General features: G+C 45.7%; 1 protein-coding gene across 1 annotated transcript; it reads right to left on the bottom strand.

Moving 5' to 3' along the window:
* Positions 1-25349: 25349 nt before the first annotated feature.
* Positions 25350-56341, bottom strand: CCDC177 (coiled-coil domain containing 177). The gene is made up of 2 exons (XM_068251772.1): positions 56270-56341; positions 25350-28733 (listed from the first exon to the last, which is right to left on the bottom strand). Exon 2 carries the CDS (start codon positions 28729-28731, stop codon positions 26674-26676), a length of 2058 nt encoding a protein of 685 aa, XP_068107873.1. The 5' UTR covers positions 28732-28733; positions 56270-56341; the 3' UTR covers positions 25350-26673.
* Positions 56342-72089: the final 15748 nt, after the last annotated feature.

Genomic DNA, 72089 nt, shown 5'->3' with positions numbered 1-72089 from the left:
CCCAGCTCTTTGGCTGATATGGAAGCAATTTAAAAACAGAACTTCATACCATGGATATGTAGACATCAACAACTTTTTTTTAATTATGTAAAAATATCAATAATGATAGTAATTTTCTAGGCTTTTTCTGCATGGTGTTACCAGCATGCTTATCCAGAGCGCATCTGTGCACATGTACAAACCCAACTTATTATCCTATATACCGTACTAACCAAAGGTTTTAAGTATGCATGGGACCTGTGAGTGGCGACTTAGTGTGGGCAGCCCAGCTGTGGGCAGCAAGGGCTTAGTGTGTGCGGCGGCAGCTTAGTGTGAGGTGCAAATTAGAGTGGGCAGCAACGGCTTAGTGTGAGCAGTGGCAGCTTAGTGTGGGCGGCGGCTTAGTGTGGGTGGCGGCTTAGTGGAAAGTGTGATTCTTTTAAGAACCAGGGGTTTACTTTTGCCTTATATAAGGTACTGTGCAGAGAACAATGATGTGCGCTAATCTTTTTCATTGAATCAAAATTCAGCTTTCCTCAGAGTTTTATCAGAGACGTGTTAGTGATGTTTTGGCTTTAAATGTAATTGTACACCGTCATGGAAGCCCACAGTGGGAGATGGAAGTTATCCCCTTTTTGCCAACATTGTTTCTGACTTTCTGTTATAGTTAGTGAACTTGTGATCTCATTATATAATTCTAGTTGTACCTTTAACCACTTGCCGACCGCGCACTCATACCGCGCGTCGGCAAAGTGGCAGCTGCAGGACCAGCGACGCAGTTCTGCGTCGCCGGCTGCAGGCTAATTAATCAGGAAGCAGCCGCTCGCGCGAGCGGCTGCTTCCTGTCAATTCACGGCGGGGGGCTCCGTGAATAGCCTGTGGGCCGCCGATCGCGGCTCGCAGGCTAAATGTAAACACAAGCGGAAATAATCCGCTTTGTTTACATTGTACGGCGCTGCTGCGCAGCAGCGCCATAAGTCAGATCGGCGATCCCCGGCCAATCAGCGGCCGGGGATCGCCGCCATGTGACAGGGGACTAGAGATGGGAAGTTCGGATCTTTTCAATGATCCGGATGATTCGAATCGGATCATTGAAAAGATCCGGATCTTTGATCTGAATCTCGGATCATTTTACAAGGGAAGCATTGGGAGGTGAAATGACTAGCAGGACTGGAGAAGGGGAGGGGGGTGGACACACAGAGAAGGGGAGAAGATGGACAGAGGGCAATGAGTGGACAGAGAAGGGAGGAGGGAAGCAGAGAGCATAAATGTTTGTTTGCACACAATACCCACATGCTGCAATCATATGCTTTACATGTATTTCACCTACATGTTCATCTGTATACCTTGAATGGAAACGTCGCACAGTGAAAGAAAGCATTCCCAGAAGTAAAGTGCAACTGTTTAGAGCGAGTGCAGGAGGATCATATTGCCCTGCAATCACAGTGCCTGCAAAGTTACTGAGCTGAGCCAAAAGTTTCCAATGTGTTCACTGTGCACAACTAGGAACAGACAGCCTATAATGAGCAGCACATTTCAGCCAGTATGTGTGCTCTACACATATCTGGCAGTGGCACCCATGTCCCCTCTACCTGTCCCTGCAAGGCTGGCTCCCCTGAGTCCCCTCCAACAGAGCGATCCATCTCTGCTCTGCTTCCAGGACCCCGCTGCCCGCTGAGAGGGGGCGTGTCGCTCCTGACCCCGCCCCTTTTACGATCCGAATCACTCATTTTGATGATTCGGATGATTCGACTCACAAAATAGATTCGGATCAAAGATCCGAATCGTTCATGATCCGGACAACACTACAGGGGACGTCCTGTCACAGGCTGCACAGGACAGATAGCGTCCTGTGCAGCCCCGATCACCAGGGGGCCAGGTAGGAGAGGGGAAGCGGAATTTCGCCTCGGAGGGGGGCTTTGAGGTGCCCCCCCCCGCCAGCCACACGCAGGCAGGAGAGATCGGACCCCCCCAGCACATCATCCCCCTAGTGGGGAAAAAAGGGGGGTGATCTGATCTCTCTGCCTGGTGTTTGATCTGTGCTGGGGGCTGTAGAGCCCACCCAGCACAGATCACAGAATTCAACGCTGGTCCTTAAAGGGGGGTAAAGGGTGGGTCCTCAAGTGGTTAAATTGGGGACTGATGATAAGGAAAATGTTCCCTTGACATTCCAATCTCTACTGATCCAGAAAATGAACTTGACTGTCAAAACCTATTAAAGCCAACAGCTGCAAATCTATTAACTAGCAGCCCTGTGGCCTTGATGGGCTAAATTTACACACAAACAGCTAGACTAGAGCTCACTAGTTCCACAATGCCCTGCAACTCTAACTTTGCCTGTGGTTGCCTTTGTTGCGGATGGTAAGTGAGGCCTCGGCCCTTCCCAGTTGTCTGTCTATTAGCTAGGACAATGCCTCAGTTTCTATCTACGCCAATCCTTGCTCCTATTCACTTATGTTTGGTGATATCGAATCAGGTCCTTTGGAAGCCGCGATTGGCAAGGGTCTAATAGATGCCTATGTTACATTTTGTCTATCAGGCAACCAAGCTGTGATTTGGGGCCCGATGAAGCTATTAATGGTTTGATTGTATCCGATCGTCTACAACTATCGGTAGATAGGATTATGCATTAGGTGGGGAGGGTTAGGGTTAGGCACCAACATCGGAGGGTTAAGAGCTAGGCATTAGGTAGGGGAGTTAAGGTTAGTCACCAACATTGGAGGGCGCATGCGCAAGGGAGATGGGACTAGTGGAAATAGCAAGCTCATCCATGGTCCCAGTCAAGAGGGGCAGGGCAGGGAAGCAGGAAGAATCAAAATAAAGTATATGGCGCCCTGCGCCTAGACTTTGCTGTTGGGTGGAGGTAAAATTACACAATTATCCTCACCTTAGACTTTTCCATAGTGAAGTGCAATTGTTGCGTACCTTTTAATGCAACTAAATCTGAAGCAGGCAATATATGGCATCCAATGTATGGTATCAATACAAAATGCGAGTTTGAATCCACTTTTGGAGTGCCTCCACTTTTCCAGAATGTATGGTATCTATTAAAGCACTGAGCAAATGCCTTTTTTTTAACTTTAAAGCATTTTACTTATAGAGTAAGAGGTCTTTTACACTGGCCGCATTTCAATTCTGAAAATTGAATACGATTTTCCAGCACCTTGCTGATCGCGGTACACTGTGATTAGAGATGTAAGCATGGTACCCTGCTCCTTCTGCTGTGATTTGACATGATTTGATTTTTACCCAAACACAAATGCACCCACCAGTTGCATTGCACTACTTTGCTAATAAAGCACTAGATTATACGACGCTATATGAAACTACTGTACACTATACTGCACTACCATTTCAGCTATTACCTGATCCTGCCGCCGCGTCCCTCTCCCCCTCACTCTGGTCCTGCTTCTATACATGCTCCTCATGCGTGACTCAGGCGCATGTGTGCTGCTGGCCTTACAGTAGCAGAACCGTAATCAGGATGTACAGCACCAGAAGTATGGAAGACCTGGCAGAGCTGTATACTGGCAGACGGGAACAGTATACCTGGATATGGGCAGCTGTGGTAAGAGAAGAGGAGCATGTGTAGAAGCAGGACTGGAGCGAGTGGGAGAGGAGCACGGAGACAGGATCAAATAAGCGCTTTCCTGCCCACTCTGCACCTCTTACCTACCTATCTTCGGAATATAAGATGCATCCACTTTTCCCTCCACTTTTGGGTAAGAAAAATTGCGTCTTATATTCAGAAAAATATAGTACTGGGTAAATCATTTAAAGGGACTAAAATAAAAACTTTCACTTACCTGGGGCTTCCTCCACCGTAGGCTGCGAGGTCCCCCGCCATCCTCCTAACTCTTCTACGGGTCCCGCTGGCGGCTCTGTTGCCCGCGACACCTGGGCCGGGTGTCGGACTGACACTTCCTAGTTTTTAATCCTTTGCGCCTGCTTTGGGTCATCGCACACCAGCCACTCAGCGTCATCACGGCGGCGTGACAGTACTGCGCATGTGTTTTTCTATCTCTGAACCGCACATGCACAGTACTGTCACACCGGCCGCCGTGATGACGCGGAGCGGCCAGCGTGATGATGCGAAGTGGGCGCGAAGGATTCAAAACTAGGGAGTGTCGGCTCGACACCCGGCCCGGTTGTTGCCGGCAACAGAGCCACCAGAAGAGTCAGGAGGACGGCGGGGGACCTTACAGCCTACGGTGGGCTGAAGGAAGCCCCAGGTAAGTGAAAGTTTTGATTTTAGTTACTGCTCGGGGTCCCTTTAAGGAGGAATAAATCATGTGTTAAGTTAGATAAGGAGAGATAAATAATGAGTAAGTAATTAAAGGACAAAATAAATTGTGAGTTAAGTAAGATGAGATAATTCAACAGAAAAGCTTTGTGAATCAGCCCCTATTTCACTTTCCTTCATGTAGTTGTTTTTGCCTCCATGTAATTTTCCCATTGTGACTGTCTATCATTTTAACTATGTACCGTACTTTGTTAATAATGGTATGGTAGGTTGTTTTTGTTGTTTTTTTTTGACCATCTAAGTTTTTATCTTTTTCTTAGGAACATGTGTAACACTGCTGCATAAGTAATAATACGTGATGACTGCTTGTGGCCCTGTCATGTATGAGACATAATGAATAGTTAGTAAGTTAAAACTAGGTTGCATTAATACAGTGCATACAGAATGCAACCTAGGTGGCTGGATCGTGTAATGTTTAAGGCCTCTGCCTCTGACACAGGAGACTTGGGTTCAAATCTTGGCTCTTGCTGTTGAGTAAACCAGCACCTATTCAGTAAGGAGTCCTTGGGCTAGACTCCCTAACACTGCTACTGCATACTGAGCGTACCCTAGACGCTGCAGCTCAAGCACTTTGAGTTCACCAGGAGAAAAGCACAATAACGGAAAATTGTATACTCACCTAACGGTAATTTTCCTTTCCATGTGCATCCATGGCAGCATACAAATGGGTTAAGCCCCACTCCTACCAATTAACAGGACCTTAGCTATAAAAGAAAGTGACCCCTAGCGAGCAGCATTCTCATTGACTAGCCGAACCGGAGAACAGCAAAAAGTCAACAAAAGGAAAGGGAGGGAAATCCCTATGCTGCCATGGATGCACATGGAAAGGAAAATTACCGTTAGGTGAGTATACAATTTTCCGTTTTCCATATGCCTCCATGGCAGCATACAAATGGGATTTAACTAGCAGAAAAAAAGTAAGGGTGGGACAAGACTTGCTGACCAAAAATAATTTCAATTAAGGCTTTAACAGATTCAGAAATAACTCTTTCTAAATTAAACTGAAGCGGAGGCTGCTGGATTGACTCTGAAATGGGCAATGAAAGTATGGACAGAGGACCATTGGCAGCCTGGGTAATCTTTGCCCGGATAGCGAAGGTGGCACAGGGGACAGCTGAGAAGAGTGCACCCAGAGGGACAAGGTCAAAAAACCCTGATCATAGGCTAGCCTTAATAAAAGGCTTTGTTGATTCATTTGAGCCATGAAGAGATCTTTTGAGTTTGATGTTAGCTGGCTCTTTCTCAGACCTGATGGAATTATGAAGAGCTATTCTGATTTCCTGAAGCTCCCTTGTTACATTCACATAGGCTCTAAGTGTTCTTGCAACATCTAGAACATGCAGATCAGAGGAATTTGTATCCATAAAAGATGGCACTGTCCGATCCTGATTAAAGGGAAGCCCGGAAGTGAAGTGCTGTAGTGGTCTCAAAACTACTGAGTAGAATGTCAAGAATGAGCCCCTAGATCCTGGAGCTCGAAAACTCTTCTGTCCGAAGAGATAGCGACTAGAGGCATAGTTCTAAAAGTTAAGTCTAATTTCCTGCAGTCTTCCACTGGGTCAAAAAGAGGTCTTGCTAGGTAACTGAGAACCTGCGCAGTTCCAACTTTTGAAAAAGGTTGCAATTAGGATGCTTGTTTTTGGTGGCAGCCTTCAGAGATTGCACTATTAGAGGGTGAGAGACCCAGCAGTGATCTGTCAAAGCAGAGATAGCAGAAGCCTGCACTTTGAGAGTGCGAGCCAATTGTTTTTCTAGGCCAATCTGGAGGAAGCTAAGAATATGTTGTGCTGGTGGAGCCATTGGATCAAAATCATTTACCAGAGCAATTGTGAAAAAACATTTTCCAGTTTGTGGTAGTTTTCCCTGCTTTTTTAGCAGTGTGTTTATCAATTATTCTGAGTTTACCAGGTCTCTAAGCTTCCTCCCACAATCCTTAAACCGTTAAATTAAGGGATTGAGGAGACAGATGATATATTGAGTCCTGGGGCAGGGGGGTTTGGTCTGACTGAAAGAGGAATAGGAGGTTCCAACTTCAGGCTCCAAATTAGACGGACTCATGGCTGGCATGGCCAAAATATACCCACCTCCAGGAGTACAACTTGTTCTAGGAGGAGTCTCCTCAGAATTTTGAAGATAAGTGGAGTTGGAGGAAAAAAAACAGAGACCATTCAGAAATTCCAGGTGTTGCCAGAGCACCCTGAGCCCTTGAATGTGGGGGCGAATCTCCTTGAGCTGGCATTTAGTTGATGTAGGTTGCCATCAGGTCCACCTACCCAATGGTCACAGATCTCTCTGGATATATTTTATTGAGTGGCCACAAGCTATTGCCTCAGTCCCCTTGATTGAGAAAATCTGCCGCAGAGTTCTGAGGCCCTATGAGATAGACTGCCATGATGCTGCAGAGATTGCTCTTTGCATTGGAGATAAATATTGCTGACCTCTAACATGAGGAACAGACTCCTTGTGGCCCTCTGCTACCTGATATCAAAGACTGACGTCTCATCCCAGTGATGGCTGAAGGTCTGAAGCACCATATAAGCCACCCTGTGTTTGAGTATATTTGCAGTGATCGATCAGCTTTGTTTTGACTATTTTACCTAGGCTAATACGACCTGTAGACATGTCAAACCATGCTTGCATCTTTATGGGTGAACGATTGGTTAATAGTTGTTGAGCCTGTGTTTAGCCACCACCGCAGACAGTCTCATAGTGGGAGTGAGAAGGATGGTCTGAGAGTAACTCTGGTGGTTTCATTGATGGAGAAACCCTAGTTGGAATGGGCAGATGTGCCAGTGAACCCATTTGACCATCTAGATTGTAGATGATGAAGTGCCCAGGAGGTGTATACAACACCTCGATTAATGAATATAGTATGATAATCAGCACTCGCTAACTTTTGCCAGCAATTTTCTCATCTGGTTACTGCATTGGATATAGATTGGAATCTTGCTCCCGGAAAGATTAGGTCCTCAGAAGGAGTGAGGTGGCTTTCCTCCTTGTTTGTTAACCAGCCAAAGACAGACAGTGTTTGAAGAAGAATCTGTTGCTAACACAGTAGAGCCTTGGGATCTGAGGCTAGCAACAAAAGATTGTATAAATAGTGATAAAGTCCTAACTTTGCTTTCTCAACTGAGCCACCAGACACACTAGTACCAAAAAAGGTTGTCATGGCTGTGATAATGTCGAGAAGGAGGATGGTTACTGGAGAAGAATGTGACCAACTGCATGGTGGAAAGAAGTTTGAAATAATGAATGTATCTGCCAAGTCTATTGAATATATTCAGTTCTGTAAGGGAATGGCTGGTCCATTCATTTGTTGTAACTCCATCTTGAATGTTTTTAGAAAGATGAAGATTTAGGAATTTCAGATCCAGTACTGAACGCAGATCACCTGACTTCTTTAAAATCAAGAGAGAGGAGAGTAGACTTCCTGAAAGCGCTCCTCTTCTGGAACCAACATAACAGCCGTTTTCTGCAATGAGTCATGAATGTAAAAGAGCAGGTCTCTGTATAGACAAAGTGACTGAGTTGTGGAGTGAACTTGCACATCCAAGAAAAACCGAACCACTCTGTACCTGTGGCCCACTCGTCCATTATTGTTTTTGTCCAGATAATACAGAACTGCTGAAGTCTTTCAGCTACTATCTGGACTTCCGAATTTTCAATAGGACTCTGCGCTGACTGCTTTGTGAGCTTATGGAGATTAGCATGTGAAGTTTGCCAATTTCTATGGTCTGGTCTTTCCTTCCTCAATGTCTTCTCTCCTTGTTACTAAAAAGATTTCTTCCATCAAACAGAATTTTAAACACATTTTGTTGGAAGCTGGGATCAGCAGACTAGATTTTTTTTTTTTTTTTTTTTTAACAGGCCAATTCACTGTCATGCAAAAAGCCTGGCATATTAGGTGGACTGGACAAAATCTATAGCCGCTTCCCTAATAAACTTAGAGACAATATGAAAGTTCTCTTAGCTGCCAGGATAGAATCAGAATCCTTGTCCACTTCCGTGGCAACTGAAGATAGAGCCAGGGCTGGTTTACATGCCCCTCCAGTAGTGGTATACACCATTGTTAAATCTATATCACGTTTATGGTCTAGGACATCTTAAAAAGTAATCAAGACTTTTAACCTTACATGGCATGCAAGACACATGACTGACATGTCCACCATGGAAGCGAATGCTAGGACTGGAGAATTTTCTTGAAGAAAAAGGATGATGTTTGGAAAATCTGCTTTTTCAGGAAGGACTTTCTCCTTACCTTTTCCCATTCATCTTTATTTTATCTCTTTCAAGACAGAAAAGGAGAATGATAATTATTTCAGATGTTTCTTATCCTGGAGAAGGGTTTCCTCTTCCCAGTGAATGGCTTCACAGATGGTTTGGATAAAGGAGAAATAGAAACCAGATATCTGAATGCTCACTCTCATTGGATTCATGCTAAACCATAGATAATTGAGGATATTCAGTATCTTCATTGATTTGCTGGGAGGACGCTTGGGGACCAAGGAGCCTTCATAGTAGTCCACTGATTCCTGGACAGCCTGCTTTATCATCTTGGATGTGTGCATCTGGTGGAACTCTGGCTCTTTTCCCATCTGGTGGAAACAGATCTACTTTACTGATTTCCCTGGCATGGTTCTGTCACCACAAGCCCAGCAATCTGGGGGGCTATGGTGCCTTTAACTGGGACCTGATCCTCCAGTTCCCAGGCAGGTTATTTACCTGCTCCTTGAGCAGGATCCTGAGTGATGATATAAAGATCTAAAGCAGGATCTTAAATGATGACAAAGAACTAATGTCCTAGAACTGTGGTGGGAACTTGCCCTCCATTGTTCTCTTCTTCCTGGGCTTGTATATAAAAAAGTACAGCCCATTTATGGAAGGTGTGCTCTTTTTTTTGTAGAAAAGTGGGGTCACTTACCTGTATGACTCTTACCTATTGACCTTAGAATTATCTGTTTCTGGCACAGTGTGATCCAGAATGCAGTCCAACGGACCGCAAGAGATGAAATAAGTAAGATAAGAGGTACATGAAAAGTAGCAGATAAATAAGAAATCAGATAATACTTTCATGCAAGGAATGCTATGTCACTTATATTGCACATAGTACACAATACTGTTCATATAACTGTTTATAATGAGCATGGCAGATGATAAAATATAGTACATAGTGCTACCAAGATAATTGGAATAACTTACCTCCTCCTGCAGCTTGAGAAGCATAACATCAGAGGGACAGCAAATAATAGTGCCTTTACCTTTAAGCCAGACATAGAGGGAGGTAGTGTTGCAGCCAGCACAGTCCTGTGTGTATCCAGCCTTGTGAGAGGAGGGGAGGAGAGCTCAGCTGTGAGGAGATCTCTGCTGTGTCCAGAGCAGGGATTGGAGAGCAGTTACTGCAAACACTTCCTGGTCTGATGGCTGTGCGTTCCAAGCTGGAATGCACTCTAAGCCATGTGCTTCAGTCTTTCACTGTGAGACAGGTGAGTGGAATGAAAAGGGCTATGAAATAAATAAGAATAAGCCCTACATGGGATTGTGTCAATCTGAAAGGGTTATGATTATTATTGCACTAGATATCCTTGTCAGGAGTTTAACATTAGAGTCAATGTATGAGGTAGCTGTGTTTCTGATTGGCTCCCCTCATTAGATACAGGTTGCAGGGTAAGTAAAAGTAGCTAAAGTTATGATTGGTCGGCAGGTAGGCTGAAGGTAATCTGCCAGGTGTTGGCTGCTAGGGCAAATACATTGTTGCAACATCCAATCAGCTGGATTTACAGGGTATAAAAGAAGGGTCCGTTCAGCATATTTTACCTTGGAGTCCTGAGCGGCTTGGGGAGCTCATGAGCTGTAATACAGAGCTGTGATACGGAGCCCCCCTGCCGCGATGGACATACTAAGGAGTTTGGCTGCTACAGCTGAAGAGCCGGAGGATCGGGAGGCTTTGGAGAGATGCCTCAGGATGATCGAGGGTCGGCGGCGGGAAGAAGGAGAAGCGACCAGCGGGGCAGCGGAGAGTGCGGCAAAGCGACTGCGGAAGAAAAAGAGACCCTACTCGCCTGAGGTGGCCGTCGGTGCAGTTTCCCGGCACAGAAGTGGATCGGCGGCGGGAGGCAGTGCGGTGGCCGGGAAGAAGAATCGGCGGAGCGGTGGTCCTGCATCCAGGCTGTGAATGGCGGCGAAGAGGGTCCCGCTGGAAGCCCGCCCACCTTCCTCGGCAGCGCCGACCAATCAAGTGCAGGCGGAGGCGTGGCCGGCCGGTTTGAAAATGCGGCCAATCGGGACGCGGCGGCAAGTGGGCGGGGCGAAGTCCCAGGTCCTTCTTCACTGGCGCCGGGAGCAGTCGGCTCGGGTGCCGGCCCCGCCCACTTTGCGGCGTCCATTCGGGGCGCCGCCGACGAAGATTCGTCCAGCTCTAGTGACGTCGGCGAGTGGGGAGAGGAAGAGGCTCCTCCGGCGACTCCTTCCGAGCAGTTCGGCGCATGCCCCGGCGGTGGGAGCCAGCGCTCGCAGGCCAGCATAGGGGAGATTGGGTTACCAGGTCAGCCTGGGACACCCGCTCCGCCGGCGGCCGGCGGGGACGCTCAGCTTCATGCCGGGGGTGCGCTCAGCAGTGGTGCACCCCAAGGAATTCCTGTGGTGGCCAGCAACCACCACCCCTTCCGGCGGACGCTGGTGCCGGTATGTATAGTAATACTGCTCAACTATCTGTATTATTGAATGCTGTTTTAGATGTGTTAAAAGGAAAAAATCATTCTTCAGCTACTGATGTATGGGTGAGCAGGGGTGGTCAGGCAGAGGCTTGCACTTCTGCAGGGAGGGAAGATCGAATGGCTGTAGCCCCATCTCATGTTCTTGTGTCATCCCAGCAAACATTGCCATTAAATAAGCCTGGTGTGCCTGAAGCTGCATACAAGGGGCACTTATCTTGCGAATTATCCCCTTTGGGATTTCATTTATCCACAACAATGAAAGAAAAGATTTGGAAGGGAGATTATGTAGATTTATTATCTCTTTTGCCACATGCTAAGGAAAGTTTAAAAGAAAAAAAAGATGACAAAGCTGAGGAGGATAGGAAACGCATTGCGCCCAGATCATTTAATAATTGGCTGCAGGCGTTCTGCATCTTCGCCAGCGTTCTGGGTGAGCGCTTTCCAGAACAATGTCCACAGATGTTCAGGTATTTGGAAACAATTTTAGAAGCATACAAGTCCTTTGGTGGTCTTGCATGGTTTAGCTATGATGAAGCTTTTAGGCAGAAATTTGCTGTGTATCCGGACATGAGATGGGGCACAAAAGATGTAGAGCTGTGGTTGAATCTTATGATGCTGCAAAGAGTGTCTACATTTAAAAGTCCAAATACACCCGCAGGTGCCAGTTACAAGAAGGGCGTCTGTTTCGCCTTCAACGACACACAATGTAAATGGCCGGGCACCTGCAAATACCGCCATGAATGCGGTTTTTGTGCGGGCGCACACCCAATATCCAAATGCTTTAAAAAAGCTGCGTCAGCACAATCAGCTACTCCTAAGGAGTTTTTTCTCAAAAGCAGCCACTCCAGTGAGGCTGGAAAAAATGCGGCCTTGGCTCAAAATTTATCCAGACAAAGCGAAGGCAGCTCTGCTAATTGAGGGCTTCAGCTTTGGTTTTCGCTTGCCTGTTTTCTCTGGAGTTGGCTGCATTTTGGTTAATAATTTGAAGTCGGTTAATTTGCATACTGAGGTAGTTAGGAGTAAAATTCAGAAGGAGTTATATGAAGGTAGAGTGGCAGGCCCTTTTTTGTCACCTCCTTTCACGCATTTCCGCTTGTCACCATTAGGCATTGTCCCAAAGAAAGAACCAGGTTCTTTTAGACTAATTCACCACTTGTCATATCCTAAGGGTGGTTCTTTAAATGACGACATTTCCAGTGATATGGCCTCAGTTGTTTACACTTCATTTGATAAAGCGTTAGAGCTTTTGCGGCCTTTAGGTCAGAATGCATTATTGGCCAAAGCAGACATAAAATCTGCATTCAGATTGCTACCCATTCATCCTGACAGTTTTAATTCATTAGGCTTTCATTTTGAAAACAAATTTTACTTTGACAAATGCCTTCCAATGGGTTGTGCGTTATCCTGTAACTATTTTGAATCCTTCTCCACATTTATAGAATGGGTTTTTAAGGTGACTACAGGTCATTCGTCTTTAATGCATTACTTAGACGATTTTTTATTTATTGGCAATAAGAGTTCAAAAGTTTGTGATCAATTATTGTCATCATTTTTTGTAATATGCAAGGAATTTGGTATCCCATTGGCGGAGGAGAAAACTGTTTTCCCATGTACCTGTATTGAATTTTTGGGTATAACAATAGACTCAACAAAAATGGAGTTCAGGCTTCCAGGTGAAAAATTGCAGAAATTAAAAATTTTAATATTCTCCTTTTTAAGGCGCAAGAAGGTAATTTTAAAAGAAATGCAGTCATTATTGGGTTGTTTAACTTTTGCCACCCGCATAATGCCTATGGGGCGCGTTTTCTCGAGACGTTTGGCAAAATCTATGACAGGTTTAAAATCTCCTTTTGCGCATATTAGGGTTTCTGAAGACATGAAAGAGGATTTATTAGTATGGGCAGAGTTCCTGAACGACTACAACGGTCGTTCAGTGTGGCAAGAACAGTTTTTCACTAATAGTCAATTAAATTTTTTCACTGATGCTTCAGGCAGCGTTGGCTGCGGGGCATTTTGGGACAATAGTTGGTTCAATGCCCGATGGCCTGACGAGTGGATTCAAAAGGAGGTGACAGGTAACATCGTTTTACTAGAACTGTTTCCAGTAGTGGCAGCTATGTATATATGGGGTTGCAGCTTTCAAGGAAAACGTATATTAGTGCAAACTGATAACAGAGGGGTTGTATATGCGATAAATTGTTTAACCTCCAAGTCACCTATAGTAATTAAGTTGTTGAGACTTTTAGTCTTATATACGCTTAAATTTAATGTCTGGCTAAAAGCAGAGCACCTTCCCGGTATTAAAAATGATGTTGCGGATGCTCTATCCCGCTTCCAGATGGCGAAATTTCGATCCTTGGTTCCTGCCGCTCATCCAGTAGGAGAAGAGGTGCCTGCATTCTTATGGGAGCTGATCTGGAATTAATTAGCACAAGAATAAAACAATCGGTTTCCATGGCGACTTGGAAAGCCTATTCCGTCGCATGGAAAGACTGGGTGAATTTTGCTCACTCTGTAGGTATCAGCGAATGGGAGGTGTCAGAAGGTTTGGTTCTGCAATTTTTATCTTATTGTATGCAAAAAGGCTCATCACATTCACACATTGCAAAATCTCTGGCGGGCATTTCATTTTTCCTAAAATTAAACAATTTACCAGCCTGTAATTCTTATTTTTCGGTACGTCAAGCTCTGAAGGGCTTCCGGCGTGTTTCACATAAACCAGACAGCAGACAGCCAATTTCTCTTTATTTTCTAAATTTATTATGGATAGCAGCAGAGACAGTATGTTTTTCTCCTTTTGAGGCGCTACTTTTTCGTTGTGCATTTTGTTTAATGTTCTTCGGAGCTCTTCGGATTTCGGAGCTTATCCCTCAGTCCCAATCATCCGCCGGTGGCTTGCAATGTGAGGACGTATCAGTATCCCCTGAAAAGGTGAATTTGTTCTTGAGGTTTTCAAAAACGGACCAATTGGGTAAGGGAGCTGTAATTGAGCTAAACGCATGGTCAGGCAATAAGTTATGCCCTATTCATAATTTAGTAAACTACTTGAAATTAAGGGGGGGTTGTCAGGGCCTGTGCCATGAAAATGGCCGCCCATTATCAAAATTCCAGTTTAATGCAGTTCTAAAACAGTGTGCAAAGGCTGCGGGACTTGGGGGTTTGCGGTTAACTTCACATTCCTTCCGTATAGGGGCGGCTACGGAGGCATCAAAACTTGGCTTACATGACAGTATAATTCAGAGAATGGGTAGATGGAAATCAAGTGCTTTCAGGTTGTATGTTCGCCCTTAAACTTGTGTTTCAATTACAGGTGTAAAGACTGTGGTCTGGATCATTGGCCACTCTTTTATTTTTTGGGCTCATAACAGAGCTTTTCGCAGATGTTATTCCACCAACTTGAACTTGGATCCAGATGAGTACGCTGTCTACTGGCATGGAGTGCGAGGACTGGTATGGTCTCGTCTAAAATGTATGTTATTTGATTTGTGTAAAATTTGGCCTGCACCTGACATTTTAATTATACATGCAGGGGGTAACGACATTGGCAAGATGAAATCCCTCGAGCTCTTTTTCAAAATTAGAGATGATCTTGCAGTCTTTAGGGCAATATTTCCGCAATCAGTTATTGTGTTTTCTGAAATAATTCCCAGATGGAAGTGGTTGGCATCTTCAGATCTTTTCCCTTGTGAAAAGGTGAGGAGACGTCTAAACCATAAATTGCAAAAATTTCTGCCAAAGATTGGAATCTTTACATTTAGACACACTAACCTGGAAGGCGGGCCACAAGGCTTGTACAGACAAGATGGTGTACATCTCAGCGACATTGGTCTGGATATTTTCAATTGGGACCTCCAATGTTGCATTGAGTTGGCTGTGGGGTTGGTGCCAGGCTAAGAGGCCTGGCGGGTGGGGTCCTTTCCGAAAGTTTGAGTATGATAAGTGGTCCGAACCGTAGTGGTGGATCACAATAAGTGCTTTTAGCGGTTATGATGTTTTGATAAAAAGTTATACATCTATTTATATATTTAATAAAGTTATTGGGACCTCTTCTTTTAAGTTAACCAATAAAGAAGGCCACGGCAAATTTTATGCCAACTTGGAGGGTTTTTGTCTATTATTTATATATATATATATGTTTTTATTATATCTTAAGGTTTAATGTATTTATTTCATGGTATTGACTACACTCCCATGAAAAGGGCTATGAAATAAATAAGAATAAGCCCTACATGGGATTGTGTCAATCTGAAAGGGTTATGATTATTATTGCACTAGATATCCCTGTCAGGAGTTTAACATTAGAGTCAATGTATGAGGTAGCTGTGTTTCTGATTGGCTCCCCTCATTAGATACAGGTTGCAGGGTAAGTAAAAGTAGCTAAAGTTATGATTGGTCGGCAGGTAGGCTGAAGGTAATCTGCCAGGTGTTGCTAGGGCAAATACATTGTTGCAACATCCAATCAGCTGGATTTACAGGGTATAAAAGAAGGGTCCGTTCAGCATATTTTACCTTGGAGTCCTGAGCGGCTTGGGGAGCTCCCCACCCACCCTCCCCTTGAAGAAAAGGGATTCTCGTCGTGGTCAAGCTTTATTGGTTCTTCAAGTCACACGGGCGTGTGTGGATGAATCTCGTCTTAGGGGTCCTTTCCGAAAGTTTGAGTATGATAAGTGGTCCGAACCGTAGTGGTGGATCACAATAAGTGCTTTTAGCGGTTATGATGTTTTGATAAAAAGTTATACATCTATTTATATATTTAATAAAGTTATTGGGACCTCTTCTTTTGAGTTAACCAATAAAGAAGGCTACGGCCAATTTTATGCCAACTTGGAGGGTTTTTGTCTATTATTTATATATATATATATATATGTTTTTATTATATCTTAAGGTTTAATGTATTTATTTCATGGTATTGACTACACTCCCATCACACTGAGCACTCAGCAGCACTGAATACCCAGCAGGAGAGGCTGAACTATGCCTCACATAATGGAGCCTGAGCAGTCAGCAGACAGAGCAAGAGATACAGGTGAGAGGGATCACACTGATCATTCAGCAGCACCAAACACCCAGCAGGAGAAGCTGAACTATGCACCACTAACCTGTGCAACTGCAGACAGCAGACAGGAAGAAAAAAAGGTGAGAAGGATCACACTGTGCTCTGCAATCGTATTTAAGTCATGCAGAGCAGCCATAAAGGGGGGAAAAGATCATTTAGATCAAGCTCCCCCCATCACCCCAGATATAAGGTCCCTGAATAATTTGACATTTAGTCATGACAACCAGGAGAGGCTGAACCTGGCCGGAACGCCGCAGGAATGTCAGCGAGGTAAGAGTAAAATAAAAATAAATAGCGATGAAACACTAAGGAACCTGTTCGGAGGTGAGGACAAAAATGAGAATGCTGCTCGCTAGGGGTCACTTTCTTTTATAGCTAAGGTCCTGTTAATTGGTAGGGGTGGGGCTTAACCCATTTGTATGCTGCCATGGAGGCATATGGAAATGTTATTTGTCTTGTCTAGGCTCACATAATTTTATGTTATTGACAATTTTTGGAAACACCCACTCACATGGAGCCTCCTACATTTATTCTGCACAGGGGCCTATTGTTGGCTTTATCCACCACTGCCTCTGCCCACTGTTTAGGGGTAATCTGAGCAGTTCTTCATTCATCGAATCTTCCGCATAAAATGCAACCAATGCTGTCCCCACATGCTTTTGTTTCTGCCGCTGCTCCCTCCTCCCCTTCCCCTCATTGGCTACTCACTTATCAGAATGGCAAGGCAGTATTTAAAGGGAACCAGAGGTGAGAGGGATATGGAGGCTGATATGTATATTTCCTTTTAAACAAATGCCTGGCTGTCCTGCTCAATCTCTGCCTCTAAAGGTAAATACACACGGGGCACAACTGTCTGCTGTTGCCAGCAGACGAGAGACCAAGGAGTGACAGCTCCCTGGCGGCGACAGCTATCCACACATCTCACCAGAAAGGCAGAGACGCGGCGGAAGCTGTCTGTGAAGGGAGCATCCCCCGGCCGGATGCTCCATTCACTTGCCTTTGTCTCCTGTCGCTAGCTCGCATACACATGCAGTACGCGTGACGGACTAGCGACAGTTGCGGAGACAGAAGTTGCCGGCGATTGAACTTATCAATCGCACGGCAACTTTACTATCCCGCGACAGTTGGTGGCGCGCACGTCATACACACGGGGCAACTGTCGCTCAGAGATGCGCGTGCCACGTGTTTGTGGCGACCATTGTGCCCTGTGTGTATGAGTCTTAATACTTTAAGCCATAGACCCTGAACAAGTATGCAGATCAGATGTCTATGACAAATCAAAGATTAGCTGCATGCTTGATTCAGGTGTGTGATTTAGACCCTACTGACCAGAAAGAACAGCAGGACTGCCAGGCAACTCGTATTGTTTAATAGTAAATAAATACGGCAGCTTCCATAGGCCCCCCCCCCCCCCCCCCCCATTGGGTTCCTTTTAAATGGCTGGTGTGTGAGGAGTCAAGCGAGCGATGATTTCTGAATCAGTCCCTATGCCACTTGCGTAGATTTGTATCCAGCAAGTTATAAGAAGAAACCCATCATGTGAAATGATAACACACAACAATCTCACTCTATAAATCAGAAACCTGTTCAACTCATCCAATCATTCTTTAGTGCGTTACATTACTATACAGTATTTACAACCACAATACATCATACAGTGTACACACGTATTTATTGTACTGTTTGACCTAAGTTCAGTGAGTTGTACAATCTCATGATGTGTGTTGATGCCAAATGTTAGCAAAGGCACAAAGGCAAATTCCAAAGCCATCATATCGGTCACTTCAAATCGTCCTATATAAACACAAAGAGCATACATCATCATTTACATTCATATTCACTGTCATGAGACCTTTGTGGCAAAATATTTGGTACAAATTATTATTCTACGTTTTGGGCTTGTAAAAATAGTTAGGTACATTTACATCAAAATCTTTTCTTTGTCAGTCTGTTCAATGTTCTAAAAGAGCTAGTGTAGTTATACTTAAAGAGACACTGAAGCGAAAAAAAAATGATGATATTATGATTTGTATGTGTAGTACAGCTAAAAAAAACCCATTAAGATCAGATACATCAGTCTAATTGTTTCCAGTACAGGAAGAGTTGAGAAACTCCAGTTGTTATCTCTATGCAAAAAAGCTATTAAGCTCTCCGACTAACTTAGTCGTGGAGAGGGCTGTTATCTGACTTTTATTATCTCAACTGTAATTGAACTGTTTACTTTTCCTCTGCTAGAGGAGAGTTCATTACTTCACAGACTGCTCTGAAAGACTCATTTTGAATGCTGAGTGTTGTGTAATCTGCACATATTATAGAATAATGCAATGTTAGTAAAAACACTATATACCTGAAAATAAAAATATGAGAATATTTTCTTTGCTGCTAATCTTCTAGTAATTATTCATAGTACACAACCAATTCATTATATCATATATTTTTTTTCGCTTCAGTGTCTCGTTAAGTGTGCTTAAACATTCTTAAAATGGCTTGTGTATAATCAATACTGCAATATACATTTATATACAATGTTGATTACTTATTATACTTATTGATTTTGCCCTCAGTTCAAGAGACTGGCATGTCATCCCAGTACATACACCATTAGTTGCCATCTGGGGCCTATGCTAAATTAACTACAGTGTGTGCTGATCCCTGTTCGGGAATTGTGCTTCTAAAATATTCCCATTGCTTCTCAAGTGTTCCTTTTAAACTCTTGTTTTAACTATAATTTCAGTAACTACTATAACGTACATAATAGTACATTTGAAAGCATTCTCAAGCATTCCCTGGGTGTAAAAACCTTTATTTTCATAAAGAGGGGGGGGGGGGGGGGGCAGAAGAGTGAAGAAACAAGACGAGACACTGAGTATTTATACTGCACTTTTCTCCTGGCGGACTCAAAGTGCCAGAGCTGCAGCCAATTAAGGCATGCTCCACGGTCGACCAGGATTATTAGGAGCCTTGTCCAAAGACTCCTTACTGTTTTACTTAATGGCCTGAGCCAGGATTCAAACCCTTGTCAGAGGGCTCAAATCCCACACCAAAGGCAACAGCCTTACCAATATGCTACCCAGCTGACTAGAGAGTGTCTCCTAGCTGGCAATGATTACATTTGCCGATTAGCCAGAGATAAGCAAACTTCTACTGCTCCCTGCAGTGAAAATAAATGTTTTTACACACAGGCAATGCTTGGGAGTGCTTTCAAATGTTCTTTTATGTAAATAACAGTACTTTCTGAAATTTTAGTTTTGGCAGTATAAACCCACTTTAAAATGTCTCTTAGCACTCCTTAACATCCATGTGTAGATTATTATGAACACGATGGAGTCTGGGATGGTAGAGAGCCAGGGTTACTGTAAACAGAAGGCATGACATCCTTTTAATTTACAACAGGGTAAAAAAATCAAGTATATTGCATTATGATGAATTTTAAGACATTTAACCACACTTAATTTTAATTACAGTAACACTTTGTATGCCATGAACTCAATTAAATACCTGGTGTAACATAAAATAATATATGGTTGTGGTTTGCAGCTTTCCATCCTCCGTCACCTCCTTGCTTTATGCTAGCCCTTCAGCCAGTGTCAAGTACCCAATTCACAACCACCTCTTTGTTTGATTTCATTAAACTGGAGCAAATGGGTCTAATTTACTAAAGCCTTTCTGAGTTGGAGACCAGTGTGCACTGGGGAAAATAACCATCAATACCAGCATGGTTTTATTAAAAATCATCTGCTTTTACAATGGCAGTACTTTGATTACCTTAACTGGATCAAATCAGCTTAAAGTGTGGCTTGCTGAAAGGTTCATGAATGATCACTTTTATTCTTCAGAGATTTTCAATGCGTTCCAATTCAGAGATAACCTTTATAAACTAATGCCAAAATTACCCGGTTTAGTTGATTGCATTAATGTAAATATTTAAAAAGTCATGAAAAAGTATTGCTGAAATATCTGTGACTTCGTTTTTGCAGATGTGTCCTCTCCTTGTTCTCATCCTCTGGCTGCAGAGAGGGTACTATAAACAGTTCTTTCTGTGGGAGGAATATGTGGCCAGTGACACCATTACACTGTGGTGTTGTGTTCACAGCAAGTGGTGTCACCTTCACTTTTTGCATTGAAGGATCATGTGACAATTTTTGTAAATGCGATTTAAAGGGAATCTATGGCTTTGTTTTTAACATATTTACTCTATGTAAAATATAAACTTAAGCTTTGTATATGCTAAAAAGATATTTTGCCACAAGCAATTGTTAGGAATTGTTCTTGGAAGCAATCTAGAAATGAGCGCTGTATAGGCATGCTGCTTGGGTCCTGGACCAGCTGCATGCTTTGCTCTGTGAAAAGAGTGGGGGCTGGGATACCATGACAGTAGTCCTACCTGACAGATCACAAAAGGTCAATCCAGCAATGTTAGTAAACACCTGTACACACATATGTCTTCTGGCTAAGACTACCAGGAACAAGGAAGTGTGTAGACTAGAGTTAATGCAGAATTATGCATCTGTTTTATGCATTTTTTATGCAGCTTAAAATGCACCAGCTGAATGTATTTATGTTTTAATTGGTCCATTTGCATGCTTCATACATGTGCATTAAATATTTTCATAATTATCCATCAACTCAGACTTATCTACATCTCTTTGTCCATGCGTATTGTGTTATATGGAGATTTATTATTAAATGGAGTCATCCTGTCTTTACTACATTACAGCAGAATGAGGCCTTTCTTGCCTTTAATCGGTACATATATAGATTTCTACTCAGAGTTAAGATTTAAGACTAATGGGAACCTGTAGTGATGGGGAAATAGAGACTGCCATCTTATCCTTTTCTTTTAAAAGTGCTACTTGCCTGGCTGCAATGCTGATATCCTGCCATTAATGCTTTCAAAGTCAATGATCCAGAACAAGTACGCTGATTATATATTCTTATATATTAGGTGTTATATGACTCATCTGACTCCAGTGGCTCCTTGCTTGCTGCTTGTAGCTGAGACACCATCTCTCTTATAAGCAGTTTATAATGAGGCCGACTCTCCATAACCTCAAGGACGTTAGCATGAAGGACCTGTTAATCAGCCATTACCTCTCTAAGCTTTTGCATGGGCCTTTCATAGAATTATTCTGTTCATCCATCATAAAGTGTATAGTTTTTGTGCTCAGGAGGAAATTGCCAAGCCCGATCGGGTCCCCTGTACGGCGCAGAAGCAGATGTCTCGCGCCTCTGCAGTACAGCTGACCCAATTGGACTCAGCTATTTCTACCTGAACCCAAGCAGAGAGCCACTACGTCGCCCGGACTGGAGCCAGAGAAGGTAAATATTTACATGCCCGCCGTTTGGGGGCTTCTTGCACTGCCACCGTGGGGAACGGAGGAGGATGGGGGGAACCTCATTAGGATCCAGAAGCTTCTCCCTCCTGAGGTAAGTATCCTCCCAGGGGATGTTTTTAAGTTTACAGATTCTGTTTAATTTGTTTGAAATTACTGCATTTAAACATTAATACAGACAAGGTAAGTATAGTGTGTGGGGCATGATACTGTCTTTTAGTTAGCCCTAGTTTTAACACTGACTTTCAAGCGATCGAGCAAAATTTTCCGCCTGGGCAAATCAACGGAATAGATCGATTTCGGATGGAAATCGGTCGATCGGTCCGCGTTTGCGTTATAGATTTCACCGCAGATTCAATCACAGTGATCGAATCTGCTGTCTATCAGTGGGAAATTGCTTTAGTGTATAGGCACCTTAAGACATGTCTACTTGAGAATGTGAAATAAACATGTTAATTGTGCTCCAGACAGGAGAGCCAATCAGACCTGATCAGCACTCGGGCCACTTCTTCCTATGAAACTAACTAAAAATGGACAATAACAATTATCCTAATATTTAAATCTCCACTGACTCTTAAAGGGAGTCTAAGTCAATCAAAGACTTAATAAGAGGTCTGCGAACATTTTCCTGTTAATAGAATGTTTTCACTCATGGCAGCCTCCATGTTCCCCTCACTATAGGTTTACTTTAACAAAATTTTGTTTAGTGATATTTTTATTTTTATTTATCTAATTATCTGAATTTGGCTCATCAACAAACAAATGCTGGGAATGTGTGCTGTGCAAATTATTGTCAAGATGCACATGCTTCTATGTAACCTAAAAACAATGCACAATATTTTGGTGCTGTATAAACAAAGGAAATACATGAATATTAAATAAGATAAATAAACTTGTCTGCTACTAGTAAATAAGATGAAACTAAACGGTAACATAACTAAAAAATGCTATGTACTCTACTTATCAGTAAACAATGGAAGGTAAAAAAAAGTCTAAAACTCATATAATGTACAGTGAAGACAATTGCACCAATTCAGTTGCTACCCAATAAATTACTGTGATATGTTACCACCAGATTGCTGTATCGCTGCTTGTGTTAGCACATAGGGCCCGATCCAATTCACTTTTTTCCCTAAGTTTTCTTGTTGGTGATATTTTCATATCCTCTATAATAAAACCCCTGTGTCCCTGCGTCACGGTGTCCCTGTGTAGCTGGGTCCATGCTTTTTGCTACTGCGCATGTGCGCAGCATGGACCCAGCCTCACAAAGACAGGAGGACGGGGCCAGGGAGCCGGGCAGACGTATGAGCGGGCAGCGGGGTGTGCGGCAGGTGGGCGCGCGTGGTGGGTGCGCGTGCATGCGCAGTAACAGGCGGTGGGCGGTGGCGAGAAAATACAGACCTAGAGCCCGTTTTTAAATGGCCTTGGGTCTGCTAGTCTTATCATTAAAATTACTTTAAAGCCAGCAGTAAGCAAAAAAATACTCAGAATAATTTTGACAGTAAGTTTTCAACTACTCTTTGGTACTTTTTCTTTTGCGGAGTGCTGAAAATTTTAACCACCTTACGATCACCTAATGGCGATCCGCGGCTGCAAGGTGGCTCCCCCAGGACCGCGTAACGCCAATTGGCATGAAGTCCTGGGGGCAGAGATTGCAAGGAATCGCGCGCACCGACACGTGCGCATCACCGCTTTAGTTACAGAGCTCTGCTCCATAAACAGCCCGCTAGCCCGCGATCATGGCTAGCAGGCTGTCAAGAGAAATAAAAACTTTTTTTAATGTAAACAGCGCTGCGATCGTTGCACAGTGCTGTAAGGGGACAGCTTTGTGACAAAGCTGTCCCCTCGAGTAGATCACAGGCTGATGCCTATGAGAGGTAATCACTGACTGGATCGCGGGGGAAGGAGGGGACAAATTTAAGAAGTAAAAAAATGCATACATTTAATAAAAAAAAAATCTTTATAAATAAATAAATAAATAAATAAATAAACCTGGCAATAGCAATCAAAAGCCACAAGCAGAAAACTCTGTTGGTGGCAAGAAAGGGGGGGGGGGGGGGATTCATTTGTGTGCTCAGTTGTATGGCTCTGCAGCGAGCTTTTAAAGCTGCAGAGCACAGAATTGTAAAAAAAAATAGCCTGGTCACTAGGGGGGGGGGGGGGGGGGGGGGTGTAAGCCTATGGTCCTTAAGAGGTTAAAGAGAATATAAAAGATTATCTCCTATTGTATGGTCTTCCTGTGTAAGAACATGAAGACCATACACAGAACATTCCTTGTCTGCATAACGTCACCAACTGCAAGCTGTGACAACCAAAACGCTTTCTTTTACTTCTTCTTTTAGTTCTGCATAGGGCAAGATAGTATAATAATATCTCTTAGTTTTTATGACTGTCTGTGTCTTCACTGGGGAGATTTCAATGCATTTCCTCTGCCTTGTGATATTTCTTCCTCTTGAATACAGACCGCAAACATTTTTTTGTAGAAATGTGGTCATGGGATAAGTCCTTGCTCATGCTTTATTGCTGTCTCTGTCAGCACATATTCTCTGAAGGTACATACACACGTCGGATTTGCGCCAACGACCCGTCGTTTGGACATCAAATCGGGCGTGTGTACAGTCTGTCGTTCAGCTGATAAGACCGGACTTGAGCGATCCGCCAAGCAGATCGCTCAAGTCCGCTCTTATCAGCCGAACGACAGACTGTACATACGCCTGATTTGACGTCTGAACGACCGGTCGTTTGGATGTCCAAACGACGGGTCGTTTGCGCAAATCCGACGTGTGTATGCACCTTTACAGGGGAAATAAGTGATTGAAATCTTATCACTGGGGACACAGGAGAAGGTTTTAAATCCTCCTACTACTCTATATAGGATAGTTTTAAAGTCATTAGCCGGTGCCCATTTTAACAGAAAGGGGAGTTTCATTAAGTGGGTAGGTTAGAGTTAGGCAATCAATAGATGGCCTGAAATTCAGCAAGCACCTTACTGATATCTGAAATTTGGGATGAATTTCCAGGTGCCACATACACACACATACTCCCAGGTTTCTAGAGGCCTGTGGTAGAATGCGAGGTTCACAGCATGAATGTGCAGCTGACAAATCTCCTTGATGCAAACATCTCTACAGAATCTTAAATAAATTCTCACATCTCATGAAATCCATGCCAGGAAGAAGTGAGGCTATTTTGAAGGCAGTGGAGGTCCTTGCCAGCATTAGCACAGCCTTCCTAAGAAAGTGCTCAGTGATTTTACAGCAGACACTACTGACAATGTAACTGTTATACAGTTTCAATACTATCACTCCTAGTTCTACTTTTGCTTGTTTCAGATGAGTGAGTATTAGGGCTGTGTGTCTGTAAAAAGGAGAATAGGTGTACATAATAGGTGTACAATTACGTAACAAGTACAGTATAATCCCAATAATTTCCCTGGATGAACCTGCTGCTGTTATTTTGGTGCCTGGAAAAAGAAACAACAAAAAATCCAAATCCTCTAACCACAAGTGGGAGCAGAATCAAAGATGAGTAGGAGTCTCCATTCACTACAGGACTATAATGGAGACATTGGCTCTGATACATGCATTTTAACTTTTTCTCACCAGATTCCTAATACCCGCCCATGCACCTAGTAAGTGAAAAAGCAATACAAAGTGGGCAAGAAAGGTAATGTCAAGCTTATTTAAACAAAGTTGACCTATTTTGATTTTTTTATTATTGCTAAGCCTTGATAAAGTATTTCTACTAGTATAGGGTACAAATAAGGATTAAGACGAAAAGGGACCCAAGGCAAGGTAGTAGCTTTGGCTCAACAAAGCTAAGCTGCAGTCTGGTAACCTGATGAAAGAGAAAGGCTAAAAAAGGTGGCAATTGGACTCAGAGCAGGGACAAGGTCCTCCAGCACCCAAGGCTGAGACACCAAAGTGCGCCCCTCCATCCCTCCCACCCCAGCCGTCACACACTGATTGCTATTAGACTAAGAGGGCCACAGGGCCCACAACCTCCCCAACACCTTAATATCTAGTTATCTGGCTTGCAGTCACTGCTATGTATCCCCTTTTCTTATTTCTTTCTGCTTCATACACAATTAGGAATGACAACTGAATGAATTGTGCGCCCCCTCCTACACTGCGCCCTGAGGCTGGAGCCTCTCCAGCCTATGCCTCGGCCCGGCCCTGATTGGACTCATTGACACCCATTAGGCCCCAGGCATTTCCCTAGGTTTTCATTGTGAATGATCTAGGATGAGAAAAGGGGAGAAGTAAAAAACGAGAGAAATATATGCACGAGATACATTATTTCTCTATACTCACCATCACTCTGTGGGCCAGAATTAACATATTTGTCTTATCCTCCAGCAGAATTCTGACAGCAGGCCCAACCAGGGAGCCAACCAGGATCTTTTAGGTGAGGTGACATTTTCTACTTGTTGTGAAACTTGTGCATGGGCCAGTTGAACAATGATCCTTAGTTGTATATCTTAAGTTGAGGTGTTGGTGAGTTATTGTGTTACGTGCATTTACCTATCTGTGGAGGTAAGTTACAGAAGTGTACAATTAAATCACTTCTGGTGCACTAGACCAGAGTCCATCAAAAGCTAGGTTTCTGGTATGAGACATTCTACAGCATTTATGTGTACCTTGTATGGCAGAAAGTTGTGCCCATTCTATAGTATCTTGGTTCTTTTCATCTGTTTGACATCTTCATTTCTGTGCCACGGAACCATATGAGACATAAAAACTCAGCTGGAAAAATCTACCTTCTGACCTTTGCTGGCCATAAGCACAGACATAGAGCCCTAACTACGTAGAACTCAGTATGCTTCGTTAATTTACCCATTTACAGTTCATTGATTTTCACATTGCAGATATTGTACATTTTTTCCAATTTTTAAAAATATTTTGATAATCTTTTAGACTGTCTGTAGCAACATCTGGATTGGCTAACAAACTAAAATGTACACTGCATACTAGTAAGAGTAATTGATCATCATAAAAGTGATTATTGTTCCGTTAGACACTAAAGTGTTAACAAATAACTCTCAAATGATAAATGGGAGAAATAAGCTGAAGCAGGAAGTCCTTCATTTAGGTCATGGGCCTTTGTCTTCCTATATATCCTGTCTTGTGCACTGACTAAACATATGGATCGGTGACAGCATTTCTTTTTTATCATACCAACCCATTGGAACCATGTGGTCCTTATTTAGAAGAGGATAAACATACCCTGGACAATGCATCAAAAGCAGCTGGCATAGATATGAGTGTGTGTACTAATGAACCTGATCCATTATTTTTTGTTAATGTTTGCATACAGTTTAGCTTCTAGAGCCATTTTGTCAAAAGTGCGTGTATTGGTCTCTGCCCTCACTTTCTCCCGGATGTTAAAAGATGCTCTGGCCACAGATCTTGCATTGTCCAGCACCGTCTGCTTGTCCTTGAATATTTGTTCACTGCGCTCTAGTTTTTTTTCTATGGACATCATTAGCTCTTGTCTTTTCATGTCCTCATTCTTCAAGACCTTCTCGCGGTTCTCTCTCTGAATCCTTTCCTTCTCCAAGCGGCTTTCTACAGCTTTCTTTGCTTTGTGCTGCACAACCTCATCAGCTATTTGGGCTGCATGCTGCAGTCTCCTTTCAGCAGTCCTTGCTAGTTCTTTTAAATGCTCTTCACGCTGCCTTTCCCTACGTTCTGTGGCCAGTTTTGCCTTTTGGATTTGTATTTCCTCCCGTTGAGCTCTGTTTTTCAGTTCTAGGTATTTTTTTTCTTGTAACAGTTCTACATTTTCCTGTGCTTTAGTGAGAGATTTCTCAAGGGTCTTTTTAAGTTCCTCACTATCCGATTCCTCTTTTTGCGATATTTCCTGAAGAAGAACCTGGTGCTTCAATTTTTCCATTTTGTTTTGCAGTATTTTATTGACCTGTATCTGTGCAGTCTTCTCTTGCTTCTTCTGATGAGCAATAAGTAACTTATCTTGATATAATCCAGCAATAGGTTGTTTGGATTTTGTGGTTTCCTCCTGTTGCTTCTTCTTTTGCATACTCTCCTTTTTACCCTTGCCTGACTCTGCCTCTTTTGTGAGCTTTTCCATCTCTGGAATTTGTTCCCTCAAGTGTGCCTCATGGAGCAAACTCTTGCTTTGGTTTATGGCTGCAGAATTTAGCTCCTCCATAGTTTTTCTGCCACGTCTGCTCTTGATTTGCGACTCCAACATCTTTTGTCCTTGTAAAATAGCTTTATATCTTTCCCTTTCTTCTTGCTCCTTTTTAAGATCTAAAGACTTTTTCTGAGTTTCCCACTGCAGGTGTGCCCAATAGCGCTGTTCATTCCTTATGTTTTCTTCCTCATGTCTGGCTATCATAATTGCAGCAATTTTTTTGTCTCGCGGAGGCAGTTCATGGATTCCTTTTTTCTTTACCTCTTTGACCATTTTCTCAACTTTTTTTGTTGTGTTTGGTGAGTGACTAAGATCTCCTAGACTGAAACTCCTTCCTAAAAGTGAATTAACTGCATCAAGTGTCCTTGATTTGGGTATATACTGTTTTGGTCTGCCTCGGAAGCTGTCACCACTATGAGATGACGTTATTGACTCTGAAGAGGTCCTAGCAGAAGGAACATCTTTCATCTTTTGAAGGGAATCCAGAGACTGACTTTTAGTCTTCCTTGGGACAGAAGCTTTGGGCTGTCTTGTAACATAGGTCATGCGGTCTTGGGATTTTTCAGCTTGGGGTGCATTACTTTTCTTGACCGTGGACACTGGAATTTGCTGCTTTTTGGAAGCAGGAGGCTTGGATCTTTGGGTGCCTTTAGAAGGAAGGGACCTGGATCTTTCAGAATCAGAGAGAGGAGTATTGCTTCTTTGTGTTCCAGTTAAAGGTGGAGAGTCATATCTCTTAGGCACTATGGGTGGTGAAGGTTCAGCTCTGGAAGGTGCTTTTGAGCTTGATGGGGAGCCTAAACCACTACTACTCAAAACCAAGGGTAGAATTCTCCGTTTTTCCTGACGGATGATTTTATCCCTTTCTTCCCTGCACATTTTTAGTTTCCGCTGTCTTTCTATCTCGTATACTTCACAAAGGCCAGTGGCAACACGCATAGATCTCCCCGGAGCTTCTTTGACCAAATCAGAGAGGCTTCTACATAATAGCTCTACAGGCTTCACCATACATCGAGCACAGGCCTCCAGGGACCGTGGACTAGTCAGCACATAACGACTTCCCTCTGCTTCTGGGCACTCAAAGTTGAAAAGGTCCAAGTGCAACATGGGTGAGTGCTCTCTCTGCCGCACTGGTGTCCTTCCAGAGGCTTCTTCCTCTCCTGGATCTTCTGTGGAATCAGCCATCATCATATCTAATGCAAAGAAAACATACCGAAATTTAAAATGAAATTAAATTCACCTTATATATAACATTTTATTTCCTGCATATATTAATTATACACTTGCAATTTGCATTGAGTGACAAGATGCAGGTGTCATGGAGAGATACATTTTCCTTGATGAGAATAAATGGAGAATCCTGATGCATTTGATTTTATGTTCGATTTGTACAACTTACTACAAATGTAAGAGTTTTATTACTAGAAATGACCATTAGTGATCATTTCAGTTGACATACATACCATTACTGAACAGACATGCTGTTTGGCTCCATGGTGAGCAGATGTTCTGTCTTTTGGGGAATGTTGGGGGAGGATAAGCAGGAAGCATGCTGCTGTGTGCTGTGGTGAGAACCACATCACTGAAAGGCTGAGCATTATATAACTCATAGGACTGTTGATAATAGGGCTGTTGATATTAGAGGGCACCTGCAATTATGCTAAGATATCAGCTGAGGTGACCCCCAACAAAGTTAGTATGTGTATATAGCTTAAAGTTTTTGCTTGGCTACTCACAATGATGTGAAGAGAAATTGACTATCACTATTCAACAGAAATAATAGAAAGACTAGAGGTGGCGACATGCAATAATGACAGTGGCTGCAATATCTATTAGATGAGGAGACCTCACTACAGCTTTTGAGATACCACTTGTACCTCTAAATGGGTTGGCACTTCCATAGGGACAAACTGGGAAATTACCCAAGTGAGCCCTTCAGAGTATTTGGCAGAAAAGTTAACTCACCTGTCCAGCTGGCACACTCTGAATACTCTGAATACCCTGAATACTCTGCAGGGGCTCCAGGAACCACAATTCACTTAGGCGGGGGAGTCTACAGGGGTCTGCTAGCCCCAGTAATACAACAAAGAGGCAAGAAGAAAGGGACCATCCAATGACAACTATGGTGGTGGTGGTGGTCGGGGTGGGGGGAAGGGCCCTGCCTCTAGATGAGCTAGGCAAGAGACCAATCTATAATGGTTGATTTTCCTGAATATCATCTGTCTACAAGTGGTCTGTTCAGGAAGGAAATATAAAAAGACTAAAGTCAAGGCTGAATTTTATTTCCTTTGTAAACATAAAGGGTGAGGAATAGTAAGCCTCACACTGTGTGTGAAAACAAAAAGATTAACCTAGAAAATACAACCCAACTGATCTCTGCTTTCCACAAACATTGTTAGGGATGGTAAGCTGGGTCAGGATTGGCAATGGTACCTCTGCAAACATCCAGTTGACAACCAATTTGACTGCAATTTTTGAATCAGACATAATTAACTGATCATTGGCATGAAGCTGCATTCATTAAATGTCTGTAGATCACAAAACTCCAAAACATTTATAAAAATGAAAAGGATTTTTAAAATGTCTTGAGTTTCTTTTTCTACTAGAAATGATGCAATCATTGTACAGTATAGTGGGAGAGTTTCACGCATTATAGGAGACATGCCGGTCAGTCCCTATTCAATTAACTTTTGACCTGGGTTTTGTCCCAGGAGAATTTTTCCTCTACAAAACAACTTTTCAGCACTTAACAACTCTAGCAAGTGAGTTAAAAAGTAATCACAGATTTAATGTGAGAATGTATTTCCTTGCTTTCTTGGTGCTTGAAAGGTATTTCAGGTATTGATAAGGTGTGAAACATCTTCTGAGAGAAAACTTAGGAGAAAAGTTAATTGAATAAGGGGCATAAAACCCCTTTGAAATAATCAATAAAGAATTCTTTCTCCAAAATTCCAATGTACTTCTCTTCCAAATATTTAAAAACATTATTAAAAACTCACATAACCCCCTGGGAGGTTGTACTTTTTATATTTCCAATTAAAGAAAAGACAAAAGAGGAAGATTATAGGAAAGAAAAGATTAAATGAAGAGAGGGAAAGGAAGCAATCAAACATATAAAAATGTAATTTACAATCCAGCCATATATGATAGATCAGGGATTTGATTGTTCATGCATAGCTTGATTGGCCTTGGGGTCAGTGTATGTCCCCTTTTCGGATTAAAGTCTCTCAATATTATTATTATACTCAAGGATGGCCCACCAACATTATTGGAAATCATATAGATAGATTAAGATGATAAAAAAAACCCGTAAGAATTTGCTTAAAAAAAAGCAGAGTCAAAAGAAGTAATTATATGCAGGAGAGCTGGTACATTCCAGCCAGTAAAACCATACTCTGGTAAATGATGTCGCAGCGATGACTTTACGGTTTACCTGTGCTAGACATAAAGGACTTCCGAGGCCAAATGTCAAAAAAAGTTAAATACCTGCATCACTTTTGTAGGCACGGAGGACGCCGTCCGCGTCCTCCGTGCCATTCCGCCGGGTCCCCGCCACTCAATAGCCCCCCGTGCCGGCTCCCGACCTCACGGCCTGGATCGGGCTCTCCTGCCTGCACTAACATGGCCGCATGAGCTGGCTGCGGCTGCGCAGTCCGCATAGCCGCGAGGGCGGCTGCGCAGCTCTAGGGCCAAGTTAACCCCCCGATCCACGCAACTGGAAACAGCCTATTGAGCGGCGGGGACCCGGTGGAACGGCACGGAGGGCGCGGACGGCGTCCTCCGTGCCTACAAAAGTGATGCAGGTATTTAACTTTTTTTTACATTTGGCCTCGGAAGAATTGAACTTTATCCCAATCAGTAGCTGATACCCCCTTTTACATGAGAAATCTATTCCTTTTCACAAATAGACCATCAGGGGGCGCTTTATGACTGATATTGTGGTGAAACCCCTCCCACAAGAAACTCTGAGGACCGTGGTACTTCTGACAGTTTCCTGTCTGTGAACCTTGTTGCATTGTGGGAAATAGCTGTTTACAGCTGTTTCCAAATGCCAAAAAAGCTTGCAGCAGCTATGTCACCTACCAAAAAATACAGCTTTACCCTAGGTGGACACTGTGTTATGCGTGACACAAGTACATGATATAATCGCTAACTGATTTCCAATTAGGTACAAAAAGCATGTGCCAATATGACCCCCTAGGCCCATTGCCTAGGGAGGCACCATAGTTGGAGGGGTGTCTGATCCCAGGGGCTCCCCGGAAAGCGCAGCAAGCTACAACCACATGCCCCTATCACAACAAACATTGCTGCTGCCCTTTCAGTATCTGCACCACCTGTAGCTGCCTGCTCCTTACTATTTATTCCATCAATCCTACCCTTTAGGCCACCATTTCCTTATCCAATGGCCTAGGTCATGGCATGTATTGAAGGTCAAGATACAACGTCCCTCATGCAATAAACTTTTTCTCCTGAGTTTTCTCCTAAGCGATATTTTCAAACTTGTCAATAAAATACCTTTTAATTCACCTCAAGCTCCATTGATAGCAGAAATCAGGGAGGATGATTGCTTTATGGCACTGCTATACATGAACACGGACAGACCCTGCCTGCACTAAGCTCTATTATCTTGTAGATGGTGCACTTTATAATCTACCATAGCAGTAGAAATAATCAGTTCTCCCCAGTCCATCATGCATGCTGGTCTAGTCAACTCCTCACTCAGTAGTGGAGCTATCTACCTACAAAACCACACGCTGGAATGGCTGCTGGATTCCATGCCAGCCCTTTTTTATAGGCCTGTCTGTGATTTGTTATATAGGATTCCTGCAAGAACATATATAATTCTCAGAGGTTACCAGATTACCCTGCTTATCTGCTGCTGCTGATTGGTGGACCACCAGGGTATTGTGGGATAGCTCCCAAAGCTCTCTGAATTTCCACTGAATATTAACATTATTTGATTCTAATCGCAACAAACTGAATTAGCATGATTAACCTGAATCCAAACAGCAACACTACCAAACAGCAACACTAGCAATTGGTTTCAGTTTAGATGAGATGGCCCTAGAGTACAAAAAGAAGTGTCGATGAGGGAATCCTTATAAATCCAATTCACATAAGCTTTTAGCTGCGGATCCGGCCACATGGTTCTGGTTTCCGTTCCGCTAAACAGACAAAAAAATGCTGCAGGCCCTAATTTTGGCGGACAGTTTTGCCCAGTGGAACGGAAACGGAAGGGTTTGCAGCAGGAACCTATGGAAACGGACATTTTACAGCACATTGGCTGTAAAAACGGACCGTTTTCCCGGATCCAGATGGCCAGATCCGTACGGCTGGATCCGCGAAAAAATGCAGATGTGAACCGGGCCTTAGACCGGGACCATTTAATTAATGCTAGAGATGTGCAGCCTAACAGAAGAGGCCCAGAAATGAAGGATTCTCAATTTATTCTCTTAGGGGTCTATAAATTATATTTTAGGCCCAGCGGGAGTTTGTTTTTCAACCTAAATTGACAAATGTGTAACTGAAATTACAAAAAAGTAATGTCGCATTTGATTTTCCTTACAATATTTTCTAAAACACAACAGTGCTTTCATTGCTTACATGTGGCAGGTTCAGAGCAAGATCATGCACAAGGCAACCTAGGCCTGTGGCCTAGTGGGTGTCAAGGGGCCCACCTGCCACCTTCTCTGACCTCTCTCCACTTCATCTTACCAAAAGGACCAAAAGAGGACCCAAAATCTACTATCTTGCCTAGGGCTCGATTACATCTTAATCCATCTCTGGGCAGGTTGCACAGAATTCTCTTTTCTGCACTTCTGCCTCGTTTGCTCTACTGTTCTCTCCCACCTCCTCACTGCTTCTGCTGTTATCTACCCCGAGATTCTTTCCTCAGTTACTGTTTGCCCCTAAAGCAGTTTCTGGCAAGGCAAGAGAACATGTAGCATGGAAGACAGTACTAGGAGAACATTGAGGAGAAGGATGCCTACCTATTCAGTAAATAATCTTAAAGGGTTCTCTGGGTAAGGGGGGGGGGGGGGAAATTGAAAACAAAAATCGACACTTACCTGGGGCTTCTACCGTCTCCCTGCAGCTGTAATGTCCCGTGCCATCCTCCAATGATCCGCCGTTCTCCGCCGCCAGTCCCGGTCTAATGCGGCACCTTATCCAACTGCGGCTGCACAGCCGTGGCCGCACGCATGCTCGCTCCCATGCACGTTATCGGGAGCTTACTGCACAGGCGCAGTACAAGAAAACTTCGCACTGCGCCTGCGCAGTAAGCGCCCGATGAAGCGCACGGGATCGAGCATTATTCGTCTTATTAGACGAATTTCAGACCGGGACTGGCGGCGGGGAATGACGGATCGTTGTTGGACGGCGTGGGACATTACAGCTGCAGGGGGCCGGTAGAAGCCCCAGGTAAGTGTCTGTTTTTATTTTCACCCCCCCCCCCGAGAACACCTTTAAACTACCTGCACACTTTCAATAACTGTTGCCTGGAAAGACCTCTCTGGAAATATTTCAGGAACAATCTTTGTACAGGCACACAGCTTGGAAACCTATCCTGTTCTAAAAAGAGGGGAGTGAGGAGAACCATAGGAAGGTCTAACATTAGTTATTCAACCTTGCGGATCACTAGTGATGCCATAAGATGTAGAGCTGTTTATAGGCATAGGCAAATCAGGCAGACACTTTGGGTGATATCTGCTGGAGGGGGCACTAAAGAGCTATTATGCACTGTGCTTTATGGAATTCTTATAGATCACTGCAAGTTTCATTATGAAAGGGATGAGTGGTAAGTTTAACAATGTAATGGGCACTGCTGATTAGCATAATAAAAGAGACTTGAATTTTATGGCAGGTGCTTTTAATGTGTAAATTAAGCTGTAATTGTTTTAGATTTGGTGTGTATTGATTGCTGCAACTAGCTGGGAGCCCACTTTTACAGAATTGCATGTTTTTTTCAGGAGTGCACTGCACTGAATTCTGCACAGTGTGCTTCTAGCCTTATGGATTTCCTGGACCGTATACACCTGTTAAGACCCAGACTGTACATAAACAGTGATAGTGGCTACTTCACACTGCTCATTGGAAGGGATCAGCGAGTTTGGGTTGGTGAGAAGTATCTGGCCTGGTAATAATTTCTTCTATAGACTTATTTTGAGAAACTACATAATTTCCGTGACTAGCTTGTCAATTTGTTATTGGCGCTTGCAAAACCAGTGAATGTATGCTACAATTTCCTATTCGCCTAAGGGAGGGTGAGGCATGGGGTACCCTGCCTGGGGCACTGTAATGGTTAGAAACGACCCTGTTCAGATGGGTTAGGCCCGTTAGGGGGCATCTTGTACTCACAGGAGATTATCAAGTGATCTTTCCACAAAGATCTTTCTGAATGACAATTGACAGACTAAATTAAACGAGCGCCTGGTTTGATGATTAAAATCAAATTTTGGAGTATTCAGCAAGAGTGAAGTGCAGCAGCAGTACAGCAGTATCAGCACAGGCAAGTGATTGGTGGAAAGATATGGTGCTTTGGGCAGCATGCAGCAGGTAAACAGTGAAAGGAGATGTAGTTTTGTATCCATTTTCAAAGATAAAATCAATAGTACAATGTAGATAACGACAAAGTGCTTTTTATGATTGCAGTTACACTTTAATGACAGCTGTCTATTTATAGGTCTCTAAGCCCTTAATGTATAGCATAATAAATGTAAATGTTCAATCTAAAATGTATCCAAGCAAAGATACAGATTGAGGAAGGGCTTATCTGCAGCAACATTTGTGAATGAGAATTTTACCTGTAAAGTAGCGGTGAGCCCAAATTAAAGATGAACTGTAACCCAGGATTGAACTTCATCCCAATTGATAGTTGATACCCCCTTTCCCATAAGAAATCTTTAGGTTTCCTCAAATAGATCATCAGGGGGATGTTTGGCTGATATTGTGGTGAAACCCCTCCCACAGTGTGATGTCAGGACCATGGTTCTGACAGTCTCCTGTCTGTGAACCTTGTTGAACTGCGGGAAATAACAGCTGTTTCCAATGGCCATGCAACCAGCATCTCCCTCTGTGCATATGTATATCTATAAAAAAAACTTTTAGTCTATCGCAATGTTAGTGGGTGTAGTTAAAAATAAAGGCAGTTGGTGCTGTCTAATTTTTTTCTTGTCTGCCAGTAGTAAAGATGATTATGTGCAGGCTCATTGTAGATTAAACAACATTAACAAATTACATGGTAAATAACACTCATTTCTTGATCTCTCTTGTATTTTTTAACTTCTCACTTTGCAATGTATTGATTTTTTTCCCCCCTTTTCACTAAAGTTCCTCTTTAGGGCTCTTGCACACTGCAAGCAATTCCGATTCCGCTTTTTAATCAGTTTTTACATCAGATTCAGATTCCGATTTGCAGTTTGCTCCATGCACACTGCAAATCGGAAATCTGAATCGGATGTAAAAACTGATTAAAAAGCGGAATCTGAATCGGAATCGCTTGCAGTGTGCAAGAGGCCTTAAAGTGTATCTGAATGTGGAACTGCAAAATCCGTGGAATCCCGGCTAAAGTGCCATAATAACATTTACAACACTTAGCACAATGTTTATATATACAGGATCTTCTCAAAAAATTAGCATATTGTGATAAAGTTCATTATTTTTTGTATTGTACTGATAAACATTAAACTTTCATATATTTTAGATTCAAATACACACAACTGAAGTAGTTCAAGCCTTTTATTGTTTTAATATTGATGATTTTGGCATACAGCTCATGAAAACCCAAATTTCCTATCTCAAAAAATTAGCATATTCCATCCGACCAATAAAAGAAAAGTGTTTTTAAAACCAAAAAAGTCAACCTTCAAATAATTATGTTCAGTTATGCACTCAATACTTGGTCGGGAATCCTTTTGCAGAAATGACTGCTTCAATGCGGCGTGGCATGGAGGAAATCAGCCTGTGGCACTGCTCAGATGTTATGGAGGCCCAGGATGCTTCGATGGCGGCCTTAAGCTTATCCAGAATGTTGGGTTTTGCGTCTCTCAACTTTCTCTTCACAATATCCCACAGATTCTCTATGGGGTTCAGGTCAGGAGAGTTGGCAGGCCAATTGAGCACAGTAATACCATGGTCAGTAAACCATTTACCAGTGGTTTTGGCACTGTGAGCAGGTGCCAGGTCGTGCTGAAAAATGAAATCTTCATCTCCATAAAGCTTTTCAGCAGATGGAAGCATGAACCCACTTTTGAACCAGAAACAGCAGCAGAAGCGCCTGACTTGGGCTACAGAGAAGCAGCACTGGACTGTTGCTCAGTGGTCCAAAGTATTTTTTCGGATGAAAGCAACTTTTACATGTCATTCGGAAATCAAGGTGCCAGAGTCTGGAGTAAGACTGGGGAGAGGGTAATGCCAAAATGCCTGAAGTCCAGTGCCAAGTACCCACAGTCAGTGATGGTCTGGGGTGCCATGTCAGCTGCTGGTCTTGGTCCACTGTGTTTTATCAAGGGCAGGGTCAATGCAGCTAGGTATCAGGAGATTTTGGAGCACTTCATGCTTCCATCTGCTGAAAAGCTTTATGGAGATGAAGATTTCATTTTTCTTCACGACCTGGCACCTGCTCACAGTGCCAAAACCACTGGTAAATGGTTTACTGACCATGGTATTACTGTGCTCAATTGGCCTGCCAACTCTCCTGACCTGAACCCCATAGAGAACCTGTGGGATATTGTGAAGAGAAAGTTGAGAGATGCAAGACCCAACACTCTGGATGAGCTGAAGGCTGCTATCGAAGCATCCTGGGCCTCCATAACACCTGAGCAATGCCACAGGCTGATTGCCTCCATGCCACGCCGCATTGAAGCAGTCATTTCTGCAGAAGGATTCCCGACCAAGTATCGAGTGCATAACTGAACATAATTATTTGAAGGTTGACTTTTTTTGTTTTAAAAACACTTTTCTTTTATTGGTCGGATGAAATATGCTAATTTTTTGAGATAGGAAATTTGGGTTTTCATGAGCTGTATGCCAAAATCATCAATATTAAAACAATAAAAGGCTTGAACTACTTCAGTTGTGTGTATTTGAATCTAAAATATATGAAAGTCTAATGTTTATCAGTACATTACAGAAAATGATGAACTTTATCACAATATGCTAATTTTTTGAGAAGATCCTGTATATATATATATATATATATATATATATATATATATATATATATATACTAGCTGATGGCCCGGCATTGCCAGGGTATGTATTTGGCTGGTGTTGGCTCCGCCCACTTTTCTAACCCTAACACACAATGGGCCAGATTTATCAAAGCATTACCAACAGTTTTTTCTTCTAAACTGTTCTAACCAGCAGAAGAACAGTTCTGCATGATAGTAAGAAACTTCCCAAAGCCTATGTAATAGCGGCAGTTTAGCGTGGATTTCTAGAGCTACACTACAGTTAAGAAAATTGCAAATCCATTCCTTAACTGCTGCAGATTAAGAAAAATGGAAAAACCTCCATCCTGAAAGATGGTGAACCTCTACGGCACTACAGTCTCTCATCCCTAAATGGGAAGAAATTGGCTTTTATCTGCCTTGGAAAGGGGAACATGGAATGAAATGTGTCCTCAGACCCTGTTTTTCATTATAACCCGCTTGTTATAATTGGAACAGTAGACTCCGATAACTATTCAACCCCTGTGTTGATATTCTGGACGTGATCAAGATTAAAGTAGTAGGAATATTGATGTATGAATGTTTTAAAAGGTATGAGTGTGTTGCTCCACAATCTGGACTCGCCCCTCCACACTTTTTCTCCGGTGCTGTCCTGTTCACGACACCCTCTTGCCCTTCCTCAAAACTCTCCTATTTCTCACCCTCCCATTTACTTTCCACAATGCATTTAATTTAAGAATAAAACATTCTCACAATAAAAGTTAATGAAGCCAATGTTGGCTGCAAAAGGAGATGAATTATAGAAGAATTGTTAAAAAATAAAACTGACATCACTCTGATTTATAAAAAGACACTTCAAGGCAGGAAAAATCCCTAAATTCTTTGATAAGATATAAGGAATGGATCATTAATGCCAATAATAAAAGGAAAACATGCGGCGTTGCTTTTGCAATAAAACTATAGACTTCACAATTGGCCAGCGGCAGAAATGTAAAATGCAGAAAATCCGCATTACCATATGCGGTATACCGCTGACTTTAGAGGTTAATAGCAAAGCCCTCATAGGTGCTTGAAACACCGAATTTTCAGGGTATGTTAAGTAAAATAGTAGGAACAAGATACAAAAAAATCTTTCAAAAAGACATTGTACTTTTTGAGAAAATCAATGTTAAAATCAGTGGAAATTTCTGCGAAAATCTGCATCGGAATGCGGAAATCGGTAGTGGAAAGTGGTAGCGAAATGCGGTAGCGGTATTCGGCAATGGCGGTGTAAGGAAACGCGGAAAAGCCACCGCGTGTACTGACAGCAAGGCGGCTGATTCCGTGTCCAGCGCGGCGGTTTGCACGCAGCAGCATGCGTCTGGTGTGGCTGGGTCTGTTAGTTCACACAGATTCAGGAATGCGCGCGCGTGCTGAGAGGCAGAACGTTTATGACAGCCAAGGAGGGATCAGCTGACCAAGAGGGTCAGCTGACCTCAGAGCAAGTGACTATTGGTCAATCACTGATGGGTGGCGCCGGAGAGCGCTGCCCTATATATAGTTACTGCTGCTCAGTCTCAAGTGGTCTGCCGTTGCGAACACTAAGTGGAAGCACTCAGACCTTAGTCAGATCCTACAGTGTGTTTGAACCAGGAGGACCTGGGAATTCACACTGAGCCAGATTACTTCTGTTTATCATTGTGTTATTATTCAGACTAGTTCCAGGGTGTCGAGACCACGGACCTCACACCCAAGATTAGGGAACTAGTGTTATCATCGTGTTATTATTCAGACTAGTTCCAGGGTGTCGAGACCACGGACCTCACACCCAAGATTAGGGAACTTGTGTTATCTTCTGTTATACTTCAGACTAGTTCCAGGGTGTAGAGACCACGGACCTCACACCCAAGACTAGGGATACTGTGTACCATCTTAGTATACTCCAGACTAGTTCCAGGGTGTAGAGACCACGGACCTCACACCCAAGACTAGGCATTGTTTAATATCTGTTATGACCTACTGCTTTCCTGACTATCCCTCTGCTCTCTGATTCGGTACCTACGCATATCTGATTATCTGTTGCCAACCCTGCCTGCCTTGGATACCGAATCAGCCTACTGTCTCTGTACCTTATCTGTCTGTGTGTTGCCGACCTGGCTTGCCCGACCTCGAGAGCTATCTCTCTCCTTTAAGAGATAGTCTCCAGACCTGCTAGTGACATCCACCTTCAAGTGTCACTCACTCACAGGTCCCTCCTATCTTCAGCCTGGGACTCCACCCCTTTGGAGGTCTCAGGCTGCTGGAAGGCTCTTGTACTTCTCAAAAGGCAGTATCGCCCATACTGCCAAAAACCACCTGCTCCTTGGGTGGTTTTACTCAAAGTCATTACTATTGCACCAAACACTCACACTATCTAGGTGTCCAGAGGTTAGTTATACTTGGATTATCGGTGATTCTGCAGATCATCAATAATCAGGTATATATCTGCATTCTTGGTGATACTGCAGATCACCAATAATCAGATTCTCTCTGTGTACTGACACCGATCGTTACAGGCGGTAAGTAGAATTTCTGCGAAATAAGAAATTGGCAATTCCGACCATCCCTATTAACCTCCAGCTGACCGGCAGCCCCAAGACCGCTCCACGCCTATTGGCATGAACGGCTTCCAATGGGGCTAGCAGGAGATCGCGCACGCCGATGCGTGCTCATCTCTGCTTGGAAGGCGGAGCTCCACTCTGCCTTCAGTCTCCCAGCGGAGATCACCGCTCGGAGACTGTTAGACGCCGAAACTGCCATCTATTAACATAGTGACACGGCTGTCCCCCTGGGACACAAAAGAGTGATTGGCTCTCATAGGGTGAAGCCTATGACAGCTGATCGCCGTCAGTGGCTGACTGGGAGGAGGGAGTTATAATAAATAAATAAATGAACAAATTTATTAAAAAAGAAATACAATAAAAATGTATAAAAAAAAACACTGGGGGAGCGATCAGACCCCAACAACAGAGCGCTCGCTCTCTGAAAAAAGAAGGGGGGGAGGAAATCACTTGTGTGCTGAGTCCTGCGGCCCTGCAGCGAGGCCTTAAAGCTGCAGTGGCCTATTTGCAGAAAAATGGCCTGGTCTTTAGAGGGGTTTAACACTGCAGTCCTCAAGTGGTTAAAGAACACCCATAGTGTGCTCAACAATAAATGTTAAGTCATGTTTAACCACTTCCCGACCGCCTAACGCACAGGGGCGGCTGGGAAGTGGAGCCCGCAAGGACCAGCTCACCCACAGAGGCGGCGGTCCTTGTAAGGGCATGGGCGGAGCGATCGCGTCATCCGTGACGCAATCCTCCGCCGGAGCCTGTCTCCGCATACCCGCCGTAACATCCCGCCGGCCATACGGAAGCGCCGGCGGGATGTTAACCCGACGATCGCCGCATACAAAGTGTATAATACACTTTGTAATGTTTACAAAGTGTATTATACAGGCTGCCTCCTGCCCTGGTGGTCCCAATGTCCGAGGGACCACCAGGGCAGGCTGCAGCCACCCTATGTCGCACCCAAGCACACTGATTTCTCCGCCCCCTGCCCCAGATCGCCCACAGCACCCCTCAGACCCCCCCCCCCTTCCCACCCCCAGTCCCCTGTTTGCACCCAATCACCCCCCTAATCACCCATCAATCACTCCCTGTCACTATCTGTCAACGCTATTTATTTTTATCCCCCCCCCTGCCCCCTCCTGATCACCCCCCCACCCCTCAGATTCTCCCCAGACCCCCCCCCCCCTGTGTACTGTATGCATATATCCCCCCTGATCACCTGTCAATCACCTGTCAATCACCCATCAATCACCCCCTGTCACTGCCACCCATCAATCAGCCCCTAACCTGTCCCTTGCGGGCAATCTGATCACCCACCCACACCAATAGATCGCCCGCAGATCCGACATCAGATCACCACCCAAGCGCAGTGTTTACATCTATTGTCTCCTCTAAACACCCACTAATTACCCATCAATCACCCCCTATCACCACCTGTTACCCATCAGATCAGACCCTAATCTGCTCCTTGCGGGCACCCAATCACCCGCCTACACGCTCAGATGGCCCTCAGACCCCCCTTTATCAATTCGCCAGGGCATTATTTACATCTGTCCTTCCCTGTAATAACCCACTGATCACCCATCAATCACCCCCTGTCACTGCCACCCATCAATCACCCCCTGTCACTGCCACCCATCAATCAGCCCCTACCCTGCCCCTTGCGGGCAATCTGATCACCCACCCACACCAATAGATCGCCCGCAGATCCGACATCAGATCACCTCCCAAGTGCAGTGTTTACATCTATTGTCTCCTCTAAACACCCACTAATTACCCATCAATCACCCCCTGTCACTGCTACCCATCAGATTAGACCCCTATCTGCCCCTAGGGCACTCAATCACCCGCCCATACCCTCAGAACGCCCTCAGACCCCAGCCCTGATCACCTCGCCAGTGCATTGCTTGCATCTATTCCCCCCCCTCTAATCACACCTTGAGACACCCATCAATCACCTCCTGTCACCCCCTAGCACACCTACCCATCAGATCAGGCCCTAATTTGCCCCGTGTGGGCTCCTGATCACTCGGCCAAACCCTCAGATCCCCCTCAGACCCCTTCCGATCACCTCCCCAGTGCATTGATTGCATCTATTTTCCCCTCTAACCACCCCCTGAGACACCCATCAATCACCTCCTGTCACCCCCTAGCACTCCTATCCATCAGATCAGGCCCAATACAACCTGTCATCTAAAAGGCCACCCTGCTTATGACCGGTTCCACAAAATTCGCCCCCTCATAGACCACCTGTCATCAAAATTTTCAGATGCTTATACCCCTGAACAGTCATTTTGAGACATTTGGTTTCCAGACTACTCACGGTTTTGGGCCCGTAAAAAATGCCAGGGTGGTATAGGAACCCCACAAGTGACCCCCTTTTAGAAAAAAAGACACCGCAAGGTATTCTGTTAGATGTATGACGAGTTCATAGAAGATTTTATTTTTTGTCAAAAGTTAGCGGAAATTGATTTTTATTGTTTTTTTTTCACAAAGTGTCATTTTTCACTAACTTGTGACAAAAAATAAAATCTTCTATGAACTCACCATACTCCTAATGGAATACCTTGGGGTGTCTTCTTTCTAAAATGGGGTCACTTGTGGGGTTCCTATACTGCTCTGGCATTTTAGGGGCCCTAAACCGTGAGGAGTAGTCTACAAAACAAATGCCTCAAAATGACCTGTGAATAGGACGTTGGGCCCCTTAGCACCTAGGCTGCAAAAAAGTGTCACACATGTGGTATCACCGTACTCAGGAGAAGAAGTATAATGTGTTTTGGGGTGTATTTTTACACATACCCATGCTGGGTGGGAGAAATCTTTCTGTAAATGGACAATTGTGTGTAAAAAAAAAAATCAAAAGATTGTCATTTACAGAGATATTTCTCCCACCCAGCATGGGTATGTGTAAAAATACACCCCAAAACACATTATACTACTTCTCCCGAGTACGGCGATACCACATGTGTGGCACTTTTTTGCACCCTTACTGCGCTAAGGGGCCCAAAGTCCAATGAGTACCTTTAGGATTTCACAGGTCATTTTGCGGCATTTGATTTCCAGACTACTCCTCATGGTTTAGGGCCCCTAAAATGCCAGGCCAGTATAGGAACCCCACAAATGACCCCATTTTAGAAAGAAGACACCCCAAGGTATTCCGTTAGGACTATGGTGAGTTCATAGAAGATTTTATTTTTTGTCACAAGTTAGCGGAAAGTGACACTTTGTGAAAAAAAACAATACAAATCAATTTCCGCTAACTTGTGACAAAAATTAAAATCTTCTATGAACTCACCATACTCCTAACGGAATACCTTGGGGTGTCTTCTTTCTAAAATTGGGTCATTTGCAGGGTTCCTATACTGCCCTGGCATTTTAGGGGCCCTAAACCGTGAGGAGTAGTCTGGAAATCAAATTCCGCAAAATGACCTGTGAAATCCTAAAGGTACTCATTGGACTTTGGGCCCCTTAGCACAGTTAGGGTGCAAAAAAGTGCCACACATGTGGTATCGCCGTACTCGGGAGAAGTAGTACAATGTGTTTTGGGGTGTATTTTTACACATACCCATGCTGGGTGGAAAAATCTCTCTGTAAATGGACAATTGTGTGTAAAAAAATTAAAAAATTGTCATTTACAGAGATATTTCTCCCACCCAGCATGGGTATGTGTAAAAATACACCTCAAAACAGATTGTACTACTTCTCCTGAGTACGGCAATACCACATGTGTGGCACTTTTTTGCAGCCTAACTGCGCTAAGGGGTCCAAAGTCCAATGAGCACCTTTAGGCTTTACAGGGGTGCTTACAATTAGGCACCCCCCAAAATGCCAGGACAGTAAACACACCCCACAAATGAGCCCATTTTGGAAAGTAGACACTTCAAGGTATTCAGAGAGGGGCATAGTGAGTCCGTGGCAGGTTTCATTTTTTTTTGTCGCAAGTTAGAAGAAATGGAAACTTTTTTTTTTTTGTCACAAAGTGTCATTTTCCGCTTACTTGTGACCAGGGCCGGCCTTTGCTATGAGCGACCTGTGCGGTCGCTCAGGGCGCCGTGCTCTCAAGGGCGCCTGTCGCCCCTTGCCGCCCCTCTCCGCCCCGCTGTCTCCCGGTGTCCTCTCAGTCTATATTTAGAGCAGGACTACAAGAAAATGGCCGCCGATGTCCACAAATGCAGATAAACGGCGGCCATTTTCTTGTAGCCTGCTCTAACTACAGATGGAGCGGAGACGGGGAGAGAAGAGTGACGTCGGCGCTGGAGCTGGATGTCAGGTGAGTCGGTCTCTGCCACATAGGGGGGGCATACTGGGGCAAGCTACCTACGCTGGGGCAAGCTACCTACACTGGGGGCATACTGGGGCAGGCTACCTACGCTGGGGCAAGCTACCTACGCTGGGGCAAGCTAGCTACACTGGGGGCAAGCTACCTATGCTGGGGGCATACTGGGGCAAGCTACCTACACTGGGGGCATACTGGGGCAAGCTACCTACACTGGGGGACATACTGGGGTAAGCTACCTACGCTGGGGGCAAGCTACCTACACTGGGGGCATACTGGGGTAAGCTACCTACGCTGGGGGCAAGCTACCTACACTGGGGGCATACTGGGGCAAGCTACCTACACTGGGGGCATACTGGGGCAAGCTACCTACGCTGGGGGCAAGCTACCTACACTGGGGGCATAATGGGGCAAGCTACCTACGCTGGGGGCAAGCTACCTACGCTGGGGGCATACTGGGGCTAGCTACCTATGCTGGGGGCATACTGGGGCAAGCTACCTACACTGGGGGCATACTGGGGCAAGCTACCTACGCTGGGGGCAAGCTACCTACACTGGGGGCATACTGGGGCAAGCTACCTATGCTGGGGGCAAGCTACCTACACTGGGGGCATAATGGGGCAAGCTACCTACGCTGGGGGAATACTGGGGCAAGCTACCTACGCTGGGGGCAAGCTACCTATGCTGGGGGCATACTGGGGCAAGCTACCTACACTGGGGGCATACTGGTGCAAGCTACCTACGCTGAGGGCAAGCTACCTACACTGGGGGCATACTGGGGCAAGCTACCTACGCTGGGGGCAAGCTACCTACACTGGGGGCATACTGGGGCAAGCTACCTATGCTGGGGGCATACTGGGGCAAGCTACCTACACTGGGGGCAAGCTACCTACGCTGGGGGCAAGCTACCTATGCTGGGGGCATACTGGGGCAAGCTACCTACGCTGGGGGCATACTGGGGCAAGCTACCTACGCTGGGGGCATACTGGGGCAAGATACCTACGCTGGTGGCATACTGGGGCAAGCTACCTACGCTGGGGGCATACTGGGGCAAGCTAACTTTGCTGGGGGCATACTGGGGCAAGCTACCTATGCTGGGGGCAAGCTACCTACGCTGGGGGCATACTGGGGCAAGCTACCTACGCTGGGGGCAAGCTACCTACACTGGGGGCATAATGGGGCAAGCTAACTTCGCTGGGGGCATACTGGGGCAAGCTAACTTCGCTGGGGGCATACTGGGGCAAGCTACCTACGCTGGGGGCAAGCTACCTATGCTGGGGGCATACTGGGGCAAGCTACCTACGCTGGGAGCATACTGGGGCAAGCTACCTACGCTGGGGGCATACTGGGGCAAGCTACCTACGCTGGGGGCAAGCTACCTACGCTGGTGGCATACTGGGGCAAGCTACCTACGCTGGGGGCATACTGGGGCAAGCTAACTTTGCTGGGGGCATACTAGGGCAAGCTACCTACGCTGGGGGCAAGCTACCTACGCTGGGGGCATACTGGGGCAAGCTACCTACACTGGGGGCATACTGGGGCAAGCTACCTACACTGGGGGCATACTGGGGTAAGCTACCTACGCTGGGGGCATACTGGGGCAAGCTAACTTTGCTGGGGGCATACTAGGGCAAGCTACCTACGCTGGGGGCAAGCTACCTACGCTGGGGGCATACTGGGGCAAGCTACCTACACTGGGGGCATACTGGGGCAAGCTACCTACACTGGGGGCATACTGGGGCAAGCTACCTACGCTGGGGGCAAGCTACCTACACTGGGGGCATACTGGGGCAAGCTACCTATGCTGGGGGCAAGCTACCTACACTGGGGGCATAATGGGGCAAGCTACCTACGCTGGGGGAATACTGGGGCAAGCTACCTACGCTGGGGGCAAGCTACCTATGCTGGGGGCATACTGGGGCAAGCTACCTACACTGGGGGCATACTGGTGCAAGCTACCTACGCTGAGGGCAAGCTACCTACACTGGGGGCATACTGGGGCAAGCTACCTACGCTGGGGGCAAGCTACCTACACTGGGGGCATACTGGGGCAAGCTACCTATGCTGGGGGCATACTGGGGCAAGCTACCTACACTGGGGGCAAGCTACCTACGCTGGGGGCAAGCTACCTATGCTGGGGGCATACTGGGGCAAGCTACCTACGCTGGGGGCATACTGGGGCAAGCTACCTACGCTGGGGGCATATTGGGGCAAGATACCTACGCTGGTGGCATACTGGGGCAAGCTACCTACGCTGGGGGCATACTGGGGCAAGCTAACTTTGCTGGGGGCATACTGGGGCAAGCTACCTATGCTGGGGGCAAGCTACCTACGCTGGGGGCATACTGGGGCAAGCTACCTACGCTGGGGGCAAGCTACCTACACTGGGGGCATAATGGGGCAAGCTAACTTCGCTGGGGGCATACTGGGGCAAGCTAACTTCGCTGGGGGCATACTGGGGCAAGCTACCTACGCTGGGGGCAAGCTACCTATGCTGGGGGCATACTGGGGCAAGCTACCTACGCTGGGAGCATACTGGGGCAAGCTACCTACGCTGGGGGCATACTGGGGCAAGCTACCTACGCTGGGGGCAAGCTACCTACGCTGGTGGCATACTGGGGCAAGCTACCTACGCTGGGGGCATACTGGGGCAAGCTAACTTTGCTGGGGGCATACTAGGGCAAGCTACCTACGCTGGGGGCAAGCTACCTACGCTGGGGGCATACTGGGGCAAGCTACCTACACTGGGGGCATACTGGGGCAAGCTACCTACACTGGGGGCATACTGGGGTAAGCTACCTACGCTGGGGGCATACTGGGGCAAGCTAACTTCGCTGGGGGCATACTGGGGCAAGCTACCTACACTGGGGGCAAGCTACCTACGCTGGGGGCATACTGGGGCAAGCTACCTACACTGGGGGCATACTGGGGCAAGCTACCTACACTGGGGGCATACTGGGGTAAGCTACCTACGCTGGGGGCAAGCTACCTACACTGGGGGCATACTGGGGTAAGCTACCTACGCTGGGGGCAAGCTACCTACACTGGGGGCATACTGGGGCAAGCTACCTACGCTGGGGCAAGCTACCTACACTGGGGGCATACTGGGGCAAGCTACCTACGCTGGGGGCAAGCTACCTACACTGGGGGCATAATGGGGCAAGCTACCTACGCTGGGGGCAAGCTACCTACACTGGGGGCATACTGGGGCTAGCTCAGGGGCGTAGCAATAGGGGTTGCAGCGGTAGCGACCGCATCGGGGCCCTTGGGCCGGAGGGGCCCCCGAAGGGCCCTCCCTCAACTACAGTATTAGCTCTATATTGCTCCTGTGCTCATAATAATCACTTCTATAGATACTTTGAATAGTGGTAATCATTAAAAAAACTCCTCCCCATCCCCTTCTTGTACCTCTAACACTGTAGTTGCCATTGGCAGGTTTTGGTGCGCCATATCAATTGTTATGTATGGAGTGCATGGGGGGCCCCATTGTAAAACTTGCATCGGGGCCCACAGCTCCTTAGCTACGCCACTGGGCTAGCTACCTACGCTGGGGGCATACTGGGGCAAGCTACCTACACTGGGGGCATACTGGGGCAAGCTACCTACGCTGGGGGCAAGCTACCTACACTGGGGGCATACTGGGGCAAGCTACCTATGCTGGGGGCAAGCTACCTACACTGGGGGCATACTGGGGCAAGCTACCTACACTGGGGGCATACTGGGGCAAGCTACCTACGCTGGGGGCAAGCTACCTACACTGGGGGCATACTGGGGCAAGCTACCTATGCTGGGGGCAAGCTACCTACACTGGGGGCATAATGGGGCAAGCTACCTACGCTGGGGGAATACTGGGGCAAGCTACCTACGCTGGGGGCAAGCTACCTATGCTGGGGGCATACTGGGGCAAGCTACCTACACTGGGGGCATACTGGTGCAAGCTACCTACGCTGAGGGCAAGCTACCTACACTGGGGGCATACTGGGGCAAGCTACCTACGCTGGGGGCAAGCTACCTACACTGGGGGCATACTGGGGCAAGCTACCTATGCTGGGGGCATACTGGGGCAAGCTACCTACACTGGGGGCAAGCTACCTACGCTGGGGGCAAGCTACCTATGCTGGGGGCATACTGGGGCAAGCTACCTACGCTGGGGGCATACTGGGGCAAGCTACCTACGCTGGGGGCATACTGGGGCAAGATACCTACGCTGGTGGCATACTGGGGCAAGCTACCTACGCTGGGGGCATACTGGGGCAAGCTAACTTTGCTGGGGGCATACTGGGGCAAGCTACCTATGCTGGGGGCAAGCTACCTACGCTGGGGGCATACTGGGGCAAGCTACCTACGCTGGGGGCAAGCTACCTACACTGGGGGCATAATGGGGCAAGCTAACTTCGCTGGGGGCATACTGGGGCAAGCTAACTTCGCTGGGGGCATACTGGGGCAAGCTACCTACGCTGGGGGCAAGCTACCTATGCTGGGGGCATACTGGGGCAAGCTACCTACGCTGGGAGCATACTGGGGCAAGCTACCTACGCTGGGGGCATACTGGGGCAAGCTACCTACGCTGGGGGCAAGCTACCTACGCTGGTGGCATACTGGGGCAAGCTACCTACGCTGGGGGCATACTGGGGCAAGCTAACTTTGCTGGGGGCATACTAGGGCAAGCTACCTACGCTGGGGGCAAGCTACCTACGCTGGGGGCATACTGGGGCAAGCTACCTACACTGGGGGCATACTGGGGCAAGCTACCTACACTGGGGGCATACTGGGGTAAGCTACCTACGCTGGGGGCATACTGGGGCAAGCTAACTTCGCTGGGGGCATACTGGGGCAAGCTACCTACACTGGGGGCAAGCTACCTACGCTGGGGGCATACTGGGGCAAGCTACCTACACTGGGGGCATACTGGGGCAAGCTACCTACACTGGGGGCATACTGGGGTAAGCTACCTACGCTGGGGGCAAGCTACCTACACTGGGGGCATACTGGGGTAAGCTACCTACGCTGGGGGCAAGCTACCTACACTGGGGGCATACTGGGGCAAGCTACCTACGCTGGGGCAAGCTACCTACACTGGGGGCATACTGGGGCAAGCTACCTACGCTGGGGGCAAGCTACCTACACTGGGGGCATAATGGGGCAAGCTACCTACGCTGGGGGCAAGCTACCTACACTGGGGGCATACTGGGGCTAGCTCAGAGGCGTAGCAATAGGGGTTGCAGCGGTAGCGACCGCATCGGGGCCCTTGGGCCGGAGGGGCCCCCGAAGGGCCCTCCCTCAACTACAGTATTAGCTCTATATTGCTCCTGTGCTCATAATAATCACTTCTATAGATACTTTGAATAGTGGTAATCATTAAAAATACTCCTCCCCATCCCCTTCTTGTACCTCTAACACTGTAGTTGCCATTGGCAGGTTTTGGTGCGCCATATCAATTGTTATGTATGGAGTGCATGGGGGGCCCCATTGTAAAACTTGCATCGGGGCCCACAGCTCCTTAGCTACGCCACTGGGCTAGCTACCTACGCTGGGGGCATACTGGGGCAAGCTACCTACACTGGGGGCATACTGGGGCAAGCTACCTACGCTGGGGGCAAGCTACCTACACTGGGGGCATACTGGGGCAAGCTACCTATGCTGGGGGCAAGCTACCTACACTGGGGGCATAATGGGGCAAGCTACCTACGCTGGGGGCAAGCTACCTACGCTGGGGGAATACTGGGGCAAGCTACCTACGCTGGGGGCAAGCTACCTATGCTGGGGGCATACTGGGGCAAGCTACCTACACTGGGGGCATACTGGTGCAAGCTACCTACGCTGAGGGCAAGCTACCTACACTGGGGGCATACTGGGGCAAGCTACCTACGCTGGGGGCAAGCTACCTACACTGGGGGCATAATGGGGCAAGCTAACTTCGCTGGGGGCATACTGGGGCAAGCTAACTTCGCTGGGGGCATACTGGGGCAAGCTACCTATGCTGGGGGCAAGCTACCTATGCTGGGGGCATACTGGGGCAAGCTACCTACGCTGGGGGCATACTGGGGCAAGCTACCTACGCTGGGGGCATACTGGGGCAAGCTACCTACGCTGGGGGCAAGCTACCTACGCTGGTGGCATACTGGGGCAAGCTACCTACGCTGGGGGCATACTGGGGCAAGCTAACTTCGCTGGGGGCATACTGGGGCAAGCTACCTACACTGGGGGCATACTGGTGCAAGCTACCTACGCTGAGGGCAAGCTACCTACACTGGGGGCATACTGGGGCAAGCTACCTACGCTGGGGGCAAGCTACCTACACTGGGGGCATAATGGGGCAAGCTAACTTCGCTGGGGGCATACTGGGGCAAGCTAACTTCGCTGGGGGCATACTGGGGCAAGCTACCTACGCTGGGGGCAAGCTACCTATGCTGGGGGCATACTGGGGCAAGCTACCTACGCTGGGGGCATACTGGGGCAAGCTACCTACGCTGGGGGCATACTGGGGCAAGCTACCTACGCTGGGGGCAAGCTACCTACGCTGGTGGCATACTGGGGCAAGCTACCTACGCTGGGGGCATACTGGGGCAAGCTAACTTCGCTGGGGGCATACTGGGGCAAGCTACCTACGCTGGGGGCAAGCTACCTACGCTGGGGGCATACTGGGGCAAGCTACCTACGCTGGGGGCAAGCTACCTACGCTGGGGGCAAGCTACCTACGCTGGGGCAAACTACCTACACTGCTGGGGGCAAACTACCTACACTGCTGTGGGCAAACTACCTACACTGGGGCATACTAGGGCAAACTACCTACACTGGGGCAACTATGCTACTACACTGGGGGAAACTGTACTAGCTACACTGAGGGCAGCTATGCTACCTATATGGGGCAACTATACTACCTACACTGGGGGCAACTATGCTACCTATATGGGGACAACTATGCTACTTATGGGGGGGGGGGGCAACAAAATCCGGTTTCGCTCAGGGCGCTGTGAAACCTAAGGCCGGCCCTGCTTGTGACAAAAAAATAATATCTTCTATGAACTCACTATGCCTCTCAGTGAATACTTTGGGATGTCTTCTTTCCAAAATGGGGTCATTTGGGGGTTATTTATACTATCCTGGAATTCTAGCCCCTCATGAAACATGACAGGGGGTCGGAAAAGTCATAGATGCTTGAAAATGGGAAAATTCACTTTTTGCACCATAGTTTGTAAACGCTATAACTTTTACCCAAACCAATAAATATACACTGAATGGTTTTTTTTTTTATCAAAAACATGTTTGTCCACATTTTTCGCGCTGCACAGCAAAGTGCTAGCTGCGTCCAGCAAAAAAAAAATTAAGTAAATCGGCCCAGTAGGGCCTGAGAAAACCTCCTGCGCGGCTTACCCCAAACTACGTTCGGGGTTACCACCAGGAAGGTTAAAATACAGAGTGTGGATTCTAAACTGCAACTGTGGCAGTCTGATGCAACGCTGTAAATAACGCCATGTAACTGCAGCATCACCAAAGAATATGTTGGTGTTTTAAACATCAATAATAACTGAAAATAAAAATTATGAGATTTTTTTTCTTTGCTACTAATATCCATTGTACACATACAATTCATTTTCTCATACGTTTATTTTCGCTTTAGATTTGCTTTATGTCTAACCGACTATTCATGACTCAGGGATGATGCCAGTCATCACAGCAATGAGAATTCCAGGTTTTTTTTTACACCTGGCTGTATTTTGTTGCCATGGTTTTCAGAAAATTTTAATGAATGAAAAGTTAAGGTGCTCATTAATAGAGATGTCGCGAACATAGAATTTCCTTAGGCTAGGTTCACAGTGGTCAGTTTCGTTGCAGTATAATTCAGCATGTTAACTCACTGCCGATACAGTTCTATAGGCCTGTTCACAGTAACAGACAGTGGCGTAGCAATAGGGGGTGCAGAGGTAGCGACCGCATCGGGGCCCTTGGGCCAGAGGGGCCCCGAAGGGTCCACTCTCTATCACAGAATTAGCTTTCTATTGATTCTGGGCTTGTAATAATTACTTCTATAGATGCCTTGAATAGTAGTAATCCTTGACACACTGTTCCTTATGCCCTTTTTGCAACTCTGACACTGTGATTGTTCTTGGCAAGTTTTGGTGCGCCGTGTCAATTGTTATGTATAGAGTGCTTGGGGGGGGGGGGGGGGGGCATGTAAAACTTGCAGTGGGGTCCATAGCTCCTTAGCTACGCCACTGGTAATGGAGCACGTTATTCTAACTCGCAGCATGCAGGCTTTGCATTAAACTCTATGCCTAGTTTCCATTGCAGTTCACACTCATTTTAACTCATGCGTTATGCAACTTACCACTGTGAATCCAGCCTAAAGCATTCTGTTTGGTTGCACAGAAACACTTTTTTTTCTGTTTTGTAACCTTACCTTACTGTGACTAAAGACAGCACAATGACATTCAGGGTTATGCAAGGTGACTGAGTACAGTTTAGCTCGCTGGAAGATGATACATTTTTACTGTGTTAACTCTCAGCACAGAATAGGCATGGCTATGCTTTGATGTCTCCTTAGATTAAGGATATTTAAGTGATAAACCTTAAAGCATAACCCACCTTTCTGCCTTTCATTTCTGGTTTCAATAACTTAGTTTTTCAGTTTTGTCGACAAAAGACCTTTAAAATATCTATCTCAGTGCGAATTGTTCAGATCTAAATTATTCATGCTACAGAAGTATTACTAAAGGTGTATTAAAAGTGTTAGCTAAGTTGCATCTGCTAACTTTGTATGGGCCTCCGATTTAGAATTATTATTACCCCACTAACACCAATGTATGTTTCGCCTGCTATTTTCAAAAGCAGGAATGGGCAGTAGATTTCTGATGATTTAGCTGGGAAACACTGCTGAAAATGTAATGGAAACCATGAGCATTCATTTGCTAAAAAACACAGTCGTCAGTGGGGAAGGCTGGGCTTCTGCATGCACAGTAACACCGCCGTCTTGGCACTGCCCACTGGTGGCACCATGTTGCACTACAAACACCTTTTTAATCCTAATAAATGAGGCTTTCGATATAAACACACCTGTTATTAATAGTGGGTAATCAGAACTTTAACAGTCAATGGGTTGGTCAACCAGAGTTTTGTTTACCTCTGATTACCGTAGTAAAAATTATATTTGCTGCTGGGGCTATGTCTAGGGGTAGGACAGTGACAATCACTTAACCCCCCTGGCGGTCTAAAAAATTCCGCCAGGAGGCAGCGCAGCAGTTTTTTTTTTTTTTTAAATCATGTAGCGAGCCCAGGGTTCGCTACATGATAGCCACTGCTCAGCGGCATCCCCCGCCCGCTTCGATCGCCTTAGGCGATTTCCGATCAGGAAATCCCGTTCAAAGAACGGGATTTCCTGGAGGGCTTCCCCCGTCGCCATGGCGACGGGGCGGGATGACGTCACAGACGTCACCGACGTCGGGACGTCATTGGGAGTCCCGATCCACCCCTCAGCGCTGCCTGGCACTGATTGGCCAGGCAGCGCACGGGGTCTGGGGGGGGGGCGGCACGGCGCGACGGATAGCGGCGATCGAGCGCGGGGCGGCGGCGATCGGTGTGCTGACGCAGCTAGCAAAGTGCTAGCTGCGTGCAGCAAAAAAAAATTAAGCAAATCGGCCCAGTAGGGCCTGAGAAAACCTCCTGCGCGGCTTACCCCGATCTACGTTCGGGGTTACCGCCAAGGAGGTTAAAGTGGTCTGCAAGCCAGCGTTTCTACTTTGCTTTAAAAGATTCCTCACAGCTTGAAAGCTACTATCCCAGAAAAAAATTCTAGCAGAACATCACTGAAATGGTTAAACAAAGCACTTTCTCCTGCTATTCAGCTTCAAATCTGCATCCAAACTGGAGATAGCAGTATCTTTTTTACTCTGCTTCAGGCACACACAGTGTTCAGAATAGCTCATTAAAAGATTTTAATATATAATAAAAAGCAGTTATAATATAAAAAGAATACAATGCAATGCCAGCTTTCAAGGTAAGAAAAACTACACTTTCGAAACTTTTAATTTGTAAAAAGACAATATTACGTGTGAACAATAGCAAATATGATAACTGTATGAGTTATAAAAAGTAGGAAAACACATTTTTATAGAATGTTATGTCAGAGTTTCAGCCCACTTTAATCTGCTGAGATCACATTAATTGAAAGAAAAGTACTAAACGATGGGGTCTCAAGAATCCTTTGTGATGTACTTATAAAACTGTTTTTTTTTTCATTGTTACCAGTATTATTACAGTTGACACCAGCAAAGTGACCTGGGCTCATAAACCAGACAACATTGCTCCCAAGTGACAGAAGAAATCAGGGACTTTGGACAGCTACCTTCATTAGTACTCATTTGGGAAGATATAGCTATCATAAAAGTAAAAATTAAGTGTTTTTGTAAAATTCTGCTGTCATTTCCATCAGTTTTGCTCATGATTAGTCATGGGCACATTTCAACATCTGAGAATGATCTGTGGCTGTACAGATATAACCAATGTATGTTTTAGGCCTGCAATGCGGAAGTTGGAACCCCTTGTGAAGACAGAATGGGAACCCTTGTGAAGACAGAACCACACACCAAAATAACAGACTATTTCTAATAGGACAAAGCTTAAAACTGTTTATAACCAAGACATGTGAGTACCTGAAGTTAGCTGATCAGCTGCAGTCCAACAAAAGAGCTACAGAGCATAAATCATTGAAGATCTTTATAAGAGAAAGGTGTCAGAACACACAATGCTTCATAGCTTGCTGTGTTTTGGCCTTTTGGTCGCAGGTCAGTTGGGATAGCCGATCAGTTGGGATAGCCATGCTGATAACCATCCACCACAATAGCACCTACAGTGGGCGAATGGGCAACAGAACTAGATCATGGAGCAATGGAAGAAGGGGGCTTGGCCTGATTAACCATACTTTCTTTGACATCCCAGATGTCAGTACAATCCCGCGTTTGTGAGATGTTATGGATATGCAACTACATGGAGGCCCCAGTTCACAACTCACATAGGATCTGTTGCTAAGACCCTGGCACCAGATACCACAGGACACCTCTGGAGTCCATGATTCAATGGGTCAGAGCTGTTTGGGTGGCACAAGGGGAACCTACACAGGAATAGGCAGGTGGTTTTAATGTTTTGGTTGATCACTGTATTAAAATGAAACAGGTTTGGCACAGTCCAGTACAGTACAATAAAAACTAAACAATAGTGCTAAAAAACTACACTGATGGGTAAAAGAAGGACAAAAATGATCATACTGAAATTACAACAATGAGCAGCAGGTAATAATACTAACAAACCAGCATTTTGTCTAATATGCTTATTATTATTTATACGCCTTATTCAGTTTTGTTCATCCTCTGCCAGCAAAGCTCAATCCATTTCTGCACTTCTGCCAGATGCTTGATTAATCCTCCCTGGCTCAGTGAAAGTAAGGAATTATCCCCGAATCTAGGTGGGAAACATGGAGGAGTGCACAGAGAACCAATGACAAGATCAACAAACCAAACAGCAGCAATACCTGATTATTATATACATTAAATACAACATATAAATAAGGGATGATATCATTCATCTTCACTGTCAGGGATTATACAGTCTCGTTATATGTGTTGTATATTGGCTGCCCAATATAGCATGATCTACACAAAGGGAAACGTATGCTAATATGATGAAGCCAACAGTGAATCGAACAATGAGACACCAGTGGTTACCTTCATCTCCCAGTTCAAGATGGACTGTCGGGCGTGTTATAAGACGCGGAGGTATTTCAGCACCACAGCAATGGACAGCGACCAGATTAGGCGGGGAGAGGCAGCAGCTAAGAACAGCCAGTGGCAGATAAGAGAGGGAGGTGGCATTAGTAGAGAACAGCTGGTGGGATAGCTCTAGCTGCAGGAAGATCAGTAGTATTGGAGGCTTGCTGGGAAATTACAAAAAAAATGAAAAAAAAACCACACAGGCAGATCAGAGGGAAGAAGGTCGATTCAGAACAGCCCATTTTTAACCAGAGGGAGGATAGAGAAGTGATGAGCACAGCCAGAAATCACGGCAAGGGGGGTCACATGGGAAATAGGAGGGAGAGAGGAAGGAATTTCAATAGGGTTACTGAGAACAGTACATTATAATGTACTATTGTTATTTATTTACATAGGATTGAGTGTACAGAGATGTCCGTAGCTGTCCCTCCCAGGAGTTTAATCCCTACACCATAGTCTCATGTTCCTAGCATAAGGCAAATTATGGGTGGGAACCAATTAACACATCAGTATGTTTTATGGGTAACAAGCACATCTGGAATTCATTTATTAATATGAAATATCATTCCAATGTCATTTGGGACAGCTGGGTGAACTTTTACTAGTACATACTAATTGTTATTATTATTATTTAGTACTTAAATGGCACTGACATCTTCTGCAGCGATGTATAAAATATATTGTCTTGTCACTTAACTGTCCCTCAGAGATCTAATTTCTACTATAGTCATATGTCTATATCATGCAGTGTATGTCTCATAGTCTAGGGCCAATTTAGGAGGAACCCAATTAACTTATCTATATGTGTTTGGGATGTGGGAGGAACCCATGCAGACATGGGGAGAACATACAAACTCAGTGCAGATAGTGCCCTGGCTGGAATTCAAACAGGGGACCCAGCGCTGCAAGGTGAGAGCGCTAACCATTATGCCATCGTGCTGCCCAAACTATTTTAACCCTTTCTTTATCAAGAGCTGGCTTCTTCCATCTCTGATGTCCAAGACTTTTTTTTTAGCATGCAATGATGATAAACATCATGGGCCATGGATACTAAAAGCATACATTTCGGGAAAGCTGTGTACCAAGAGGTTCGAATATATCATTCTGTATTATTTTCTCCAAAACACATCTGCCCACTTTTATCCAAACTATTAATTAAAAACTCTAAAAACTGTACCAACTGTGAAAGGGGAAATACACTTGATCCCTGCACTTTGATTGTCCCAATGGGCTGCCAGTCACTTGTCAGGCAGCCTATTGGGCCAATCAAAGTGCAGGGGCCAAGTCCTAAACAGCTAAAGGACGCGACAGGGCTCAGGGCGGGAGTAAAGGTGCGGCCACTAAATACAAGGGAGCGTGCGTAAGTTTGCAGCGCACGCTACACAGCCTATAGCATGTGATGAGGATTTTTAACTCACACTGCTCAAAGCAGCGCAGCTTAGTGAATCAAGCCCAATACCAATGATAAGCAGCAATAAATGACATGAAGATATTACCATTGACAAGCACTGCACAATATGTTGGTGCTTTATAAATTAAAGATAATATTAATAATACTGGTACACAGTAGAATGTGCAGGTTTTGCGACACTCCCTTAAGTGAACAGCATACATATATAGCGCAAAAGCATGACAAACGGTACTCTCACTACTGCTGTTGCATCTCTGGTCGCTAAGTGAAAGATGTGTGCTCTGTTGTAAGAGTTTGAAGAAATGGATACAGAATTGGTAATGACAGTGACAAAAGTAACATGGTAAATAAAACGTATAACATATTTCAAGAAAGAAAAGGGGGAGAGTGCCCTGTCCTTTCGAGCTTACAATCTAAAGAAATTGGCAGGAAACAAGAGGTGAGGTAGCATACAATAAAAATACCTAGAGGCAGTGTTTTTTGGGATATTTAGTAGGATTGCAATTTGGCCTTAGGACAAAGGGGAACTGGCCTAAGAGAGAGCGTATACGTGTTGGAAAAAGTGAGTTTTGTGAGAGCGTTTAAAGGTAACAAAGGTTGGAGAGTGATAGATGTGTTGTGGGTAGAAATGGCCCGAACGTTTCCCCGGCGAATGGTTCCCGGCGAAGTTCCGTGGTTCGCGATCACGGAGAAAGGCGAACTTTTCTGGAAGTTCGGTTCGCCCCCATAGTGCATCATGAGGGTCAACTTTGACCCTCTACATCACAGTCAGCAGGCACATTGTAGCCAATTAGGCTACACTCCCTCCTGGAGCCCCACCCCCCCTTATAAAAGGCAGGCAGCGTCAGGCATTGTACTCACTCGTGTGCCTGCAGTAATTAGAGAAGGGATAGCTGCTGCAGACTCTCATAGGGAAAGCTTAGTTAGGCTCTTGTAGACTTGTTAGCTTGCTCCTGGCTGATTGTTATTGCTAAAAAAGCACCCCTCAACAGCTCTTTTGAGAGCTAATCTTGTTCTTGTGATCTATTTTTTTTTTGTGTGTGTGTCCCACTGACACTTGTGTTGCATAGACAGCCTTGGTAATTCCTACTGTGTGTGCCACTGCCAGGCCCAGCACATTCCGTGACTACCTGTGTGTGTGACAGGTGCACATTGTAATACTCATCACTGCATATACCTATTACCCATTGTTCACTTCAGTGCACCCACCTACTTACGTGAGCGCACGCAGTGTCACTGAGCCTGTCCGGTACCTTTCTGTGTGTGACAGGTGCACATTATAATACCCATCACTGCATATACCTACTATCTGTTGTTCACTTCAGTGCACCCACCTACCTACGTGAACGCACGGAGTGTCACTGAGCCTGTCCGGTACCTGCCTGTGTGTGACAGGTGGACATTGTAATACCCATCACTGCATATACCTACTACCTGTTGTTCACTTCAGTGCACCCACCTACCTACGTGAGCGCACGCAGTGTCACTGAGCCTGTCCGGTACCTGTCTATGTGTGACAGGTGCACATTGTAATACCCATCACTGCATATACCTACCTGACAGTCACTGTTGTTCTATCATTGAGCTACCACAGCCCGGCGACCATATGGGTTTGAAAACCGCCACGGCCTGCACTCTGGCCATGGTGCGCACCATTCCAGCATGGCCGTCACTACACAAACAGCTGTTTGTGGTGCGTTACACAGTGAGTTTGGTGTGTCAGTGTGAAGCAGTACTCTAGTTACACTCCCTGATTGATGTATACACATACAAGATGTTTTAAAGCACTTTAGGCCTGCAATTTAGCATGCAATGTGATTTCTGCCCTTAAAACGCTGCTTTGCGTCAAATCCAGATTCTTCCCCAGGAGTTTTGGCGTATATCCCACTCCGCCATGTCCCCCTCCAGGTGTTAGACCCCTTGAAACATCTTTTCCATCACTTTTCTGGCCAGCATAAGTGTTTCTTATTTTCAAAGTTCGCCTCCCCATTGAAGTCTGTTGCGGTTCGCAAAAGTTCACGCAAACCGAACTTTTGCGGAAGTTCGCGAACCCGGTTCGCAAACCGAAAATCGGAGGTTTGGACCATCTCTAGTAGTGGGAGGGCATTCCAGAAGACCGGTGAAGCACATGCAAAATCTTGTATACGTGAATGCGGGGAGGTAATTCTAGAGGACAAAAGAAGGTCATGTGCAGATCTGAGATTGTGATTGGGTTGGTATCTGGAAGCTAGTGAGAAGTACAGGGGAAAAAGATACTGGAGAGCTTTGTAAGTAAGTTGAGAGTTTAACCAGGATCCTCTGGTAAATTGGTAGCCAATGAAGAGCTTGACAGAGAGGGGCAGCAGAAGATGAACGAGAAGAAAGATGAATGAGACGAGCAGCCAAGTTCAGTACAGATTGGAGCGGTGCAAGTCTGTTAGTTGGTAGTTCACAAAGTACAAAGTGTTACAATAGTTCAGACGAGATATTATAAGAGCATGTATTAACATTTTAGTTCTGTCTTGAGGTTGGATAAAGGTCGGATGCGAGATATGTTTTTGAGTTGGAGATGACAGAAGCTGGTTACTGATTAGGGAGTGAATGTGAAGTATGAAAGAGAGTAATAGATTCTAGTGGTAAGCCGGTAGTGTTTGGTAGATTCAGGTGGGTAGTGACCAGTAGATTCTAGTGGCAAACGGGTAGATACTATGCAGGAAACATTTAACGACCTCCTAACGCCGATAGGCGGCGGCTGGTCGTAAGTGGGTTTCCATGGCGCTCCATGTCATTTCATGGAGGGTGTCTCCGTGACCAGCCTGCGAGCCTCCGATCGCAGCTCGCAGGTGAAATGTAAACACACGGGGAAGAAATCCGCTGTGTTTACATCCTACGACAGCAGCGCCGTAAAGGAGATCGGCGATCCCCGGCCTCTGATTGGCTGGGGATCGCCGCCGTCTGATAGGCTGAAGCCTATTAGAGGCGGTACAGGACGGATCGTCGTCCTGTACCGCCTATCTCGAGCAGGAGAGGGAGGGGGAATAGCGCTGCGAAGGGGGGCTTTGGGGAGCCCCACCCCCCCCCGCTCGGCCACACAGAGCGGCGGTGATCAGACCCCCCCAGCAGGACATCCCCCTTGTGGGGAAAAAAGGGGGGAAGTCTGATCGCCCTGCCTCAATCCTGATCTGTGCTGTGGGCTGAAGAGCCCACGTAGCACAGATCAGCCAAACATGCTGCAATCCGGTTATATAGCTGCAATAGGTGTGTAGTATTGACAGATAATAGGTGACAAGTACTGACTTGTAGCAGTGAAAGATAGTGGGTAAAGAGTAGTGGTAGATAGTGTGTAATGTGACACATAGAGGGTGATGAGAAGTGGCATGCGATATATGAAGAGCAATAACAGCTAGTGGTTCACAAGCAGCAACAGGTAACAACAAGCAGGTAATAGTGATAAGCAGTGACAGCTACAGGGTGATGAGCAGAGACAGGTAGGGGCGACGATCTGTGTCAGGAAATGGATGGCAAGCAGTGTCAGCTAGTAGGTGATGAGCACACACAGGTAATGGCAGCTAAGGGGTGATAAGGAGTGATATGTAATGAGTGACTAGCAGGGACAGGTACTTGGGGATAACTGTTACAATTGATAGCTAACAGGCTTTTACATTTCCCTGGTGGTATTGGGTGGATTGGCAGGTACTCCTTGGTGGTAAGTGGCAGCCCACAATATCATACAGAGGACTGCAGCTTATATCCCCTGTCCTAGCTCCTGCCTACACTATTATTTTTATTTATTGTATTTATAAAGCGCCAAAATGTTATGCAGCACTGCACAATAGATACATGGGTTAACATACAAGATAGGACATACAAGTAAAGCCTCGTACACACGCCTGACTGCAGGCAACAAGGGGTCCATCCAGGCCCGGCCCTAGACTTTTTGCCGCCTGAGGCAAACTTTAAAGAAATCGCCCCCCCCCCCCCAAGGAAGGGGGTTTTGGGCCTAGCGGCGGGGAGGAGGGTCAGACCCCCCCCTCCCTCGCCTGGGTCCCCCGTCCTCCGCTCCCCTCCAGCTTTAAAAAGTTAAGTTGCTGCAGCTATTGTAAGAGGCACGGACGGGGATCACTCACCTTTTCCGCGTTCCAATGTGCGCTCCACTGACGTCACTTCCTGTAACGCCGTCCACTTACAATACAGTGGGCGGCGTAGCAGGAAGTGACGTCAGTGGAGCGCACGCTGGAACGCGGAAGAGGTGAGTGATCCCCGTCCGTGCCTCTTACAATAGCGGCGGCACTTAACTTTTTAAAGCTGGAGGGGAGCAGAGGACGGGGGACCCAGGTGAGGGAGGGGGGGTCCAACCCCCCTCCTTACCGCTAGGCCTAATACCCCCTTCTTGCCCGCTATCCCCTCCAGCTCGGGCGGCCCCCCACACCCATGGACCGGTGGATGCCGCCCCCCCAGAAGTGCCGCCTGAGACAAAAGTTTCACCCCGCCTCATGGGCGGACCGGCCCTGGGTCCATCGGCACCTCCCGCTGGGTGGGTTTTCAGCAGACAGTCCAGCGTGTGTACAGTCTGCAGACTAATAAGGCTGTTTCTGAACGATCTGCCCGGCGGATCGTTCAGAAACAGCCTTATCAGTCTGCAGACTGACTGTACACACGCTGGACTGTCTGCTGAAAACCCGCCCAGCGGGAGGGTCTGACGGACCCGTCGTGCCTAATAATCCAGCGTGTGTACGGGCCTAAAAGCTCACAACAAAACAAGATCATGCAAATGTCTTTGATAACACTAGTTCAGTGTCATTGGTCAAAATAGAGACTGTTCTAGTCCACAAGAGGGGTGACAGACAGTAAGATTGCATAATCAAGCTGGAAACACTAGGGAGGAGGGCCCTGCCAGAGGCTTACAATCTAAAGGGTGGGGGTAGAGACAATAGGTGTATCTGCTGAGAGGGTGCCCAGCAGAATGTATTATGGTGCTGATGTAGGGGGGTATGCGAGCATGAAAAGGTGAATCTTGAGAGCTTGTTTGAAGGTATTAAAGGTGGGGGCGAGTCTGAAGGCTGATGGGAGCGAGTTTCAGAGAGTGGGGGCAGCCCTAGTGAAGTCCTGCAATCGTGCGTGGGAATAAGATATACGCGTTGCGACTAGGCGCAGGTTGTTGGAGGATCAGAGGGGGCAGGACGATGTGTGCCTGTGGACAAGATTGGAGTAGGTCGGGCAGGTCCTGTTCACTGATTTGTAGGCCAAGCACAGAATTTTGAAATTGATCCTAAAGCAGATGGGGATCCAGTGGAGGGCTTTACAGAGGGGAGTCGTAGAGGCGCTGCAATGAGTCTGGCCGATTAAAGGGGGAGGAGAGCAATACGGTTAGAGGGGAGGCCAGACAAAAGAGAATTGCAATAGTCTAGGCGGAAGATGACAAGGGCATGGATGAGGAGTTTAGTGGTGTCAGGGGACAGGTAGGAGCGGATCCTGGAGATGTTGCGGAGGGGGAAGTTGCAGGATCAGGCAATACTTTGGAAGTGGGGTGCAAAGGAAAGTGCAGAGTCCAGGATAACACCTAGACAGTGGGCTTGGGAAGTAGGGCGGATGGAAGTGTTTTCGTTAGTGATATGCATATCTGGGAAGGGTGCAGATCTGGAGTGTGGAGGTATATACACTACTCTCCTACTCGGAACTCCTTGTGAAAGTGGGGGGGGGGGGGGTGATCTCTTCCTTCAGCTGCACATCACATCCTTCATTCTACCAGACCATGCTAATTACCCCGCAAGTGACAGTAGCCTGCACAAGACCCAGCTAAGGTCCTGTGGCTTAAAGCGTGCTCTTTGTGCTGGCCTGTACCTAAAAGAAGTCTTGCTTATTAATGTTGATCCTAAAACCCGATGAGTCACATTATACTGTCCAGATTTATTTTCATGTAGTATAGTGCAAAATGCTTTGTACTGAAACCTTTAGCTCAATATATGTTTATATTTTGCTCAGGATATCAGTAGTGGTACAGCATTAGGAATACCTGCTGGACATACCGTATCATTCACCATGCTGCAATTTGCGTGTACACATGTACATTACCTGTGCTGTCAGGCAGTGATGCAACTTGCCCCGTAGCCTGAACCGAAGTATTAGTTTGTCATGTACATAGTTCAATATCTTCTTTTTTTTTTTAATAAAGATTAAATTAAATAAAACCCAAGTGGTTCTGGTTAGCCACAGAAGGGCTTGGAAGCAATAGTGCTCCAGCTTCTCAACTACCCTCCCCTCCAATGCAAGGCTTCCCACCCTCTGGAGCTTCCCTGGTGGCCTACAGTTATAACCATTTAGAGCGGCACAGAGGAGCAAGTGGCGTTACTACCTGTCATGGTGCACACTACAGACCCTGTTCTTCCAACTACCTCGCTCTCTGAGAGGCCTTCTCTGACATCACACAAGCAGCGATTGTGGGAAATGCAGATACAGGAGAATGGAGTTATCAAGAGTAGGGATGAGCAAAATTGCAAAGTTTGATCTTGTGGTGAATCTGCACCTTTTCACTTAAAGAACTTACTGCGAAAGTAGCCCAGTGGTTTGCCATGTGGTCAATGTCTTGCTGAACAAGCGCGGGCAATAAGTGAGGAAAGGTAACAATGCCAAATTTTGTCAAGAAGCAGGGGAATGGGCATATGCTTGAATTAATTATTTTCTCCTAGGATGCACAACAATGCCCAGTATACAAAGAGGAGAGATCCCACAACAAGGGAGTTAGTCACTCCATTTTGTGGTTTGTAGGAGGCAGAGAGCCGGAGCCAAAGGGGAGATTTGTATTGTGTCTGGGAGAGATTACAATGTACAGCAAAATCCCCAGTATCCGGCACCAGCGGGGATCACCTGATACCAAGCGCTGTAATTACAGCTCAGGAGATTTGGGGCGCAGACAGCGCCACCATAGGCTGTAATAGGAATTACGGCTATAGCGGCGCATAGTCAGAAGATGGAGCTGAAGTTGCTTTTAAAATACTGTAATTCGCCTTCCAGCAATAGCTGGAAGCCGAACTACATTACTCCCCACTATCCACGTGGACATAGAGGGGGAATAGTATTTAACGACGCTGGGAACTTGTGCAGCAGCCGGATAAGCCATATACCGGCTGTATCCTGCGCCCAAGTGTTCCGGCGGCCAATTCATATGTATGACCAGATACATGTTGCCTGAGCAATCCAAAAAAGCACAACGCCCCATACAACATAAAATATTTACCTTCCTCCTAGCGGCGCCTTGGAGTCCTCCGTGTACGGCTACTGGCATTTTACCTGACCCATGTCGCCAAAAAGTCACTAAGAGCCACAGGAAGGTAAGCAAACTGCGCTGGAGACTCAATTAGTATTTTATGCCCTGCACCCCCCCCCCCTTCCTTTCCCTCCCAGAGCAAAGTCTCCGTTATCCCCCTCTTTGCTGTAGTTAGGTTGGTTTCAGCAGCTTGGTGCTGTATTTTATAGGGTATATACCATGTGTGTAGGTTTTATTGTGTCCAGAAGTTGTTAGACAGACATGATTGCTGTTATCAGTATACCTGTATTGCCAGTTATTAAGAAAACTGGCTGATTTATTCACTGTCAGATTCACATAGGCTAGAACTACTTGGACAGGAAGGAATTTGTAGTTCTCCTCCACATAGAGTACAGCTTGTGTGTTGCTAGCTGTGCTGCTGCACTGAGTGAGAGAACAACTTTCGGTGTCCGCACAGCTATAGCATTCCTTCAGTGCTCACTCAGTAACTTTGGTTAAAGACAAGGAGATTGTTTCACTAAGCTGCGCTGCTACAGCAGTGTAGCTTAATGACAGCAGTGCGTGTTATCATCCCCTGCGCATGCTATGCAGCCATAGCGTACGCTGTTAAATTATGCTTGGCTCAGATAGTATAAAGAGTGCTTCGTTATCCTTAATGAGCGCTGCACTGGACCTACCTGGAGCCCGGCAGGTCCAGTAGCTTCAAAGTACGATATTCCTGCACTTTGATTGGTCCAGTAGCTTGACAGTCAAGTGACAGGCAGCCTACAGGGCCAATCAAAGTGCAGGAATATAATACTTTGAAGCTACTGGACCCGCCGGGCTCCGGGCAGGTTCAGTGGAGCGCTTGTTAAGTATAACGAAGCGCTCTTTAAACTATCTGAGCCGAGCGTAAATTGGCTGCATAGCGTGCGCAGGGGATTATAACACTCCCTGCTGTCATTAAGCTGCACTGCTGTAGCAGCGCCAGGTAAGTAAAAATCCACTTTTTTCACAAATCAAGTGTGCATTAACCACTAGTTGGTCTGATTACATTGTATCTACGCCACTTGAGGCTTCATCTTAGCTTCAGGGGTGTAGATATATTACTCAGCTGCGATTGTCTGCTGCATGCATGCTCACAGTCTTCTCGCCACCCATCACTATGCTGATTGGTGAATGGGAAAAGGTGTTCCCACAGCCAATCAAAGTGCCTGTAATCAATGATGATGCTGGCGACTATTAACAAACTGAAAGTAAACACGCATACACATTACTTCCTGTGTACTATAAATAGTGATATAGTATAAACAAAGACAAAGATGAAATGATACAACTTAATTTCCAAATAAAATATTGTCGCCATACATTGTACTAAGGGCATACTGTAATTTAAACGTTGTAATAAACGTGACAAATGGGCAAATAACGTGGGTTTTATCTACAGTAGCATGTTTAATTTAAAAACTACAATAGCTGAAAACTGAAAAATAATGTTTTTTTTATTATTCCCATTAAAATGCATGTAGAATAAAATAATAATAATTTAAAAAAAAGTACCACCCAAAGAAAACCTAACTAGTGGCGGAAAAAAAAATATATAGATACTTTTGGTGTGATAAGTAGTGATAAAGTTATTGGCGAATGAATGGGAGGAGTGATGAAAGGTGAAAACTGCTCTGGTCCATAAAGGGAGCACAGCCTGTGGTGGTCAAGTGGTTAATGGTCCTCCCACACCCTTTCTCTGGGAGTCTACAGTAGTGCAGGGTTCTTTAACTCCAGTACTACCAACATTGCAAATGTGAGGGCTCGTTTCCACTGTAGCGGTGCAGAATCGCCTGGATTCCACCGCAGAAGAAATCGCATGCAGGTGCGTTTTTTTACGCGTTATTTTACGCGATTACGCATGCGATTTCGCATAGGTTAGGCTATGTGCGTTTTTAACCATGTCACTGCCTGTGTTAATTTACATTGGTTCCTATGCGGAATCGCATGCGTAATCGCGTAAAATAACGCGTAAAAAAACGCATGCGATTTCCCTATTAAATACATTAGCGGCGATTCGCATGCATTCCACTAGCAGGCGAATTCGTTGGCTCTTTTGTGCGTTTTTTCACCGCTCATAAAAACGCACCACGCAAACGCTACAGTGGAAACAGGTCCATTCACTTGCATTACATGTGCGAATCTGCATGCGTTGGACGCATGCAGATTCGCGATGGTGGAAACGAGCCCTAATGGTCCCTTCACCCTATAGATTTCCATGGTAGTCAAGTGGAAGTACAAGTAATTCCACAATTTTTAACAGAGATCGGGTGGCCAGAGCGGAGACAGCTACTGCTGGGGACACATCACATGGAGCGAGTGATCGGGTGCGTTACACACCGCACCGCTGCTCCAGCTCTGCAGGGGGGCACAGGAGAGGGGCCCATGGAGAGGGAGGGAGGATGATGTCGGCCCCCCTCCCCCAGTGTCACCTATATTTTTCTACCTATTCTGTCTGCACCTATACCTGGCTACTTATACTGGGAGGAACTATGCATGACTAGTTATACTGGCTGCACCTATATCAGGCTACCTGTACTGGCTGCACTGGCTACCTATATCTGGCTACCTGTACTGACGGCACCTATACCTTGGCTACCTATACTGGCTGCACCTATACCTGCCTACCTGTACTGGGGGCATCTATTCCTGGTTACCTATACTGGCTGTACCTATATCAGGCTACCTGTAATGGCTGGCAGCACCTATTCCAGGCTACCTATACTGGCTGCACCTATATCTGGCTACCTGTATTGGCAGCACCTATACATATCTTATATCGCTGGATTCAGCAGAATCAGGGATTTTACAAACAGCAACAATTTTGTCAGTAAATGTAATTCTTTGAAAAAAAAATACACAATAGAAAAATATTTTATTTTTTATTTCACTTTTTTTTTTAAACACATTTCACTCAAAATTTTTGCTATAACTCCAGAAAAAGTACAACATTTGCTTAGTGTTCAGACCCAATTCATTATGGAAAAAAACAATATATAATATTATATATAACCCATTATATAACCTATTTCATGTAGGTTTTCTTGTCAAAAATCCTAAGTAAACCTAATGAGTGCAAAATGTCTAAAAACTGCTTGTGAGTAGATGTTCGCGTTTAGGACAAATCGGCTGGCAGGGAAAGGGAAACACTTTTTAATGTATTATACGCTTGTCTAGGTATGGTATTGTGTGATGCAGACATTTTAAAGGTCAGACTCACTACAGTCCTGGCCAAAAGTTTTGAGACTGTCAAAAATATTAGTTTTCACAAAGTTTGCTGCTAAACTGCTTTTAGGTCTTTGTTTCAGTTGTTTGTGTGATGTACTGAAATATAATTATAAGCACTTCATTCGTTTCAAAGGCTTTTATTGACAATTACATGAGATTTATGTAAAGAGTCAGTATTTGCAGTGTTGACCCTTCTTTTTCAGGACCTCTGCAATTCGACTGGGCATGCTCTCAATCAACTTTTGGGCCAAATCCTGACTGATAGCAACCTATTCTTTCATAATCACTTCTTTGAGTTTCTCACAATTAGTTGGTTTTTGTTTGTCCACCCACCTCTAGAGGAATGACCACAAGTTCTCAATGGGATTAAGATCTGGGGAGTTTCCAGGCCATGGACCCGAAATTTCTACGTTTTGGTCCCCGAGCCACTTAGTTATCACTTTTGTCTTATGACACGGTGCTCCATTGTGCTGGAAAATGCATTGTTCTTTACAGACAGCAGAAAACAAAGCAAGCGCTCACCAATATGGGCCGCATCTGAATGATTCACCACCTCATATGCACCGCTTAAATAGCTCAAATACACACTCAGCAATCAGACAGATGCAAAACATATGCAAAACTAAACTAGATACTTACCATGCAAAACAGGATAGCACAATGGGTGCTGCTAGCCTGGTAGTTACAGAACTGTGGATACAAAATATAGGTAAAAGGCTGCGCATCCCTGACCCAATACTGTACAATTGAATGGTTAATCGCTGTGGCGCACACCGCCCCCCCTGGACTAAAATGCAAGCCCGCATCCAAAACAATGCAATACTGGTCTATGGAGAAATTTTAGCTTCCATCATAGTTTTGCATGCAAAAATATAGATATACTGGACATCTGCACCAACGTTGAGGTAAATCTCCAGAGCAGATGTCCTAACACTAAACTGACCTAAGTTAAAAGCAAATGTCTTTACCCTGGCAGCAGCTACGCTAAAATGTGTAACTTACATTCAATACAGACAGCAGAAAACAAAGCAAGCGCTCACCAATATGGGCCGCATCTGAATGACTCACCACCTCATATGCACCGCTTAAATAGCTCAAATACACACTCAGCAATCAGACAGATGCAAAACATATGCAAAACTAAACTAGATACTTACCATGCAAAACAGGATAGCACAATGGGTGCTGCTAGCCTGGTAGTTACAGAACTGTGGATACAAAATATAGGTAAAAGGCTGCGCATCCCTGACCCAATACTGTACAATTGAATGGTTAATCGCTGTGGCGCACACCGCCCCCCCTGGACTAAAATGCACGCCCGCATCCAAAACAATGCAATACTGGTCTATGGAGAAATTTTAGCTTCCATCATAGTTTTGCATGCAAAAATATAGATATACTGGACATCTGCACCAACGTTGAGGTAAATCTCCAGAGCAGATGTCCTAACACTAAACTGACCTAAGTTAAAAGCAAATGTCTTTACCCTGGCAGCAGCTACGCTAAAATGTGTAACTTACATTCAATACAGACAGCAGAAAACAAAGCAAGCGCTCACCAATATGGGCCGCATCTGAATGACTCACCACCTCATATGCACCGCTTAAATAGCTCAAATACAATGCATTGTTCTTCACCAAACTGTTGTTGGATTGTTGGAAGAAGTTGCTGTTGGGGGGTGTTTTTGGTACCATTCTTTATCCATGGCTGTATTTTTTGGCAAAATTGTGAGTGAGCCCACTCTCTTGGATGAGAAGCAACCCCACACATGAATGGTCTCAGGATGCTATACTGTTGGCATGACACAGGACTGATGGTAGCGCTCACCTTTTCTTCTCCTGACAAGCCTTTTTCCAGATGCCCCAAACAATTGGAAAGGGGCTTCATCGGAGAATATGACTTTGCCCCAGTCCTTAGCAGTCCATTCACCATACTTTCTGCAGAAGATCAATCTGTCCCTGAGGTTTTTTGGGGAGAGAAATGGCTTCTTTGCTGCCCTTCTTGACACCAGGCCATCTTCCAAAACTCTTCGCCTCACTGGGCATGCAGATGCGCTCACACCTGCCACCAATTATGTGTGGGGTTGCTTCTCATCCAAGGGAATCGGCTCACTCACAATTTTGCCAAAAAACACAGCCATGGATAAAGAATGGTACCAAAACACCCTCCAACAGCAACTTCTTCCAACAATCCAACAACAGTTTGGAGAAGAACAATGCATTTTCCAGCATGATGGAGCACTGCGTCATAAGGCAAAATTGATAACTAAGTGGCTCGGGGGCCAAAATGTTGAAATTTTGGGTCCATGGCCTGGAAACTCCCCAGATCTTAATCCCATTGAGAACTTGTGGTCATTCCTCAAGAGGCGGGTTGATAAACAAAAAACAACTTATTCTGAGAAACTCAAAGAAGTGATTATGAAAGAATGGGTTGCTATCAGTCAGGATTTGGCCCAGAAGTTGATTGAGAGCATGCCCAGTCGAATTGCAGAGGTCCTGAAAAAGAAGGGTCAACACTGCAAATACTGACTCTTTACATAAATCTCATGTAATTGTCAATAAAAGCCTTTGAAACGAATGAAGTGCTTATAATTATATTTCAGTACATCACACAAACAACACTGCAAATACTGACTCTTAGCATAAATCTCATGTAATTGTCAATAAAAGTGTAACGATCGGTGTAACACAGAGATGAGAGTGTTTTGGTGTAACAGTAATACTTTGAGTATTGCACCTTAGGAGAAGGTACAGAAGCAGTAAGGAGTACTGCACAGAAGTAAGTTCCTTCCGTATGCCTAGACTCTCCCGGGGGAGGAGCTAGGCTGAGGGTAGGAAGGACAGAACGTGAGTGACACCAGTGAGGGGGTGTCACTAACAGATCTGGGAACTGCCTTTAACAGTAAGGCCAGTTCTCGAGGTCGGGCAAGCCAGGTCGTCAACACACAGACAGATAAGGTACCAATACAGGAGACAGAAACATAATCCAATAGGCAGGCAGAGTTTGGCAACGGGGTATCAGAATAGCGAGGTACAGAGTCAGGAGGCAAATACAGGGTTCAGGAACGAGCAGAGGTCGGCAACAGGATATCAGAAATAGCAAGGTACAGAATCAGAGATCAGGAGGATAAGTCAGGCAAGCAGAAGGTCATAACAAATAATACAGTTCAATTTCCTAACGCTAAGGTGTGAGGTCCGTGATCATCAACACCTTTGGAAACTATGCTAGAACACAGTTATGACAAGGTCTGAGTGCTACCACGTTGTGATCGCAACGCCAGACACCAGAGAAATGACCAGCACCCAGTATATATACATCAGCGCTTCCAGCGCCTCCCCTAAGTGCTGGACCAATGAGAAGTGGTGGAAATGTCAGCCGACCAGCTTGGTCAGCTGACCTTCTTCTGGCTGTCATATAAACTCTGCCTCTCAGCGCGCGCGCGTAATTCTGAACCTGTGTGGACTATCAGTCCCAGCCACATCAGTCACGCTTTGCAATGTCTCTGCTGGCCTGCACGCAGGGTGGGACGCACCGCTAACAGCACATGCGGTGGCCTCCCCGCGCCTGGTCATACTGTCAGTAGCAGGCCTATGCGCGCAAACCGCCGCGTCAGATGCGGCGGTTTCTCCGCGTTCCGCTATGCAAGCCGCGGAAACAGCCGCCTCATCCTGCATCCATGCGGCGGCTTTTCCGTGTTTCTTCACAGTACCACCCTCCTGAGGAGTGGACTCCGGACATCTCCTTCCAGGCTTCTCAGGATGTAAAGCGTGGAATTCCCTTCTCAGTTTGTCAGCATGCATGCGACATTCAGGTACCCATGATCTCTCCTCAATACCATACCCTTTCCAATGAACCAGATATTGTACTGA

This window comes from Hyperolius riggenbachi, chromosome 9, assembly GCF_040937935.1.
Source record: "Hyperolius riggenbachi isolate aHypRig1 chromosome 9, aHypRig1.pri, whole genome shotgun sequence".
Lineage (NCBI taxonomy): Eukaryota > Metazoa > Chordata > Amphibia > Anura > Hyperoliidae > Hyperolius > Hyperolius riggenbachi.
Note: the sequence above shows the minus strand (reverse complement) of the source record. Positions and strands in the feature narration are given on the sequence as shown.

Coding starts and splice junctions, on each gene's coding strand:
- CCDC177 (XM_068251772.1), bottom strand. CDS start 28,731: ATGATGATGGCTGATTCCACAGAAGATCCAGGAGAGGAAGAAGCCTCT.